A 72,089-nucleotide genomic window follows, 5' to 3' on the forward strand; every position below is an offset into this window, starting at 1 on the left:
TGTGAATTTGTAAATAAATTTTAAACAAAGCGTTAAGTAAAGGATTGTGTTTGCTGTGGTTGTCATATCATGTTGAGGTATGAACGTTCTGAAAACTACAAATACTGAAGGAGTTAACTATTACTTGTGGTAAATAATAAGATAATATTTATAGAAATGACACTTTGGTAACAAAACATTCCACACAAATTGAAAAATACATATACAGCCACATGTGCATCACATATTTTGTTCAACTTCGAAACCTATCTTGTGCGTGCTGAAGTTCAATCTGACAGTTCTCTGTGATCTTCTTATAGTACCGTTGCACGAAAAGTAATGATCCTTACATGTTTTACAACCTTCTCAGGAGCCTTTCAATGTTTTGTAAAAAGCTAAATGCTGAGCCAGTAATTATCATGAGCACTTCTAATATAAAACAATTTCTTTCTCATATGTTTTTCTTTATTTTAGGCCTGAAATTGAAGTTAAGTATGTTCATTTTCAACAAGCAAATTTAAATTCATTTGGAAAATATAGTTTTTTGTGTCAATGTTTGTTTCTTTCGATCTAGGTCACACGGGGCACTTGTTCTCATTCACAATCATCCACGTAGTGTCCAGGGCACTCGATTATGAATTTTGTTGTTTTGCATGGCAACAGACATTTTATGTCAATAAAAATGTAACTTATCCTAGCTTACAAAAGAAAAGCCTAAACCAACTTGACCGCCTCGTCTTGTTAATTAAATTAAATAATGTGTTATTTCTCATTGTCTTATTTCTCCCCAAGCTCACATCGTAAGTACATAGTTTCAATATCACATAACCTTAGAAATTATCTGAATCCTGGATTTCATTCGGTTAAATACTTATTTTCATGTTTTTCCCAGTGTATATTCGGACGGATGCCAGAGTTGAGACGCCCTCGTTCATCCTTCCTACAGCACGTGACCTAGCCCGTTCATTCACTGTTCTCTTTCATTCCAGCTTCACCTAATTTTTCATTCTTTTTGTATTTCATTCATTTCATTTATATGTTGTAAATATATATTCGGTAGTTCAGACATCATATTGACACATAGAGTCCGGAACAATTCATACAGAATATAACATATCATTGCTACATTATCTCTCCCAATTTTAAGGTATATACCTGTGCTAGGTGCTGGGCCACTATGTGTAACGTTAGCATGCACGTACCCGTAGATCGACATTTACCGACTACATTCCTGGAAAACAACATGACTACCGGCCGGGTAACTGTCACCCATGACGACAACACATTAATAGAGACAGGATTCACCACTGCAGATCGTCAACACACAATTTCACACAAATCCAGGTAAAGGTATGTAAATAATAACACAACAGTGTCCACTTAACCAGAATCCCAGGTCGAGAGTAAGCGAGTTTTATTAAGACACTGGTTTCTGGTAGCAGTTTTAAGCATTGATATGATATGTTTTGTAACCGGGTGTAGTAAAGGGGGTCGAGTTTAGTGATACTTGGTAACCATGCTTGGTATGTTAGCAATATGCAATGTTTGTTTGGTGTACACCGTATCGAGCTAATCAATAAACCTGCACATTTGTGGCTATAACTTTCATTCTGGGTAACAGTTCCGGTATTGAATGAAATGCATTATGTATATAACACCACAATGTTTGTTCACGCGTATGCACTTGTTTACATATGAAATATGAAGGTAGCGTCTGGGCGGTATATTTGTGGAGGCTGTCTATGTGCAGGTAGTGTCTGGATTATATTTTGTAACAGGAGAAAAAATTAAACTGATATATGCAAGCGACCTTTTCGGCAAATTCGTACATCTAAAAATAACAAATATCAGTCAAGATTATATGCCTTGCCGGTATGGTATGCGTGTGTCATAGTGGCAAGATTAGTTTGTGTAAGGAGGGTAATAACTATGCCCAAACGGAAAACGTCTGCAGAATCCTGTTACGAAAAGATATTGTCAAGCTTCGTAAATTAAGGGTCAAAATATGAGCAGAGGTAAAAAATCTGAATTTGGTAGTGTAGTAAACTTGATAATTAAGGATCCCTGCCGTACTGCACGCATAGCATAAGAGAATTCCACTGTAGTGTTTGTTTGTTGTATACATTTACCTATGGTGGCCGGTATCACAAATCTAGTAATCTTGCTCTCTCGACCTAAAGCCAACAACGTGACAACACGAAAATACTATGGCGATAGGTTATAAGCGACACGAATATTACTCCCACCATTGTATTCTCACTCCCTTGTCATCGTATTCTCACTCTCGCTATCGCATTCTCACTCACTCGCCATGTATTCTCACTCTCTCGCCATCGTATTCTCACTCTCTCGCCATCGTATTCTCACTCCCTCGCCATCGTATTTTCACTCCCTCGCCATCGTATTATCACTCCCTTGTCATCGTATTCTCACTCCCTCGCCATCGTATTCTGACTCCCTTGTCATCGTATTCTCACTCCCTCGTCATCCTATTCTCACTCCCTTGTCATCGTATTCTCACTCCCTCGCCATCGTATTCTCACTCTCTCGCCATCGTAATCTCATTCCCTCGCCATCGTATTCTCACTCCCTCACTATCTGACCAGCTAATTGGATGCTGAAACTTCATCACTCCATATCAAGTGATTCCTGTTTGAGCTGTGTTATTTTTTCCTTATTACACACACTAAAACAATAAAGCTGCATTCAACTGTCAGTATGTCCTTAGGGCCAATGTTTATTCTTGTCATTATGAACAGCATGGCATTCAGAGTTGAAAGAGGTATAAGCGTTCTTGTCCCTATTTCGACCTAAACGCGACCAACAGTTAAATAAGAAATATACTGTTGTCTTTTTAGGCAAATTTAGATATCGAACTTGGATGTAGTATGATCTTGGGTAAGTGCCGTACACAAAGATTTACAGACTGCCAAAACTTCTGATTTAAACAATATTAGCCTAGGTTTTTGCCAACTTTAAATGCGTTTTTGACACACAGCGAATCTATAGTTACCAACATTTGGGCTGTTGAACTTCAATCATTCATCATATAAAATGCAACCTAAATACTTTTCTGAAAAAGTGGTACAGGCATGTAATGTTACTGAGAAATTGAAAACAAAGTAAGATTAAATATTTTATCAGGTTATTGCATTCCATCTTAAACAAATATATGATATGTTAAAAGCCCGATCGCCGGACTGTGTAGCCGAGACAATTACAGTTCCTGTATGGTTCCTTCCATCCTTATTCATAGCCCACACACCGCCTGTTTGCTTTGTTTCACAAGAACGTCAACCACCTGTTGTGTTGAGGTGTTATTAGATGTGATCAACCCGGTACTAAAGCTATAGCGACATAACTTGTTTATTATTTTTTGTCTATTTAGACCCATGAACTTGTAAGATAATACAGAACTGTAATGACAATTCGACAAAATATTGATAAAGAAATAATTAATGTTTAGTGTCTTACCAGAAGGCGGTTCAACAAGTTCCAGGCAAGTCTCCACGAAAAAAACATATGGCTTCTACAGACGTAAAGGACGTTTCCGTGACCGTAGAATCTACAGTTAACAGAGCTGATTCGCCTCATGAAGGCATTGTTAATGCCGAAGAAGAAGGAGAAAGTATCCAGGAGGAAAGTAGTGCTGATGTCAATCAAGGCAATGTTAAAGCCTATCTAAGCGGTGCTGAGAACACTCAGAATGATCACGAGGAAGCACATGGATGTTCGATTGATTGGCCCAAAGATGAGGCTACACTTAGGAAACAGCTACAGGAGCAATTTAGCCATACGTGCACACGTGGTTGCAAGAATGAAAGCAATTGTAAAAAAGTACCTTGCAAGATGGTGCTCCTCATATTAAATGTTATATTTGCTACAATTCAGGTAAAGTAACAGTAATTCCTTTTTATCAAGTAGTGTTTGAGTATTTAGGTTTGTTTTAATATTCTTACTTTTCTTTTATCATTGTTTTATCGTATACCAACATGATAATGCAGCTACAGCAGGGTGCCTCATGATACTACCGTTAATCCTCTTAATATCTGACACCTACATAAACACAACGAGCGTGGAGCGTATTAATACTCTCATTCAATGTAATTATAGTTAATGTCAATAAATGAATAGAGGTACTCGTGCGAGTTTGGGAAAAAACAATTCTGCTAAATCCCAATGCATATTCCATAATGTTGACACTACCCGATTAGATTCTACTCATGTTAAGTTCAGTATCAATTGACATATAAAAACGATCGTGGGATAAAGACACACGAACGTAAACTCATACAGCTTTAACAGTAAACATTGTTTTGCTTATTTTGTATGTGTGTACCAGCTAGTACTGTTCGCCAACGAGCGGTCCAATTTTGCTACATTTCTGAACCGGAACAACATTGCCTTGAAACATCTTTTGCTGAAGGACTGGTCCAAGGATTACGAGACTATGCCATACCCACCAACCACCGGCATGTATGGAGTGTATAATATAAAGGATCTCGAGGATCATGTCCAGTATATTGTAGAAGGGGTATGTATATTAACAAAACGCATTGATAGTGACTGTTCATGACTAACACATAAGATTGTGTGCATGGGCTTCACTCGTTATTTGTGTGATGAAGGGTACAGAACACAGATCACACAAGTTATCAAAAAGTTTCAAATCAACAAATTATTTACTGTGTTATCGATCTTTTCAGAATATGTATGATTAAATATATACAAATATGTAATATAGGTATCTTTCTTGCTTTATATAGTTAAATTGTTAACTTTTACTTATTTTCCTGTTTTTCCAACCGACAACGTAATGGAAAGTCTTTTAAAGGAAACAAGATTAGCAGTAGTCTTATGAAGTGTAAAACTGCAACGAGCCAGACCAGAATTCGAGCTATTGATCTCCAACCATTTAGGGAATTAAATATCTCTAATTGGACTGCATATTTTCTTTAAATGCAATAGAGCTACTTCTAAAATAATAAAACATACCTGGAGCAAATATAAAGATATCTGTAAATACATTACAGTATTTGTAATTGAATTACAGAAATCTTTAATGTAAAAGAGATATCTCATATAGTTAGGATTTTATAAAATGTCAGCATCGTTTTTGTTCCTTGGCTTGGACCAACTTGCGCGATGGCTGTGTGTTCTTCTACTTCAGCAGCTTTCCTCGATCTTTACTAACAACCTGACCAACAAGGACGGTTTAATACTAAGTTGTTTTATGAGCAGGGCGATTCCGACATTCCCATCTTGAAGTTTACCTTTCTTGATAGTATTGATAGTAATATCATAGCTTTCCCCATTTACGGTGTTTACATGTTGCAGCTGATTCGGACGGCAAGCGCTTGCTCCTGATATTATCTTCCGTGTTAGATGTCAACTGCTGACCGACAAACTTATAAACGCAGTTTCCAAAAAAGCAGGTTAATGAAGACTGGACAATTTTTATGGTCACAATCATGATATATCAGGGGAAAAATCGATGTTTTTTTATTCAGCTCTTTAGAGTGCCCTGTTGTTTTGTTATCATTACACGAATTATCTGTGTGAAGACACGGCATTACTTTGATTGACCGATAATTATATGGCGGCATTCGTCGTTTAAGTAGAACGACGCTTGCCCATCAGAACCACCGGATCTTGTTCTTCATGTACATTTTCCTTTGTTCATATTTCGTTTTATCGTTTTTGAGTTCGAATCATAGTTTTGTTGAAACTTTAGTACTTTCTTGCTATCTCTTGTAGATTTATTCTCTACCCACGGCAGCAGTTGGGTCTTTTTTTCTGAATAATCACAATGGTTCAACTCCGATACGTATCTGCGCTACGTATTTCGAATCTGGTGTCTTTAACAGAACCTCCTATCCCTCTGTCGTAACAGTTCACCGGACAAGGACAACACGTAAGTTATTTTATGTCTTAAAATTTCATATGCAAATTGCACTGTATCATTTGAAATAACCTATCTGAAGCTGAATATGCAGTTGACAATTTCGGAAAACCAACTGAAGAATGCAGGTCTTTTTTATTTAGTTTTTGTATTGTTGTACGACCCATCGATATTCTAAGTCATTTAGGGTCAAACATCGCTAAAATGGACGTTCACAAAACTAAATACATGGAACTTAAATTAAACATGTAAACTTTTGATATTAATGCTAAATTAAACAACACGCGAATTAAAATTTAAAAGGCCGATTTCCAAACATAATAATAATAAACAGCAGGATAAAATACGACCTTTATTGCTCCACATAATTTAAAAATGTTAAAAAGCACAGTAGAATGACGACATTAGGAACATGGTGAAGCAGAACGTTTCTTCTTCTTCTTCTTCTGCTTCTTTCGACATTTTCATTTTCCGATCGGACATTCAAGATGGCCGCCACGGCCTCTGATTGGTCGAACTTTAGATATTGTTATTGAGGGACTGTGAATACAACAGTATATGTTTCGTTGCCATAGTAACCGCAACTACACGGAGGCTTCTGATTGGTCGAAATTTAGATCTCGTTCGCTTTTGATGAAAATTAGTATATAGGGTTATTAGGGGACTGAGAATTCAATCGCATAGTTTTCGTTGCCATACAAACCACATAGCAACCACACGGATGCTTCTGATTGTTCGAAATTAGATATTGGTCGATTCTGCTCAAAGGGCCGGTTTCCAAAACGGCCCCTTCTCTGATTCAAATTTCCTGATGGTGGTGCATTGCCCATGCCGTTGTGGTCACAAATCTATAAAGTATAAAGATTTAGGTCACTTGGTTTGTTTTTTATGGCTCCTCAAAGTTGTACCTTTCAGAAGCTGTCTAAGTGTTGATAAAATGTGCATGTTATGTAAAATATTAATGAAAATCTAATCAAATGATGGTCACCGTAAAGAATACATTCATGGCATGATTGTGACAAAAAATCATGTTTCCATCGCGCCATTTGGCTGTTTTATGGAAGAAACAATCTCAAAAATGCCATTTTCGATGATAACATTTTAGACACAAAAACTGTGTTTTTTAGAGAATACACCCTTTTATGGGCGTTGGATGCAAACCAATTTTTATCCTATTAAACAGTACGTAATATGCTATTGATGAGAGGAAAAATCATCAAAATGTAAGTGGTGGAACATTTTCAAATGTTGGGTTGAATTAGCCTATGGTTGAATTGCCGATTTTCGACTTTCTTTAGATAATTAACAAAAAAACACGAGAGTATTTGCTCGGTATGTTGAGAATATGTACACAGATATGAAAAAAAGTGAGAGAAACACTTTTTCATAAAAAAAATCCAAGATGGCTACTACACAAGTCCCCGTGGTTGAAGACATTGGCTGACAAATAGACAGAACAACAAACAAAACGTGTTCCTTATGATTTTGATTTTGAGAGTATTTTCATCCGAGATTTTTTTTTTATGTTTTATGAATAAACACGATGTTTTGGAAATATTTATCAAAAGAAATTTATACTATGTTGCGAATTACAATTTCGAGATAACCTTTTATTTACGAACTTATGTCTTTGATGCTGAAATTGACAACTTTATAAAAATACATTTTCACTGAAATTATGAAATCTGGGTGTCGGAAAGGTGTAAAATTATTCTTCGGAAAAGAAAAAAACAGTAGTTCAGCTAGATAAGAAATTATACGGGGCAGGCTCCTATGGAGAATTAACATTACTGGAAACAGGGCCTTTCATATGTAGGTGTATTTTGGCACTGCGTAAATAACTGTTATAATTATTATTATTAAGTCCCCCAAACAATTAGTACATGTTAATATAATATAGTGACGAAGCAAGCATTACCGTTTTCTCAATATAAGAATCGTCAGGAATGCTGAAGTCAACTGCATGCTTTATATTCATTTTTACAGAATGTAGGAATGTTGAAAACAATACCGAGAACTACGGTCTTGAACCCAGTCTCAAAGACCTGATAAAAAGTGAGAATGGTGTTTTAGTTAGGTAAGTGTTCCATTACCTTGTAAGGATCCAAAACTAAATTATTATTGCTGATCTGATCACCTACAAGAGGCCCGTGGCAATCTAGAATTGATATTGTAGAAAAGCGAAGGTTACGTAGATGTTATGTTACATATTTCAACGCTCGGAAGGTTTGTCCCTCATTTAACGTGTTTAGTTATGTTGATATCCTACTGATTTCTTCTTACATATTGTGGCGATATTGTAATGTTTTTCAGATGAAAAAAGGTTTGAACAAAACCTTTTTATTATCCTGTAATACGCTTAAACAAAAACAAAATGTACCTTGCCTCTCCTATTTTGCTAAGTGTGCACCATTTTATTTTATTGCATATTATGTTGTTTGATATACAATATCATTAATGTTTCGTGAATTCAAATACAGAAGGAGTTTCAATAATTCAGCCAACTTTAATTTGGTTAAAAATGAGAGGATTATGAAACAACCGGAAAAAGCTTTGAATTGGAAAGAGACGTTTTTCCCTGAAATGCTGGGTGTATATTTGGAAAACCAGATCTTTTGCGGTTGAAGTAATGAATCATGACTAAATTAGCGGTAATTTAATCAGATTCAGTATAACAGTGAATAGATCAATTTTGAAGATGTGACGTGCTCCTTGTAAAAACTTACAGTTGTAAGCACCAAAGCTAAAATTGGAACTTAGATATAAGGTACAGTTCATTATTTCATGATTTTTGTATTATAGACTTCTAGAACTGACTTTAGACTTCAATATATCTTCAATTCATGTGGATATGAGACGGGAGGAAAAACCACCGGAATGCTTTGAAATCATCGGGAGGGTAGGTTGTCCGTATTGCCTGTTACAAATAAGCATTTTCCGGAGAGTCGTTTCTTTCATTATACTTTAATGTATTTCGGGAAGTATTTTTAAGGTAGTACTTTAATTTTACCATTTAACAATATCCAATAGGCGCCATCGTGATCTCATCGGGAAATGGTCTATAGCCGCATACAACAGGAATGTCGACAATTTTGAAGATGGTTCTTTTTACATTTAGGTTTCCCCATACTCTCTGTTTCCGGTAGTTTTAACGTTTTGTTTGTTTGTTTGTTTTTATGTTTTGTCAGGATTGTTGTAAAGTATATTGGTTTGTCTCCTTTACAAATTTGTATTACAGAATCAAAAATAATTAATTGATTTCCATATAAACTAGAACTATTGATGTTAAAATATCTTACGTAATGCTAAGAAAAGATTAAACCGGAAAATTCCGAGGGTTGCCAATTAAAAGATTAATTATCCCTTGAAACAAAATGTGATTAATATTCGGGGTCCATTTTAATGAACACATATATCTTTGAATTTGTAAGTATTTAACAATGTTTGACAATAATAATGTATTCGTCTAATTAGCTTTGATTGGAATTGGAGTTCCAAAGGTTTTTTTTTTATCTTTTGATTGCCCTTTTCGAGCGTTTCGACACGTTATGGAAAATAAGCTTAATATCACTTTTCTATATATAAATATATATATTTAATTTTGTGTTTTCGGTATTCCCCTTTTTTTCAAATTATATGGTAAAATGTGGTGTCTTTTTCCACGATAAATTGGGTACGTTAATCTATTTAGTTATTGGCTAAGATAATGGAATTCCACATTTTTAATTTGAAAAAGAATTATCAGATACAATTTTTGTTCCTTGCAGACCATGAACACACATATCTCTATCTTAGCTAAATTATCTGTATTACACCTGTCAGGTTACTTTCGATAATTACGAAATCAACGGCCAGATTCCAGTCATTCTGACCACGTCCATCAATGGGTTTGAGTGTCAAGGGGACTCCGAAAGAGATGGTAGGTATCATGTTGCTTCTTTTCACAAAGTAATGCACGAACAAGCTGATAGTTTATTCTGGTATCAATGTGGCCTAATCATGGGCCCAGTTATTGAAAAGGTGATAAGCGTAATAAGTGATTAAGGCAAACTTAAATATTTGTGTATCTTTAAAACACAATCATTGAATTAGTTACAACTTTCCAGATATCAAATATTTAGTAGAGTAAATTTGCATGCAGATTATACCTTGTATATTGACAAAATTATTAAAGGTTGAAAAAAATATTTTAACAGTGATTAAGTTAATCACTTTTTTAACCAATGGGCCATGATGTTAACATGAGTAGGAGTATATTTAATCTCTTCGCATTGATCTTTTGAAACGGGAGTAAAATTAAGAATTGGTCAGGTTTCACACTTTCAAGTTCGTGTCTTAAATGTTGCAAACAGGTATCAAATACTCTGATTCGTTGAACCCGCTTTAAGTATCATAACTTGCTTCTGAATCGAAAGTATGTAAACCTAACCGGCAGTATGCGTTATAAGAGTGTCAACCATGAAAACTGTCTTCGATAGTTGGGGACTTGCAAACATCCTCTGAATTAGTAAGGATACCCAATGGCGAACGGCACATGTCATATCTAAATGTTTACCCTAAGGGAGTACCCTGTATTAGGTTTGGCCGCTGTTTTTCTTGTTTCAAAATTTTCGTATTCTGTTTGTTGTCTTTGAGTATCATCGAGTCCTTAAAACGTTCAATTTCAAAAAAATAACTGTGTAATTTGTCCACCACCTAAGCCTCGTACGTCCTTAAATGGCTATAGCTAGCTGTTAACAGGACGAAAAACACAAACAAACCAAACCAAAGTGTAATTTCTAAAACAAATACCGTTTAACCACAACAAAACACTAGTTCCAGGTGTCTTTTGTGCATTTAATTTATGACGAAATTATAACGAAAACTGTACAAATTTAACTCTTGTTCATTTTAAGACCTTAACAGAATATTGCATGCGTTCATTAACATACATTTACTGCTATTGTTTTGATTTCCAAAACGCAACTGCATTACACGTATCCATAAACTCTTACTAAGTTAATCTTATTTAAAACGGCCTGTAGCCAAAATGAGAAATATGCCATCCATTTTTTATCAATCAAATTAAGTCGATAATCAGTTGGTCAACAATCATCGCTCTTGTCTGGAAACACCACATCTTCATCGACATTTGAGTCTTTTACATTTTTTGTTATCTTGGTTTTCAATTTTAATGCTACATGTATGTAAATAGGGATATTTTGGGTCGTTATAATTTGGTCTTTTTAAAAATCTAACCTTGGTATGTCTTAGGGTGGTAGTTTGAAGTTCAGACAGGCCAAATGTTGGTTTAAATGTAGGAACCAAAGGCAAAATAATGAACTAAAAGCAATCGCGGTTGGAATTATTAAAAGTTTGTATTAATGTATTGTATTTCTATAACAAAGTCTATGGTCTATGGTGCTCTGTCCTTCCTGAATGAACGTATATTCTATACACCCAGATAAATTACCGGAATTGACGGGTAAATTACTCGTGAATGGCTACCGGCCTGCTCATCATTTCCCGGATAGTTTTCTTCTTTTGTCTCTCATCGCCAATAAACACTGTCCACACATAATGGAGGTTTTGTTATTGGCAAATTGTTTCTAACTTTCATTGTAAGTCCTTATGAACTCAGAAATGTGTCACTCAAGTTAAAAAAGAATTGAGAAACAGTAGAGAATCTGCTTCGGAAATACTTTTTGCGAATATCTTCAAGACAAAACATGTTTTGAAGTAGACATGTTTAAATCTGTGAGTTATTGCCACTTGATTTATCGTCCGTCACTTTCGGTATCTGGGTCTTGCGAAAACTATATGTAGGTGGAAGCATTATCCTCATACAATTAGGATGTTTCATAGCGCGTTTTAGTGCTTCTGATATTTTCACCAACATATCAAAACAAATCTAGTGCGCACTAACCAATAACCCAACATCTACTCATAACTACCTGGTAAGATTACCTTCCGATTTAAACGTTAACATGTGTTAGGATACGTTAGTTATCATAATTTTTTCATGACACTTTGTACAACTTATTATTTGTTTAAATTTATACACAGGCATTTACAATATTTAACAACATGTATTTGATATGTTTATCATTTATATCCCATCAACGTATACTAAAAGTTGCGTTCCCTTTCCATAATGAGGACGAACTGGTCATAACAGTGAACAATAGTAAATAACATAATGAACATAGTAACTTAATATGAAAGGCAAAAATATCACCGGTTGAATAAAGATTACTTCCCAAGGGCGAACATTCTCTGTATAATGTACAATCTAGAGTAAGAAAGTAAAGAAAACAGAAAACCGGCCATCTGCGAACGTTTTCTGGGACAAGTACTGAAAACAAAAAAGTTAAGAAAACTGTTTATAGGGTATATACAGAAGGGTTTAATTGAACAAAAAACAACTTATCTTTATCTTTTTCTCTACCAAAACAGCAACAGTGCATATTATCTTGTTAGTCGCATTATCCTTAACGAGTCTTGTCAGCATCATCGCAAGTATCCTAAGCGGTTTCCAGTCTGTTATACTCTGGCAAGTAAGTATGCAGTGTAGTTAAAGGTAAATATACTTTTGTAATAATATAGAATAAGTATTCAGTGTAGTTATAGGTAAGTATTCAGTGTAGTTATAGGTAAGTATACAGTGTAGTTATAGCTAAGTATACAGTGTAGTTATAGGTAAGATTACAGTGTAGTTATAGGTAAGTATTCAGTGTAGTTATAGGTAAGTATACAGTGTAGTTATAGGTAAGTATACAGTGTAGTTATAGGTAAGTAAACAGTGTAGATAATGTTAAGTATACAGTGTAATTATAGGTAAGTATACAGTGTAGTTATAGTTAAGTTTACAGTGTAGTTATAGGTAAGTATACAGTGTAGTTTTAGGTAAGTATACAGTGTAGTTATAGGTAAGTATACAGTGTAGATAATGTTAAGTATACAGTGTAGTTATAGGTAAGTATACATTGTAGTTATAGGTAAGTATACAGTGTAGTTATATGTAAGTTTACAGTGTAGTTATAGGTAAGTATACAGTGTAGTTATATGTAAGTTTACAGTGTATTTATAGGTAAGTATACAGTGTAATTAATGTTAAGTATACAGTGTAGTCATAGGTAAGTATACAGTGTAGTTATAGGTAAGTATACATTTGTAATGATATAGAATAAGTATTCAGTGTAGTTATAGGTAAGTATACAGTGTAGATAATGTTAAGTATACAGTGTAGTTATAGGTAATTATACATTTGTAGTTATAGGTAAGTATACAGTGTAGATAATGTTAAGTATACAGTGTAGTCATAGGTAGTAGTTATGTGTTAGGATACATTTGTAGTTATGTGTAAGAATATATGTGTAATTCATTGTAAGTAAACATGTGAAGCTATTGTATAGATACATGTGCAATTATATGTAAATATACATGTATAACTAAGGTTCAGCATACATGTGTAGTTATATGTAAATATAAATGTTTAGCTATTTAAGGATTGGACTAGATACTAGATCACTTCGGTTTTCGGTCTTACCATCGATTGATCAATTTATTATCCTGTCCAATCCTCGTAATTTAAATCTTAAATTAGAAAGGAACTTTATTATTACACAACATATATGCCATTATCACTTACAACAACAAAACTCATGAATGGCACAATAACTTTTATGTTGATCAATCACAAATGTTGTGTTTTAAATCCCCGCGCGCGTGCTTTGACGCTAGTCGTCAGCAATAGTCCTATGTCATCTGTTCTGAACTCGATTATATAATGGTCGAATTTTAAAGTAAAAAGACGTGGTTGCAGACAATTTTTATCCATGATAAGGTTAAAATATCTTTGGCTTCTTATAAAAAGGCTGAATTTACTACCAAAAGGTCTTCTCAACAAATTGTAAATAAAGTTTTCTTATTATGACTAATATTATGTCCTATATGTCTATATTCATTGAAGTATGTTTGTTTTCATTACATGTTATTGTAGTAGCTTTGGCTCCAGTAATTTGTCGATACAATTTGTTTACTTAATTTGTCTGTTTTCATATACTCCCTGGTGTACCCAATTTTTATTATCCAAAGCTACATTATTTGATCTACCTACGTTTCGATTACCTAACCAAACAATGTATTGCTATTAAATCAGAAAATTAATAAAAAATCATGGCACATTGTTTATGTCATATGTTTTTATATAATATCTTTCCGATGGATGAATCAATGATCGAGTTTTGATTCTTTAGTCAAGGTGACGTCTCATTAATCTACATGTATGTATAACAAACAATATGCATTTTAGAGACAGAATTTCTTACGTCGAAAATATCATGAAATTGGATATTATGGAACAGAAATTTTCTAATGTACCAGCAATATACCGTAATATCATACATGCAAACTATAGAGAAATCAATTTTTCACGATGAAAGTGGTTTACATCCATTAAGTACAATACTTGACTCAAGTTAAGCCTTAAGCATACATTATAACTTGAAATATGATACTCTGTCTTTAGAAAGTGAGAATCTTTTTCAAGAAGAGATCGAAAGACGACAAAAGTAACACATATAAGCCATTGTCAAGAAGAGGAACTTGGGAAGTATTAAAATTCCGTGACGTCATGATGACCATCAGTTGTCTTTTGACCATCGTTGGTTCGTTCTTAAAAATCAGTTATGACGTTGGGGTGAGTTGGTTTACGTTTTCGTTTTAAAGAATTTAGCTCCATATAGTGAAATTATTTTGTCCGAACCGACATTGAAACATGAAATATAACGAAGCAATTAGATTTCTAGATTTCGTCAAAAGAATTTGTAAAATACTAATATAAAACTTTTGAATATTAAGGTATAAGATTGTATATGTATTTCATGTATAAAACAGATTTTGTTAAAGGAATCGTAAATGAAGTAATGAAACACGAATTTAGATATCTTAGTGTTTTGTGGAAAAGTTAATGCATATACCCTGTGTTTTTAAAACGCAAGACATTCGTTTTATTTACAATTCAATATGCCTTGGTTTACATATCAACATGTTAAAAGTACCAAGCAATATTATATTTGTTGCAATATGCCTAAACATTACGTGATACTATAGTTTAGATTTCAATAATTTAATTGTCTAACAATGGATAAATTGTCTTTGTCTTCATACCAAATACTCGTACCCCATTGGGCGATATTTTACTTTTCGTACTTTCATACAATTCTCGTTTCTTCCCAGTTTTTGGAAAGTATTGTTTTGAGTATGAAAATACTAAGCATATGTATTCTTGGTAAGACTCCGCTACGCGTATTTATACAGTTTACAGGTTTGCTTCCATTCCCCGATGGAAATTTAGGGTGAAAATCGCCATCAGTACATATTCTTTGTACACTCCAGTACATAGTTGGCTATAATTCTAATAAATCCTCTATGCTTATAAATACTTTTTGACTGGATGTTAAGAGGGTGCTTCTGAATGTCTGTCAGCATTTTCCCCTCAGTCTGTAAAACAGGTAGAGACAGTGTACTGTAGAGCACAAATTATTTTAAAATTTCTTTGTGAGTCAGTTTCAATTCTCGGACTATCGCAGCAGATAACATGATTTCATAAATTACAACCAACTAAATTATGATCAGTAATATTTTATCGATTGCATTTTTGATAATACAGAATAATGGGATAGGTGTAAAACTTATTTTATTGTGTTATATGTGCTATGTTCCGCAATTGGAAACCACCTAGCATGTCTTGCAATATGGTATCCGTTATAGAATTATCCAATAATATACTTACTATTTCAGAATTTGACCTCCCCCGACAAACTGGATTGGTGTGGTATCATGTTGGGGACAGGGTGTCTGTTGCTTTTGATGTTATCTCTTCACTACTTGGCCTTCGATAAGATGTTTAGTGTAAGTTTGACAGTCTATCAAAGAAGTAAACTCGTTTGTTTATTATTGATTATTATTGTTGTTTTATTGATACAAGTGGGAAATTATTAACACACTGCAAATAATACATTGAATTGCCTACGCGCAAATTTATCCATTGAGACACACGTGTAAGTTATAAGTGGAAAGAATAGACCTTCCGTATCCCACTCCATGCCATAAGGGGCGACTAATGAAGGCCTGCAACAGTATCGGGAATGTTATGTTTTATCCTCTGCTTAAAACATGAAAAAATTGATCCTCTGCTCCTATTACACTACTTTGGATCTATGTATTTGGGTTTTTTTTTCTCACTTTCTTACTTTTTCGGTTCGGCATTGTCTTCCTAGGAACCCGTCATAGTTATTGTTAGCACACTAAACCCCAAACAAGCAGAGTTTTGGCGCAAATCTCGTGTTGGCCGTTAACGAGCTCTCACTCATTTTACGGATGAAAAACAAATCACTCCTCCCTATCACCTTTAATTATATCCGAACTCGAAAGTTCATACGTCTATATCCATATCTTTACCACTCTTTTGGAAATTGTCATTACAAAATCGAAGGAACGTGGTAATGTATAATTTACTTCAGGTATAAAAACCTGACTATTCCTTGGGCTGATATCCGTCAGAGAAGCTACATTCAAACGAAATCCGGTCTAATTTGTCGTTAGGCTGCCACACAATTCTTCTGATGTCCGTCGAAGTATTCAAACTAGTCTACTTGTAACATCCGCATGGTGACGAGAACAAACCCTTCAATTTTGACAGACATATTCCAAGAGTGTAGATACGATATGTGTATCGTGAGCGGAGTTCTTGGATTTTAAAGACGATCTAAATTTACTATGCTTAGTACTTCAAATAACTGACAAGTTACTTCAAATACTCATTTTCAAGGATTTTTTTATCCACAAATAGAATATAATAACTAGGTGATCTAATGAAAATTGATACCGTCGTTCTTGACTAAATAAGATCTTGTTTGTTATTTTTCAGCTGCTGTTAAATGTCTTAGACAGATCGGCTTCGTCTATAATGCGCTTCCTACTATGCATTGGTATCATGTACGTGGGATTTGCTTTGTGTGGATGGGCAGTGTTAGGACCACACAATATAAAGGTATATAGGAATTGTTTGTTTAAAGGATTTATTTACAGTCAAACCAGCTCATGCTATCACTTGTGATAATAAGAGATCTCTATGAATGTTCCTCATTCTTGTTTTCATTTTGAATTTAGAATACATACTTATGTTAATACATCAAAATTTGGACTTTTCGAGGATGGCGGTTTATACAGGTGCCCTTATGATTTAAATGTCTTATGTATTTGTATAAGTTATTCTTGTACACCACTGTAAAATCTTCGTTCTTGTTTTACGTAAATAATGCATACTAGGAAACAGGATTTATATGTGTAAATAACCGTATGGTGTACCAATTGAACTGGTCGGTCCAAGTTGTGATTTATAATACATTTACTGTAATTATGTGTATATTTAAGTTTTGAAATTTACCTAAATCTTTCACCTGTAAAAGCTTCTATTCCTACAGTTCTTGTCCTTCGGCGCCACGTTCCAGTGTCTGCTTGCGCTCATGAATGGGGACGAGGTTTACGTGACCATGACAGCTGTAGACGAAGAAAGCCAACTGGCCTACGCATTCAACACGATATTCGTCACATTTTTCATCTTCCTCTTCACCATCATCACATTGAACGTGTTCATTGCTATATATAACACGACTTACGAGGACATCATGGTAACTAAATAAAACATGCTTAAGTGACCGCCCGTATTTAACAATGGCCTGTTCACTAGCAACCTCCGGTATGAATGAGCGCCTGTCGCAGGCAACTGCCCGTACAGGCCAAACTGATATTAGCAATCACCTCCATAATATATAACGGTGAAACCACTGAATCAAGGCTGAAACTATAACTGAAATAGCCAAACAGTTTTAGAATTCTTAAATAAAAGAAAATCCTGTGTGTGTATGGAGGGGACTTTAGGTTGAATTTCATGATGTTAAGCCAACATTAATCTGCCGCGACAGCAGACAGTTTCATGGGCATTAATTGAAATAAGCACTGTTGAATTTTTTCCGGCTTGGACAACCAACCATTCAATGACGGCCTATATTTTGACATTAAGTTAACACGTTGACTTCCACAAGCCCAAATTTACACACGCTCTAGACAGAACACGATTTACTTTTAAAAAAAGGATTGAAAATTGCTCACAGGGTGACGAATTTAGTTTGGTTTTAGTCGAACTCAACAATTATTGCAAAACAGGTTTTTAAATTTGTCTCTAGATTAACTCAATTCACCCCTTAACGTCTGACAAAAAGCAATAATCATTCCTGAAATAAAAGTTTTATGTTGTACATATAGGATTGCTATACCTTCGTAACAAAGCTAAGGGGTATACGGGAATCAGTTTGTCTGTCTGTCTGTCTGTCTGTCTCCTTCTTAATTTCAACTTTCAAACTTTGCAAATATGATAACTACCAAATGAAGTTGTGCATCCTGGTATTTCATTTTCATTCTGACCCTATTTTTACGAAGTTATGGCCCTTTGTTGAAAACAATCCTGAAATGTTTTGTCCGGACAACTCCTTCAACAGATCGATTTCAACGAAAATTTCCAGATATGATAACTACTGTTGTGCATCCAGGCTTTTTTTTTTTATCTTTTTCATTCTGACCCTTTTTAACAAAATTATGGCCCTTTGTTGAAAAGACCTTGTCCGGACATCTCCTCCAAAACTACGTTGCCATTTTCAATGAAAGTTTTCATATATGATAACTACCACCTGATGTTGTGCATCCATGTATTATTTTGAACCTTTTTACGGAGTTATTGCCATTTGTTGAAAAAAACTTGCTCGTACAACATCTCAAAAACTACCAGGCCAATTTCAAATAATCTTTACATATATGGTAACTGCCCCTTGTCGTTGTGCATCCAAGTAGTACCTTTTCATTGTGACCCTTTTAAAAGAAGTTATAGCCCTTTGTTGATAAATCCTTTTTCTGCCTCCTTAACTACATGGGCAATTTCAACGAAAGTTTGCAGATATGGTCATTACTCCCTGAGGACATGCATCATTTGACCCTTTTTAAGGCGTTATGGTCCTATGTCAAAACACTTTGTCCTGACATCTCTTCCTTCCTTACTTAGATGATTTCAGCAAAACTCGTTCATCTTGGCTAACAAGATTCGGTTTGCATGTATGTTTTGGCATTGGGAGACAGTACAGGAAGTATGTGAGTGACCTATATACTTAAATAAGTGTACAGCTCAGCCAATAAAGAAATCATTACTGGTGGGAGACTGGATTGCTTTGCAATGCTTTGCCTTAGTAAGCATTTTGCTTACAGTTCTGGTCTATATAGGAGCGGGGGTATTAGTTTGCCCTTGGCTTACAGTTCTAGCTTTATCTAAATAAGTGTCTTATATATGTAATGTGCTATCTATAAAAAATAATTTCATCAAAATGTATTTTAGGAGAAGAAAAACAAGAGCGATCTGATGAAGTTCGTTGACAAAGATGATCATACTCTGGACGTTAATGAGCGTAAATGGTGAGTGATTAGTATTTTACATCCACATTGTCCGTCTTATTTCTCACAAAAATCAAAAGCATTAATATTATAGGTTTTTGTAATTGAACCCATAAACGGCCACATATGCAATAAAACAGCCATCACGAAAATGAGTTTTCATAGATGTCAATGTGAACTTTTAGGTTAGAAAGTCAATTTTTAGACTGCATGCAGACACAGAATATATTTTCCTAGAAGTATATGATTTCCTCTAAATACACAATGTGGTAGTTATCATAATCAGTGACGTTTTAGGGGGTAAGGAACAATATGAAATTATTCAAAGCTATGTTATGTTAAAGTTTGAAAACACTTATATTATGACGTGTAGTATCGTGGATAAGATCCCTGCTTTGTATTTAAGATCTTTTGCTCTAAAAATCTCCGATTCCGTGAAAAAAAATATTGCAAGGACTATATTTCTTTCCAATTAACTCTTTGCTACAGAAAAAAGGAAAGTAACTCGAGGTCAGAAACAAGAAGCCCATGGGCCTTAACGGTCACCTGAGTTCTAATGTATTTATAAAGAGAGTTGTTTTTTGTTTTTAAAACATGAACAGAAATATTATTCAAAGTGACAAAAAACAATAAAACCACCTTATTCAATATCTAGCATACACATTTAAGACTGGAAAGTATTTGAAACTAACACCTCTGATTCGAAACATGGAAAATGAAGAAATTTTAGGACACTGACTCCTTCGGGTCCCGCCCTACAGCCCTGGAGGTAGGGCTGGCTCAACATTTTCAAAGTATCAAACTGTCAACTCAGGGTTATAATTCCAATCAAGTTATCAACATGTAATATTCAAAGTATCATATGACATTATAAAAGATAATAAATTTTGCCCCCTCCCCCCCCCCCCTTCCCCAGGGGGCAACATGAGACCCTAGGGTTATAAAATTCACAATTTTGGTTGAGCAACTTAAAACCCTTCCATCTATTAAGAGTATTTGATTCTACCATATCTGGTCTTGAGAAGAAGATTTTGAAATTTCAGTCAATTCGACCCTTTTGGCCCCACTTATCGACCCCTGGGGGTCAGTCATGGGGGATATGTGCATACCATCAAACTGCCATCCAATACTGATAATGCTAACCCAAATTGAATTACTTCCAATGGAAATTAAACAAATGTGGTCCAAAATGTGATTTCCCTATATAAACTATAGAAAAGTGTCCCCCCCTCCCCAGGGGGAAACGTGAGATCCCATGGTCATGAAATTCACAATTTGGTAAAGCGCCTTAAGACCCTTCTATCTATGAAGAGTATTTGATTCTACCATATCTCGGTCTTGAGAAGAAGATTTTTGAAATGTCAGTCAATTCGACCCTTTGTGGCCCCACCCATCAGCCCCTGGGGGTCAGTCAGGGCTGATATGTGTATACTAGTAAACTGCTATTCAATACTGATAATGCTAACCCAAATTGAATTACGTCCAATGGAACAAATGTTGGTCCGAAATGTGATTTCCCTATAAGAACTATAGTAAAGTTTACCCTCTCCAGAGGGAAACGTGAGACCCCAGGGTTAAGAAATTCACAATTTTGGTAAAGCACCTTAAGAACCTTCCATCTATGAAGGTTATTTGATTCTACCATATCTGGATCTTGAGAAGAAGATTTTTGAAATATAAGTCAATTTGATCCTTTTTGGCCCCGCCCCTCAGGCCCCTGGGGGACCATATAATTCACAATTTTGGTTGACCTTTGTCCATGTAAGGTTTCTGCAAAATTGCATTGAAATTGGTTAAGGGGTTTTGGAGAAGAAGTCGAAAATGTAAATTGTTTACGGACGCACAACGGATGACGGACGACGACGGACAAAAGGCGATCGCAATAGGTCACTTGAGACTTTGTCCTTAAGCTCCAGTCACAACAAGCATGCGATAAATACATGCCTTAGCTGCGACTGAAAAATGTTGGAATAGCGGGCAAATCGTAGAAAGAACGTGCGATTAGTCGCAGATGTCGTGGCTGTTTGCACAATCGCACTCAGTCGCAGCAAGGTCGATGATCCTAATCAAAATTTCTAACCTGCGATTCCAAATCGTAAGAGGTCGCAGACAGGCCTTTATTGTCCGACGATCGGTTGCGCATAGACCCACCACCAGTTGTGCATGATCGCGGGTCAAATAGTCGCACGATTGGTCGTGCTACTGGTCCTGCCACCTTGAGCTAGGTCCTGCTATACGAGGCCCACGATCGGTATTGCGACCAGTTCCAACTGGTTGCACTATCTAACTATTGGTGGTACCACCAGTCTTAAGCTCTCGAACGAGTATATTCGGAATGACTTCTGGTCCAAGTCACTCTCCACTACGACACCCAAAGACAGCCAGTGGTAACCGCAAATTTGCAAAAAAGGAACCAGTCCTCGAAGGCTAGATGATTACAGAGACTGATGCACGATCGTGTACCATATATCTGATCGAGCGACCAATCGCACGCACGACCTGCTACAGTAGTCATAGGTGGCCACGACCGATTGTACGATCAGTCGCTGGTCGCCACGACTAATCGCACGATTACTTACGACCGATCTTCCGATCAATCTTCTTCAATCGCTAGTAATTACACAACTCGTACGACCAGTCGTATGCTGACTTTCCACCAATCTTAAGAGCAACCACAGTATGCGACTGCCAACTGAGTTCGTAGCAAACATTGCCGATTGGTCGTACCTCCGCCAAATTGCCATCAACGATCGAGAAATTGTACGATCCGGTGTGATTTAGGCAAAACTTGATAATACATGCTTTGATGTCCGTGTGATATTTTCTCATCAAACAGTTATCATATATCATATTGATCATATATAGGTAGTATTCCTTAGCGCCATTACATGGTGCTTTAAAATGGTCTGCAGTCATTGTTATTCATCTGCGTTGTTCTGATTGCGTCTACCGTCACATTGCACTGACACTTTCGTCGATGAAATATGCAATTTTAATGGTACTCACATTTCTTTCATTTAAGCTGCTGTGGTGCCAGCGTTCCGTGTTGTAAGTAATACGCACGGACGGACATGTGATGTCTTTTTGATTGAACGGACAGATTGTGTGGACTGCACTTATATGGATAAACGTGGCATCAGCAACTGCAATTTTCTTATCGGTTAAAACGAGCAATAACTCGAAATAACAAGAATATCACAGGATTGTTTAAGCTATGAAGAAAGAGAATAGTTGCCAATTTCCAGTTCCTGTATGCAGTTGTCCGTTGAAACACATGAAACAGTTGTGATTTGTTAGATATTATTGAATGTATGGATGAAGGTTTTTTCTACTGTAACTACAGTCTTTGTGTGTGAAATATTATGTTTTGCCTGCTGTGTTTACCTGGTTTTCATAAGTCAGACCTATTATCCTGCGTTTAGTTTTCTATTGAAACATTCATTAGTGACACGGCCCTGAATGTTCATAGCTGTTAATAGGACGTAAAATACATACAAACAAACAAAACAGTAGTGGCATTTACTATTTAATTATCATGGAACCCGTGAATAGAAATTCTTTTTTACATACAATCTATTGATTACTTAAAGGGTGAATGTCATTTCAGGAAGAAATTTGCCTATTATTTTATTTTATTTTTACGCTTTTAGGGGGTTAGGATACGGCTGCGGTTACGTTGAAATGCAGGTGGTTTTGTTGGTCAAAACTTCACCGGTAGATCTGAGACAAATTTATAAACTACTTCTGGTATACTTTTAGTAAATATATGTAATTGCTTATACATTATATTTGGGTTTTTTTATGGAACATTAATGCGTCAGTATAAAACCTGTAAACCGTAGATTTGTAGTTTTATATAATGCACTAATATGTTTTATAAGTTAGTCTCTATTTCAAATATTTTGCATGAATGTTATCTAATCGAATTTTTTAACGAAATCAAATTCATTTTGAAGCAATTTTCGTATGTCTAGTTTGAAGACCGGACTATAGACCTACCTTCTGCGCTGGATCATAAAACTGTCTTAAAGAAGATCCACCGTCGGTTAACGTCATGGTCCGAAACACGGCTGATTGTTCAGTTTTTTAATCAATGAGTCACATGTGTCCATTTTTCTGTACTTCAGGAAACCGGCTACCTATTTCCCTACTGTGAAGTTTTTCAAGAACGATAACTCTTTCATGCAATTACTATATGTGTATATGGTTTTATTATAAAATGTCAATTTTTAATCGTTTATAGATAGTTCATTTTACACAAATTCTACTGAGAAATGGCGACACAATCCTATTACCTTAATACGTACATTGTTTGTGTAAAAAGTAAGATTTTAATATCACATATTTCCAAACTGATGAATCTTATTGAAGATTACTGTGTTTAGTTATTATTTTCCGTATTTTGGATGCGTTTTTTAGCTCACCTGCCCGAAGGGCAAGTAAGCTTATGCCATGGCGCGGCGTCCGTCGTCCGTCAACTTTTTCTAAAAATCGCTACTTTTCATAAACGACTGAGCAGATTTTGACCAAATTTGGTCTGAAGCATCTTTAGTGGAAGGGAAACACACTTTGGTGGGTCTGGCCCCCTGTGGGCTGAGGGGCGGGGCCAAATAGGGGAAATATAGCACATTCTTAAAATCCTTCTTCTTCTGTAGGAATGAAAGGATTTGTTTCATATTTATTCTGAAGCATTCTCGGAAAAAGGGGAACCAATTTTGTATAAACTGGGGGTCTGGCCCCTGTGGGGCCTGAGGGGCGGGGCCCAATAGGGGAAATATAACAAATTATTTAAAATCCTTCTTCTTCTGTAGGAATGAAAGGATTTATTCCATATTTGGTCTGAAGCATCCTTGGGTAAAGGGGAACCAATTTTGTATAACCCGTGGGTCTTTGGCATGGCCCCTCAGGGACCTGAGGGGCCATGCCAAAAGGGGGCAATTGGGCTATATTGATTTAAGCGACTTCTTCTCTGGAACTAAGAGATGGATATCAACCACATTTGACTGGAAGCATCCCTCGGTAGTGCTGAGGGGCGGGGCCAACAGTGTCCAATATGGCTTTATTGCTACAAATGATTATTGCACTGGATATAAACCATATTTGACTGGAAGCACCCCTAGATGGTGGGGATTCAAAATTGTACAAATGGAGGGGCTGAGGGGCGGGCCAAAAGGGGGCAATTTGGCTATATAGCTATAAACGACCTCTTCTGTAGAATTATGCCATGGAAATCGATCATACTTGGTCAGAAGCATTCATGGGAGGCAGGGATTTAAAATTGTACAAATGGTGGGGCTGACCCCCCGTACTAAGGAGTGGGGACAAAAAAAGTTTATTACTTGTAAATTGTTGAGATCCCTACCCTATAACCATATATACAATTGTTGAGAATAAAGAGAAGCATGCACATTTGCTTCCAGGATGGCCTAGGGTCTGGCACCACCCTTGGAGACATAGTCCCTGGGTCATAACTTTGGAACGGTTGAGATCCCCACCCCAGAACTATATATACAAATGATTGGCATAAAGAGACAAAAGTTGTCATGGTATTAGAATTGAACCCAGGGTCTGCCCCACCCTTGCAGACTTAACCCCTCGTTCATAAATTTGAAACGGTTGAGATCACCACCCCAAAACTAAAAATACAAATGCTTGATAAAAAGAGACGAATGCAGTCATGATATTATAATTGACCTGGGGTCTGGCCACAACCCTAGGATCTAGTTTCTGAGTGACAGCTTGGGAACAGTTTCTTACTTGGAAATGGTTGAGATCCCTACCCGATAACCATACATTAAATTGCTGGGCATGAAAAAATATAATACAGACATACTACAAGAATTGGAATTGGGGTCTAGCATATTTCCCTGGATCTCATTTGGAGAATATTTTGCCATGGTTGCTTATATATCCAGGTGAGCGATACAGGCCCTCTGGGCCTCTTGTTTATGAATGTACAAGGTGTAAGTAAATTATAACGCATGAATATATTTTTTTATCCAAATTTGTATAACTTGCCATAAATAAGCACTGAAAATCTGTATAAATCATATTTCTTCAACGACATCTTAAGGATGTACACTACACCTCTGAGAAGTCAAACATGTCCTGTATTAAACTTTTTTCTCATATGCATTTTTGAAAAAGGGAGTTAATGGCATAGAAGAAAATGCAAAACGAATTATATGCCCGTATGGTCGATTTTGTGCTATGATCGGGCAATGATACCAATGAGACATAATATGTGATTTAAAGTGAATTTTGCCGTTTTGACCATTTGCAGACAAATGCATACAATATTTTCCAAACGTGTTATCAGATATGTATGAATGTTTGCAGAATTGACAAAAAAGGTATTTTCTTCTCAATTTTGATGGTAAATTTTCTTTAACTTATTCTTTTAATTCAGAAAATCAATTTGGATTACCCCTACCTCTTATTTTTCGATGACAAAATACATTTTTTTTACCGTTTTTTGCTAATTTAAAACTTGATATAAAAAGTTAAATTAAACTATTACGTACGTTTTGAAAACATAATTAATTTGCCTAATCAGAAGTATTAGATACACATGTTTCGGGGGTCTGGGGTGCATATATTCTAGATAAACTAGTTTTAAAAGTAATATGGATAGCCATTTATTTCTTTTTACAGTTTATTCTTCTTAGATATCACACTGATAATAACAAAGAGATGTGTTATAATTGAGGAGGAATACAATTCTTTTATCATTAACAACATTAGGCTTAGTTGTCTCTGCTGAATGTCATTTCGCCTAAAATGCTGAAGCCCGAGGGTCAATATGTTCTAGATACTCTTAGTTAAAAAAGGTTAAACAGGTAGGAATATGTTTTTGAAGATCCACACTTCATACATTAACCATTGAGAGAGAATTATAGTGTTAAATGCTCATGATATAATTATTTCTTGTAGATATCTGTCAAAAGTTAGCGAAATAAAGCATGTTTACAATTTAACAATGATTATTTTATGATGCCCGGGGCCAAATCAAGCCTGTAAGATATATTTATATTATTCAGTATATATTGTACATATCGTTACAGCTTAGGCTTGTGTACTTACAGCAGGTTTGCAGATTTAACCTACTGTATTTACGATAATGATACTTTAACATGCGGATACACCATTTCAATTAACATGGTTCCTGAATTTAAGACATGTGTCGGACAGCTTGTAAATTCTAATTTGTTTTCCCTTAAAGGAAATAAGGTATCGATTATGTATTCATGAAATAAAATTGATATTCATTTCAACACCAAATGTGTTATTTTCTTGATCTTATCTGAAATCAATTTCGATAACTGCTAAATAAACAGAATTTTTAACATGTCTCTATATGTCTTATTTCTTCGAATGTCGTAACAACAAGATAACCATTCTTATATAATTATATATATATACTGATATGTTAAAAACTTACTTAAACACTAATCCAATTCATTTTACGATACGTTATTTTTTAATAAGTTAATCTTGCTTTTCATTGGCTTAAACATTTATGTTATAAGCCCATGACGTCAAAAAAAGTGACGTCGACGTTTGTAACGTCGCTTTTGATTGGCTGATACAGCGGCGTAATAATTTCTAAGAGAAAAGTGTTTAGTAGATTTAATCATAAGGATTGACTTGAATATATTTTTTATGTTATGGAGCTATAACACAAAAACCGGAGTGTACAGTTAATCCTTAAATATTAGTATTGCATTGATTTTATAGTATTGATTGATATACTGTATCGACGTCATTATATACAGAAATTACAGAGACCTTGAAATGGTTGTTATGGTTTGATTTTATTTTGTTTAACGTCCTATTAACAACTGAGGTCATTTAAGGACTTACCTCCATGTGTGTTGTATAAGCGTGCATGCGTGTATGTATGCCGGAGACAGGTAATGTTGGTGTACTTGCCTCTTTATCATTTCGCAAATCTGTTCTATAAAGTGTATCCGAGTGACTCTACAATCCATCTTAATAGTACTCCTTTTCAATATGTTAAATATAAGCTGCCATTGACTTAAATTGAATGGTATAATAAAAAAATATGACATGCCCAAATTGATATTTCAATAAATTATTATAGTACAGCAATATGAAAGTAAGTGCTTGGCTTGGTTTTTATGAATACCATCTCCAGCACACACGCAGGCATACACACATAGGAGATATTAGCCAGGTGACATAGGACGAGTAGTTAGTTCCTGATAAGGCAGCCTCTGCGAATTCCTAAAAATTGTATTGATTAATGTATAATTGTATTAATTTTATATCTATGTACTGTACAGCGCTTTAGAGTGGCTTATGTTAGCTAGATAGGGCGCTATATCAAATTTTGTATGCTATTATTATTATTATCATTTGAAGCTGTCAGTGTGTTTCACGTTTGACCGTAAAAAAGTAGCCATTCCGTTTACAGGTATGATTTTCTTTCCACTCTTTCAAAAGAAACTTCCCCCTGTATATTAAGTTTACATTAGTGTTTTTCTAGCCACTTGTTCATGTGAATGCCCAGCCAACTAAACTGTTAATATCTTTAAAGTTGTTAATGTAAGCTAAAGAATCAAAATGGCCGATCCTGCCCCGGTCTCCCGTATGCAGATTTTTTTGTACCATTGATTATTAGTAAAAATGTATTCACGACATAATGTTTTGCATCAATGACGCCATTTTCTTTCAGTCAAAGCTAAAGTAGATATTTGTGCGTAACTATATGGTGGGTCGGGTGGCGCAGTGGATAGCGCGCTCTTCTTCACCAATATGGCCGGATTCGATCCCGGCCACATGCCCGATCACGAGGGTTTTCTCCGGATACTCCAGCTTCCTCCCACATTAAGAATTAAATCCTCTGCGTGCTTCTGTCAGAGCACATTAAGATGGTTGAGATAAGTTGGGGAAAAAACTGTTTGGAAATTGCTATAGAAAGGTTCGTAATACATATTTGACGATATATCTAAGTAAATGTATAAAGATATTAATTAAAAACATAAAATAAAAAAGAACATTGTCTGTTTTTGTCTGTAACTAGTTATTAATTGGCACGCGAGATTACGCTTAAATAGAATATCTTCAACGTATTTCGTATTATTTTCTCCAAATAAAAGAGTAATAAAAACACGAAGATTTGTTTCAATATGTGTAGATGTACATGTATGTGTTTAAACATCATTGTCTCTGCTTCAAGGATATAACGGTTTCCCCACGGGACGGCTACTTCCGGAAGGAAACACAATCAAGGGCAATGTGTAGCAAAGGGAAGCAACTCTGTTTATGCACGCATGTGTTATCATTAATGAGTTAAGGCGTCCGAGAGCTACGCACTTTTAAGAAAAACTACAGTGCATTGGGACAGGGATCTTTATAGTACAATATGATTAACAGCCGTGTATACAGCAACCCCGACCCCTGCAATCAGAGAGTATATCCCAAATATAAGTATAACTACACAGAATATAAGTATCAGGTTTCTTTTAACTTTGCAATAAACTAATGTTGGTTCCTCTTCCTCATACATAATCATTAATTTGATGATAAAAGGGACAACAAGTGTTAAGAAACATGGTCCAAAACATCCCGTCAATGACATCAGCTGTTGAAACTCTGGGACCAGTATTGTAAATGAACCTAGAAAAGAAGTTAATTACCAATTTAAATATATAAGATATATTGAACAGGGATTTTCATTATAACGTAACTATGTTAACTGAAATTGTTGTGGGTTTTTTTTAACTTTTTTTGGAAAACGGTAAGAGCAATACGAGCTACATGTTTGCTTTTGGAATTAGACAAAACGTTCTTAATGGAAAGCAACTAGTGTATACCGGAAAATTCTGGCCGCAGTTAAACTTCCACCTTGATCGCCCTCCCAAATTAGAAGGAATTTTAGTAAACAACATACAATATATAGTAATTACATGTGAATGCCAAACTTAGCACTGGTCGAATTTGGCTTTTATCTGCAATGGGCGAAAATTTGACAGGCAAAACCTTTTCTGGTATAAAGTATAATATTCCACCAAATGATAATCAATATGTTTGCATTGCTATATATTATGAACAAAGTTGTTATCCAGATACGAAAAAGGGGAAGATTTTTGTTTATTTTTACGAACGAAATTAGAAACGTGTTAGCCATCTTATTGTCTCAAGAGCATAACCAGTTAATGTCATATACATTTTTCCTTCTTTATTTTTATACGTGTGTTTTTATATAATTACACTTACACGAGAGAACCAGCACAACAACTCGGCAGATATATTCACCGTAGTTCTGAACGGATTCCTTACGGAATCTGTCCTTAAACTGTGTCCATACAAGTTCTACTACCAGAAACACCGTCGTCCCGGTCGTACAGTACAAGGTAAGGAAGGACAGAATCTTCAAAGATATGAACATCCTGCAAAATAGTGTGTACATCGTATAAAACGTCTTTGGAAAAACAGGACAAACAAGAAACAAACACTATCATGGTGACAGTTAATATGAACTTATGTGAGGTCTTAGCAAAAGATCAATATTACACCAGAAAATTAAAAAGAACTTAAATACTACCTTGTATAGCCAATAAAAATATCTTGCTCAATTTGACAATTTGTGTCAGTCTTGTTGCTTTATTTAAGTTACTTGCATGGAATTGAAAAATAAAATTATTAAAACGGATAAGAAACGTGTTCTTCCTTCTAATAAAATCAAAACGATTAATAAACAGGAGACATTGTCAAGTGTTTGTCATTAAATGTATCAAGGTGATTGAATGGAACCTAAGGGGGAAATAGTATAATACTATGATGCACATTGGAATAAGATTGAGAAAAAGAGTAGAGTGGGAGGTTATACTATTATTGCCAATCTGATTAACCCAAACATTAAAACCTTTTTGTGAAATTTCAAATAATAAAAACATTTTTGAACTTTTTAAAAGAAAATATTCTAATATCGTTTTAACCAAGATTGAATTATCAGAAATTATGATGGTCTAGTTTATTTTAGTAGGGGCCGCTGGCGTGACCTTTGTGTTCACCTACTATACTTATATTCTACGTTTGAGCAATATCACACTTAGAGAGGGACCGTTGGCGTCACTTTGGCGTAAACCAATACATTATCAAATCAACCAGAGGCACCAGCACCCACCAATTCCCATGTATATTTTCATAACTATCCGACCAGTAAATCATGAGAAAAAAAAACGAAACCGTTTGACAGAACAACAAAAATAAAGAATAATGATGGGGAGACTACATTAAGATGTTATTCTTACCAGTTATCCTCTTTAAGGTTCAATATGTAATTAACTTGGGTCATTTCACCAAATTTCAGGTACCCAAAAAATCCAGAACCAACGTGACAGCAGATCACAATTATAAGGGCAAGTCCAAGCACACCATTCCAGCCGTCAAAGTTTGTTTTACTTTTCATTCTGTACCGTATTGGCAACACCTGAAAGAAGGGATGTTATAGTGAAATGAGTTATTTAACAACAAAATCGAGAATAACATGTATGTGTTTAATGTTTCAGTCATTGCCCAAAACCAATTCATGTGAAGAAAACATCAAAGGCATTATAGAGTCAAGTAAATATGCAAAAACAAAGGTTAGCTACTGTCACATGAACTGTTGTTGACGTCACAAATTATTACTGTCCGTATGTATTGTGATTGGCGCCAAGAGACTGCAGAACATATCTGTTATACAATATTAGCCCTGGCATGGGATTTACTGTGGTAAATGACAATTATTTTGAAAAAGATTTACTGTATCAACAGATCGTTATGCTTTACTGAAAAAAAGAGAATTTTTCGGATGTAAATCTTGAAACCTGGTTGCTAACATTAGAATGAAAACTTCTTTACAACTTGCATATTGATAAAATGAGAATAACGGGAATATATCTTACCATAACTATTCCATCATATGAAAACAGTACGTCATTAGTAAATGATGTTATTGATATAAAATCGATATGTTTGGCAGCTGATCGCGTGTTACTATCCGGAAGATCTAGGCAGATGTACTGGAAGGATATTATAATTATCCTGAAAAGAACTATGCTTCCAACTGTCGCCAAACGGGAAAGCAGCTTCAATCTTCGGGTCAAGAAGACAGACAGAAGCAACACCGAAATAGCAGTAATGGAGACTGCATCACTTATATCGAGGTGCTGATGCAAAACCTATAAGGACAGAAGTTATTTATGAATTCTGCTAGTTATTATCATCTTACACTTAGAAATTTGCTTAGACTAGAATATGTTATTCATATTTGAGGTTATTAATTTACATCACAAAGTGGTTAACTCTGCTAGTGAATAATCTGTCCCCGAGGCTGGTCGTTACTTTCTAGCTTGACATGTTCTGACACGGTGTGAATGATATACTAGCTTCAGTATCAATTATATAAATTGTATCACCAGTTGTAAATTGTGTATCGTTATAAAATGTTTTAGGCACCTTTCATCTCACTTGTATTTCTACACACTTTATTCATGTATTTTAATGTCAATTTACCTCCAATACCACTGATGAACCGTTAGTGGACGAAATGGCCATATGCTGTTGTGAAATAGTAATTTAACCTTTCCACATTGTCAATACTAAATTGTTAAACAAGTACTACCTTACTTGTTAAACGATTTGAAGATTGCATTCACAGCGGAAGGTTGATAACTGATAAAAACAGTGTAAGGGGAACCGTTTGTACATGATTTTGTATTTTTCTATAAATTTATTGATCAAACAACATGTATTTACTTACATCCTTTGCTAAGAGATTCATTGCAGAAATGAGATCGGGCATAAACAGACCATAGTTCAGCAGTACGCAACAATTAACGGCAAATCTGAAACAAGAAATAACAAAAATATATTTTGAACTCATCGTACCACTGTCGACGATAAGAGATAGGAATTGCTGATCAACCTTTTCATTTTATCGATATTTGTTTAGTAGGATATTAATTAACTTCCCTTACTTTTTAAAATATTCTACGCTATATTGTACCTTGTTAGTATACGTGATGCATTTATTAGATGATACTCATATTCATTTCATCATTAAATTGATACTCTACTATCATAAACACACGTTTCATCTTCGGTAACATTCCTCACAATATTGATGTATATTTCCAATTGTTACATCTATAACAAAACACATCTATTATATTAATATTCACGCGACATGGATAATGTCATTTCAGATTATATTACATGTTTTGGTGCTTAATAAATGCCAAAATATGTGTAGTGCACAATTCAATTTAATAAATTAAAAAGGCGCTATGTTAAAAATCGATACATTTAAAGATTCCTAATCTCGCATTTAAACAGGTCCCTGTGAAACACCTGTACAATTTAACAATATGATGATAATTTGGTCCCCAGTTGTGCATGTATAGAATGCTGGGGTTGATCGGAATTAATGTTTTGCTGTTTTTCTCAGCTACTTGACCAATCCTGCTAAATTTTCATTTTAAGGACGTGCCTCCATGTGTTGTGTATTCCTGCATGTATGTATGTGGGCCGGAGACAAAGTATGCGTTTTGTATTTGCCTCCTAGTGATAGTTTTAAGGACTTTGATATGTCCGTGTTGGGGACAGAACCAATTGTCTTCCTCACGTAGGCGAACGTTCAGCATTAAGGCCAAAAATGAAGTGTTTCCAAATCATTTTTAATGAGATGTTCTTTCTGGTTAATCGGGAAGCAAATGCAATATATGATTCACCCGTACAAAACCCTTCAGGATCAGGGAAACAATAGGCCTGCTGTATTCAACCGCATGTCGTAAAAGTCGGATACTGTCGGACCCCCTGCCGAATTGGGAACTTTCTTCTGTAGCCAATGATAAAGGGACATTGAAGAAACCCCAATGAACTGCTGCCTCTATTGCAACTTTTGGGATCTTTATACTTCATCTATACCTCATAACAATCTTTCTGTTTGCTAGTGCCTTGCTTGGCAAATACCTCACTTTTTGGTTAAGAACTGAGCGATAGAACAGGTATGCAGTGTCAGTATAATGTGACCTGGTGGGATACTGCACTGGATGCCCTCGGCACAGCGAGGTAGCACTCTAAAGTCGACATCAGATTAGTACTATCGCAAGGAGGCAAATACAATAAAATACCCGGTCTCTAGCACGAATTCACACAAGCACGCAGACACGCACTCAAGTGATCCAAGCTGTAAATACGACGTTGAACGAAATAAAAGTGAACAGAAGAAGAAACTGTGTGTTGAAATTTTAGTCGATATATTACGGTCAACAGGAACAAATTCATAAATATGCAGAATCATCTTTTTCGCAATGAATTTATCAACGCTGCTCTACTAAATATGTTATTTGTGTCCTAAACAAGGGTAGTGTGTATTCCCTCCTAAACGTTAGGCATTACCCGTTGTCAGTTGGAATGATTGAAATGTTGTACTGGGAATTGTTATTCAATGAATAAGATATCATTCGATAATTGAAGGAGGCATATATGCCACATGCATGCATACCTTACACACATGGCGGCACGTCCTAAAATGACCTACGCTGTCAATAGAACATTCAATTCAATACAACTAAACCAGACCTCTAGATCAAGCAAGAGGCCACGAATGGCCTGTATCGTTCATCTGTTTGTTTTGTTAAATAGAGTTGTTGGCTAAATATTGTGAAGTAAGGTTGATTGGACATTCAGAATGCGGTTGAAGGTTTACAGTTATTTGACCGCTGTGACCTTGACAGTATACGTAGGGCAAGGGCATACTCATGTGGAAATGTTGTTGAATGCAAACACAGGATGCTGGTGTGGGAATAGGAGCAGGACTTGACACGTTTCGGATATACATGTCCCCCAAACAAAGTGTAAGGACATATTGTGTTTACTCCGGTTCTTCTTTTTCTTTTTTTTCTTCTTCTTCTTCTTCTTCTTATAATTATTCTTTCGTCTTCTTATTCTTCTTCAGCCGTGAACTTGTCAGAGGTGGGTTGAAGGGTTTTGTTTTATCGTTTTTAGCAACAGCTAAAGTTATATAAGGATGGTGTTCAAGAACGATGGGGCCACTGACGAACTTTTTTACAGTGAGAGGCCACAATCTGAACATGTTAGCAATGACACCACAACTGGTTACATTATACTTGACATCGATCTAACCAGTATTAGTTGTGACCGCCATCCATTTGATGGTGAAAGTTAAGCAGGGAGCGGTTAGTGTTTCCAACAAGTTTAATTAGCATGGCGCCGCGCCATGGCCTGTGTTTCTGGCACCAAGGTCAATCAGATCTTTAGAAGAAGTCGTTTGAAGGTTTAGACCTATTTCACCCCAGTGACCTTGAAGGTAGGTCAAGGTCATTTTCATTTGCAAATTTTGTCGAACTCAATCATACGATACTACTGGCCACATATTATGACTCTAGGTCTTGCGGATCTTCAGCAGAGGTCGTTTGAAGGTTTATACCTATTTCACCCCTGTGACCTTGAAAGTAGGTCAGGTTCATTTTCATTCGTCAACTTTGTTTTGCGCCATCATTGGATGGAACTGGCCATATAGAATGACTTGACGGACGGACGGACCCCGCACCATGGCATAAGCTCACATTCCATTAGGGCAGGTGAGGTAATAAAAATATTTCACACATTTTCATATCGTTCATTTGCCTACGGCACGGAATTTTAGTGAGATAGCACTATAAAGTTGGCATCAGGTCCGTGCTATTACATGTACAAGACGCAATTACACCAATATACCCTGTCTCCGGCACACAAACACAACACATATGGAGGCACGTCCTTAAATGACCTTAGGTGTTAATAAGACGTTAAACAAAATATAACCAAACCAAACCAAACTTTAGAAAATATGTTTCGACGCTGACCTGAATTTTTCCGGCGTGAGGCTGTAAACAAGGAGGCCCCAGTTTCATACTCATCTCCGCTACTCTCCCAAGGTCACCAAACCTCTCACCTGTTCTGTGACACATAAAATCAAAAGGAATTCATTAATTGGTTGAGAGAAATACTAAATGTATAAATCGCAACACATAATGTCAGCTCTAAATGTTAAAACATATCCTCATCTCTTATGTTTATAGTATTAGCTTAATATGAATCATTTTTATACAAGGCGAGACGAGTTATTTAATTCCTGAAGAGCTTTACAATAGAAAAAGAAGACCTTTCTGTTAGCCGCTGGGTACTTCCTGTTAAAACTAACGCTCCTAATTCGTTCGAAAATCCATAGAAAAGAAGTCCACCACTCCCAACCTAAAAGAAAACAACAATATTTTCTTACTTTGATAAAACAAATGAGTAAAGGCTTAATCACGGAACCTTGTTAGACCGTTTTCACAGCATTATAAAGTTTAAGTGTCGTAGACATCAAATAAGTGTTATGAACTTCAAAACCACACAAAAAATGAACTTCTGATATTAACTTTTTGTTGCAAACCAATTCAGTCAAAATTAACTAAAAACAAGCCGCGTCGTCGGAATCTGAGAGACAAAAATCTGTTGCCCTACTTATGCAAAGACCACCACAATATCGCGTCGCCTAATAATTTGGTGTTGATCAATCAATTATGTTCTTTAATGGTATGTTTCCGAGACAAACGAATATGTCAATTGACCGACCCAGAGGTGGACGAAACGTTGCAAGGGTATATCGTGCTTCTGTCAACCGATAGCCACTATCAATGTCCCAGTTCTTTCTCGAATGATCATAATATTTTCCATATTGAACATTTGGTGGACGAACTTATGAGAAAGTTTAGGGAACGCGCCAACGTCGCCCAGTTCACGTAGGTACTTTAGGGAATTGGAATATAATTCCACTACGAAAAATAAACAAGTTGTTTGATTTGTGTTAAAGAAGCTTCGGGCAGAAAATGATGCACGTGTTTGACACACGTGGTATTGTACTGACACGGGAATAGTCGAGGAATTGTCACATCGTTAAGACGACGTTTTTGGCAACGCCACGTAACAAATCCTTAGATACTAAGCTGAAGGATAAACATTTACAATTAATCACAGTTATAATGAACTTTTATTATATAGCCATTTAATACAGTAATACTTTTATGAAAATATGTGAGTTTCTTTTTTCTACTGCTCAATCTATTAATACCCGACACATTTAAATTCAAGTTTAAACCGAACAAATTTGAAGTGCTTGAAATTTATCCTCTGATCATCTTTATTAAACAGGAAAGAATGAAACTTTGCAACAACATTTGGATCAGCGGTGGACACAAAATGATCAACTTAATGTCTTTGAGAAGAAACACTTTGAAACAATTACATATTTTCGATTGAGAAACACTTTGTTTTTAGAAACATACGTTCCTCAAGCTATTTTTTAATGTGACAAAACAACAAATCTGTGGGATTATAATATAACATCCGTATAATTATCATTTGTTGCATACTTAACCCATAATCCCAGAATCTTGACCATATAAGGAAATCCAAGAAACCCAATGCCGATATATGTTGGTATCACGGAAACACTACAATAAAGTGTTCACCACGATTTCATATTTGAAAATACCTTTACGCATCTTTTCTAACTGTTCAGTGCTATAGTGCTGTACACTTACTTGTGCATTCATAAACAAGAGGCCCTGAGGGCCTTATCGCTCACCTTGATATCTAAGCTATCATAGCAAAATATTCTTCCAAATGAGATCCAAGGAAATAGGCCAGACCTCAAGGCCAATCCTTGTAGCATATCTGTATTAGAATTTTCATGCCCAGTAGAGTGTTGTATGGCTATGGGGTGGGGATCTCAACTGTTTCCAAGCTGTGACTCAGAAACTAGGTCCCTAGGGTTGTGGCCAGACCCCAGAATCAATTATATTAGCATGACTGCATTCGCCTCTCTATGCTAAATATTTGTATATATAGTTTTGGGTTGGGAATCTCAACCGTTTCAAAGTTATGACTCAGGGGTAAAGTTTTCAAGGCTGGGGCAAACCCTGTTGTCAATTCTAATATCATGACTGTATTCGTTTCTTTATGCCCAACAATTGTATATATTTTTTGGGCGGGGATCTTAACCGTTTCGAAGTTATGACCCAGGGGTTCAGTCTCAAAATGATGAGCAGACCCCCGGCGCCATCCTGGAAACGTATATACTCAGCAATTGTATATATGGTTATAGGGTTTCCAAGCTGTGACTCAAAAACTAAATCCCTAGGGTTTTGGTCACCTCAGGATCTATTCTAATATCATGACTGCATTCGTCTCTTTATGCCCAGCATTTGTATATATAGTTTTGGGGTGGGAATCTCAACCGTTTCAAAGTCATGACCCAGGGACTATGTCTCCAAGGCTGGGGCAGACAAAAGGGTCATCCTGGAAGCAAATGTGCATTCTGCTCTTTATACTCAGCAATTGTATATATGGTTATAGGGTGGGGATTTTAAATGTTTCTGTTTTTGGCCCCATTCCTTAGCCCGGGGGGTCAGCCCAGCCCCACCATTTGTACAAATTTGAAATCCCGCCACCTAGGGATGCTTCCAGTCAAATATGGTTGATATCCATATCTAAGTTCCAGAGAAGAAGGCGTTTACAGCAATATAGCGAAATAACCCTTTTTGGCCTAGTCCCTCAGCCCCTTGGGAGGTCAGCCACACCATTTGTACAATCCTGAATCCCCGCTCCCATGAATGCTTTTGACCAAATTTGATTAATATACAGTGCATAGTTCTACAGAAAAAGTTGTTTATAGCAATATAGCCAAATTGCCCACTTTTGGCCCCACCCCTCAGCCCCACCATTTGTACAATTTTGTATCACCACCACTTAGGGATGCTTCCAGTCAAATTTGGTTATATCCATCTTTTAGTTCCAGAGAAGAAGTAGGTATAGCAATATAGTCAAATTGCACCCTTTTGACCTTGTCCCTCAGCCCCCTAGAGGGTCACTCACACCATTTGTACAATTTTGAATCCCCACCACCTAGGGATGCTTAAAGTCAAATATGGTTGATATCAATCTCTTTGTTCCAGAGAAGTCACTTAAAGCAATATAGCCAAATTGGCCACTTTTGGTACCACCACTCAGCCCCCTGGGGGGTCAGCCCCAACCTTTGTACAATTTTGAATCCTCATCATCAGAAGAAGAAGTCATTAGAAGAAATTGTTGTGTACAAAAACTTGACAGAAATGATTAAAGAATGAATTACCATCATTTCAAATGCGTCTAATTTGACATATAGGTTCTTCTTATCAATGTATTTTACTTACGGTAAAGTGTCATCGTCTTTTGTTTGTTCTGTCCTGTTTACTCTGTCTACATCTGGATTGGTGGTTTCTTCTAATGTAGTATAATGGAATCCATTTTTGCAGCTTTCAGGTAAATCGGTCACGTTGAGATTAGCGAGCTCAATCGAATCTGCAGACATACTTACCGCTACAAAACGATCCACAATGACTAACAGTAAATAGCGATATACACATATATAAACACAAAACACACAGGTACATTTAAATTCATCGAATGGATGCATAGATATTTGCAACTCTGTGTTGTTCTATTATTGTAATCTTCTGTACTCAAATGTCAAGACCAAAAACATATTCTTTCACTGACATACCAGCTGGAATTTAATTTGATATATAATAGATAGAAGTTATGAATATATTATTATTCCATCTTAGGTGGGAATTTGAGTACAGTTAAATTAGTTCAATGTTCACTTTAAAGAAGACTAATTCGATTTATGCCCACTTTATAGTGCTATCTCACTGACATACCATGCCGAAGGCACCAAGCACAGCATTCCGCCAATTCACATTATACTGACAACGGGTGAACCAGTTGTTGCCATTCCCCCAAATGCTGAACGTTAAGCAGGGAATAACAACTACCATTTTTTAAGTATTAAGGTATGTCCCACCTTGGGGACAGAACCCATTGACTTCTCACATAGGCGAACGCTAAAAATTAAGGCCAAAAGTTGGGTGTTGCCAAGCATGGCGCTAGGAAATAAAAGATAGTTAGAAGTAGAAAGAAAGAGAAAGATCCCAAATATTGCGATGGGCGCAGCTGAATTATTTTGGTCGCTTTTGTGTTCCCAAATAGAGGACACCAAAGCAAATCCCCAATTCTGCAGGGGGTTCCCAGATTAGTCGTCTTCTACGATACATGATGTGGGTAACAGCTAAGCAGGTGTATTCTTTTGCCGATTCCCTTCCTGCAGGGGTGGGTATGTACCGAATTTCCCCAGATAAACGATATACTTATTAAGTAATCAAATTTCTTAAAAAATTGCATTATGGCTACAGATTTTAATTTTCGACCAATAGGTCACTTGCTTTTCAGGAAATTACCCAACTGGTATTAAAATACACCACAAATGAAAACGTTTTGAAGTTTGAACTTCATTCTCGCTGAAATAAAACATTGACTCTTTTTATTGTTTATTTTTTTCACCTTTTATCGAAATCACCACTTTGGATCATTTTTTCTCAGTTAACTATATAATAAGTACGGTAAGGTATGATTTTAAAGTTATTTAATCAGCAGTATACACTTTTGGCCATTTGTTGAGCGTTCGCCCCTGTGAGGAAGGCTTTGGTTTCTGTCCCCTGGCCGAGACATACCAAAGTCTTTAAAAATGGCAGTTTATGTGACCGGGTGGGGGGTCCTGCTGGGTGTCTTCGGCAGTATGTTTCAGTGAGGTAGCACTATAAAGTCGGCATCAGTTCCGCGCTATTACAAGAAGACAAACACGAACATATCGCAGCCTCCCAAAATACACACACATACACTACACGCATGCATCTTGCACACAGGGGAGGCCGTCCTTAAATGACCTTAGCTGTTAATAGGACGTTAAACAAAATCAAACAAACAAACAAACAAATCAGCAGTATACAATATTTTAACCCACAGCTATACAAATACTTAACATATATAACATGTTATCGGGGCACTTGACGTCAATATGCTGCAGACAAAGTGCATTTTCTATACCTGTATCTAAATGTTATCTTCTTATCTGAAAGTCTATTTACCAACGACATGACAAGGAGGCTGTTTCCGAGAAAAGACGTGACAAAATCATGGTTGGCCAAAATGTTTTTTTTTTTAATTTTAATTTTTTCAAAATTTTTCAAAATGCAGATACAAAACAGGTATTTTCATTTTCACACTCTCTTACACATATTTTGACAATTAATTCACTCATCAGTCATCATAATCATTATCATCATCATTATCATTATCATTGTCGTCGTCATCATTATCCTCACCATCATTTTGATTGTAAGCATCATCATCAACCCCGTCATCATCACTATATCATCATCATCATCCTTATCATCAGCATCATGATCTTCAACATTCAATCATCAGCATCATGATCTTCAACATTCAAACTATCCGTTCATCATAACCATCATAATCATCATCATTGACATCACCCGCACAATGCGTGTTATCATCAGCACATCTCAATAAGCTGCCACTGAACCACACTGCATCATCATTTCTTTCATCGGTACACTCAATATTTGGCATCAACACACTCAACAATCATGATTAACTCATTCATAGTGAGAAAGATCAGCACAACACTGTTTAGGTCACCTGAGCTTTTAGCTCAAGTGACCTAAATCTCTCTGTCTTCGTCCGTCGCCGTGCGTCGTGGGTTGTCCGTTAACATTTTACATTTTCAACTTAGCCTGTTATACTGTCAAAGGGATTTTCGGGTCAATCAAAAATCCAATATGGCCGCCACGGCCGCCATTTTGAAAAAATATACTATTTCAAACTTAAAATCAAGTTCTAATAGGCCGATTTAACTTAAACTGGGAATGATCAAATCATTGTCCTGACAAACTTAACGTTATACTAAACTAGTTTTTACTCAAATTGGTAAGGATGATTGACATTTTTATTTCCACTTCATATTACAACAACAAAAATAAATACTGTCCCATGGGCCTCTTGTTCTTTTTAATATATTATTACATGTATACACATTTTATGACGGACAATGTAATCCACATCATGTTATATTTTTATACATATGACTACCTGTACCCCCTGTTTTTAAAACCGTATACTGCACTTCATTAAAAAGCACCAACAGATATACTAACTCCTAAACGCTTTTACATACACACACTCACATACACTCTATCAACAAAAAGATAACATTCCTGTTATTAAAACGAATTCAAAATATACATGTGTACATGTGTGTAAGTACATGTATATAAGTACACTTGTATTTAAAATAAGTCAACATGCTCTATTAGCCGCATCCATTTTTCCCATTATGCAGTACATCTCTGCATATAATGTTCACGTTAAGCAGTTCCAATATAACGTTGGACAGTGTAATGGTCCTTGATTTTAAGAATTAAAGAGTTGTTATTCAACATTCTATTGTTACATCTAAAACTGTAAATGTATTGCTTAATTATTGAAAGTAGTTCGTTATCGCTCTTATTTAATAGGTCTGTTTGTGTAAACAATCCTGATATGATTGTTTTATTGTATTGGAAAGGAATTAACAATGCATCTAGACGAGATTCAAAACTTTGAAAAAAAGACTGAACTTCTTGGCATCTTCAACTTGATTACAGAAAGTACCCATACCCTGAGATAACAAATTCTTCTTTAGATAAAAAAAAGAATTTGTTGTCAGTATATGATGCAAAACTCGAAACTGAAGCGATTGTAGCTTTGTATAAGATGTAACTAACTTTGAAAGGAATTTGATGGCCTAAATTTTATACCAATTGACTTATATGATTACTTCTTTGAGTTTAGATTAGATATAGTATAAAACCATAGTTGTCCACTTAAAACTCCCAACAGGTGGGTGGGGCCGCGGTGCCCGAGTGGTAAAGGCGTCTGGCCGTTTTTATCATTATTGCCCTTTACCACCTACGTAGGGTGGTCGCCAGGTACTGGCCTCTGGTCGGTGTTTTTTCTCCGGGAACTCCGGCTGTCATCCACCACCAAAACCTGGCACGTCCTTAAATGACCATAGTTGTTTATAGGACGCAGTACACAATCAAACCAAACCAGCAGTTCGGTGGAACTCATCATAGTTTTCTTTGAGAGATGAACGTAACACAAACGTGATTAAAGAAGAGGAGATGCGTAATACTAGTATAAAACTCCTTAATTACATGAATTTCAAAAAATATAGGTGTTTTGGAAATTTTCAGATTGATAATGAATAGTGTGTATATTGCACCGTTCAACTACAATTTACTTCAAAGATAACAGTTGCTATCAAAGTTATGGCAAACCTCCGGGGACTAAGACACCACTAGCATAATTTATCTTGAGAGATGAACGTTAAATACATGCATATGATTGCACGTCTAAAACAACAGACCAATGGTCATCTCGCTCCATTGCAAAATAATACAAATGTGTTTATTAGATTACATATATGTCAAACAAAGACATTATTCATTCTAGATATTTTCTTGTGACCAACCAATAATATATTAAATGTCGAATGATGTAATAATATAGCAATAGACATCTGAACGAGCGTTCAGTATCTAAAAAAAGGCACATGTAACTGAATCATTAAGCTAACAATGCCTGCGCGGCTTGATTCTGGATTCGACTTTGTAAACACTCAGAAGATAGCCTGCAACTGACCTAATGTTCTAGGCCCTAGACACAGTCTCCTATCACAACAAGATTACAATAATTTAAGCTCTCCACAATTATAAGATCCTCTTTCGTTACCTCACGCAATACATGTGGATTACAGGGCGCTGGTCAGTGACCCTGCAGGTAGGGCATAAGAATTGTACCTGCTGCCCCCAATTGCATGATCGTAAGAGGCGACTACATTTGGGACCTATCTCTTCTCTCCTTTCTAAATAACTTTCTTCTTCCTTATGTTTCCCATGACAATGCCTCACTTTTGGCCATTTGTTGAGCGTTCGCCCCTGTGAGGAAGGCTTTGGGTTCTGTCCCCTGGCCGAGACATACCAAAGTCTTTAAAAATGGTAGTTTATACTCCTTTATAACGCTCAGCAAATTAGGAGTGGGACGACTGGTTCGATTGGACTGGACCAATGTTGGGCTGGCGCAATATTGGGCCAGTTGGATATGGGAATTTCAGTCAGTGAGGTAGGACTATAAAGTACCAGCGTGAAGTTGGTTACTTATTCAATATTGGTCTAGCCCAATATTGGACTGGACCAATGTTGGGCTGGCGCAATATTGGGCCAGTTGGATATTCAAATGTACCTCACATACTAGTTCTTATGCCGCTTTTTCACACCTATACCACAACTGGGCATCTCCTAAGGTATCCACGTGCAAAACGACATCAACGATACCCCAGGCTAAAGATGCCCACTGGGCATCATTTCGAATTTCAGTACATAATCGTTAATTTTTCGTTTTCAACAGGCCACGGCATATTGTTATAGGTCTTATGCCGCTTTTTCACACCTATACCACAACTGGGCATCTTCTAAGGTATCCACATGCAAAACGGCATCAACGATACCCCAGGCTAAAGATGCCCACTGGGCATCATTTCGAATTTCAGTACATAATCGTTAATTTTTCGTTTTCAACAGGCCACGGCATATTGTTATAGGTCTTATGCCGCTTTTTCACACCTATACCACNAACATGCAAAACGACATTAACGATACCCCAGGCTAAAGATGCCCACTGGGCATCATTTCGAATTTCAGTACAATATCGTTAATTTTTCGTTTTCAACAGGCCACGGTATATTGTTATAGGTCCTATGCCGCTTTTTCATACCTATACCACAACTGGGCATCTCCTAAGGTATCCACATGCAAAACGACATCAACGAGACCCCAGGCTAAAGATGCCCACTGGGCATCATTTCGAATTTCAGTACATAATCGTTAATTTTTCGTTTTCAACAGGCCACGGCATATTGTTATAGGTCTTATGCCGCTTTTTCACACCTATACCACAACTGGGCATCTTCTAAGGTATCCACATGCAAAACGGCATCAACGATACCCCAGGCTAAAGATGCCCACTGGGCATCATTTCGAATTTCAGTACATAATCGTTAATTTTTCGTTTTCAACAGGCCACGGCATATTGTTATAGGTCTTATGCCGCTTTTTCACACCTATACCACAACTGGGCATCTTCTAAGGTATCCACATGCAAAACGGCATCAACGATACCCCAGGCTAAAGATGCCCACTGGGCATCATTTCGAATTTCAGTACATAATCGTTAATTTTTCGTTTTCAACAGGCCACGGCATATTGTTATAGGTCTTATGCCGCTTTTTCACACCTATACCACAACTGGGCATCTTCTAAGGTATCCACATGCAAAACGGCATCAACGATACCCCAGGCTAAAGATGCCCACTGGGCATCATTTCGAATTTCAGTACATAATCGTTAATTTTTCGTTTTCAACAGGCCACGGCATATTGTTATAGGTCTTATGCCGCTTTTTCACACCTATACCACAACTGGGCATCTTCTAAGGTATCCACATGCAAAACGGCATCAACGATACCCCAGGCTAAAGATGCCCACTGGGCATCATTTCGAATTTCAGTACATAATCGTTAATTTTTCGTTTTCAACAGGCCACGGCATATTGTTATAGGTCTTATGCCGCTTTTTCACACCTATACCACAACTGGGCATCTTCTAAGGTATCCACATGCAAAACGGCATCAACGATACCCCAGGCTAAAGATGCCCACTGGGCATCATTTCGAATTTCAGTACATAATCGTTAATTTTTCGTTTTCAACAGGCCACGGCATATTGTTATAGGTCTTATGCCGCTTTTTCACACCTATACCACAACTGGGCATCTTCTAAGGTATCCACATGCAAAACGGCATCAACGATACCCCAGGCTAAAGATGCCCACTGGGCATCATTTCGAATTTCAGTACATAATCGTTAATTTTTCGTTTTCAACAGGCCACGGCATATTGTTATAGGTCTTATGCCGCTTTTTCACACCTATACCACAACTGGGCATCTTCTAAGGTATCCACATGCAAAACGGCATCAACGATACCCCAGGCTAAAGATGCCCACTGGGCATCATTTCGAATTTCAGTACATAATCGTTAATTTTTCGTTTTCAACAGGCCACGGCATATTGTTATAGGTCTTATGCCGCTTTTTCACACCTATACCACAACTGGGCATCTTCTAAGGTATCCACATGCAAAACGGCATCAACGATACCCCAGGCTAAAGATGCCCACTGGGCATCATTTCGAATTTCAGTACATAATCGTTAATTTTTCGTTTTCAACAGGCCACGGCATATTGTTATAGGTCTTATGCCGCTTTTTCACACCTATACCACAACTGGGCATCTTCTAAGGTATCCACATGCAAAACGGCATCAACGATACCCCAGGCTAAAGATGCCCACTGGGCATCATTTCGAATTTCAGTACATAATCGTTAATTTTTCGTTTTCAACAGGCCACGGCATATTGTTATAGGTCTTATGCCGCTTTTTCACACCTATACCACAACTGGGCATCTTCTAAGGTATCCACATGCAAAACGGCATCAACGATACCCCAGGCTAAAGATGCCCACTGGGCATCATTTCGAATTTCAGTACATAATCGTTAATTTTTCGTTTTCAACAGGCCACGGCATATTGTTATAGGTCTTATGCCGCTTTTTCACACCTATACCACAACTGGGCATCTTCTAAGGTATCCACATGCAAAACGGCATCAACGATACCCCAGGCTAAAGATGCCCACTGGGCATCATTTCGAATTTCAGTACATAATCGTTAATTTTTCGTTTTCAACAGGCCACGGCATATTGTTATAGGTCTTATGCCGCTTTTTCACACCTATACCACAACTGGGCATCTTCTAAGGTATCCACATGCAAAACGGCATCAACGATACCCCAGGCTAAAGATGCCCACTGGGCATCATTTCGAATTTCAGTACATAATCGTTAATTTTTCGTTTTCAACAGGCCACGGCATATTGTTATAGGTCTTATGCCGCTTTTTCACACCTATACCACAACTGGGCATCTTCTAAGGTATCCACATGCAAAACGGCATCAACGATACCCCAGGCTAAAGATGCCCACTGGGCATCATTTCGAATTTCAGTACATAATCGTTAATTTTTCGTTTTCAACAGGCCACGGCATATTGTTATAGGTCTTATGCCGCTTTTTCACACCTATACCACAACTGGGCATCTCCTAAGATATCCACATGCAAAACGACATCAACGAGACCCCAGGCTAAAGATGCCGACTGGGCATCATTTCGAATTTCAGTACATAATCGTTAATTTTTCGTTTTCAACAGGCCAGGGCATATTGTTATAGGTCTTATGCCGCTTTTTCACACCTATACCACAACTGGGCATCTTCTAAGGTATCCACATGCAAAAAGACATTAACGATACCCCAGGCTAAAATGCCCACTGGGCATCATTTCGAATTTCAGTACATGTCATAAGGGATGGGCATAGGCGTGCAAGATATAAAGTGATAGAATTTACCTTCGTGATCGAAGTTATCCGATTTTTGCCCTACTTGGTTACAGAAATACTCACTTTTTAGCATAGGTCATTCTGGTGAATTTTTCACAATATTTACCAATGTGCTGAGTCCAAATATAGAATACATGAATAGCTAACTTTTCTTGTGTAGACACAGATCTTTGAATTTTCGAAACAGTAGTCTCACACCAAATAGAACTGTTTGTCTTGAAAAATTGATTATAAATCCTCGTGTGCTGCTTTTTTACATTATGTAGAAAAAACATCTCAGACTTGCCATTAAGTATAAACTGGCCGTCATGATGGCTAGATCAATGTTTAAGTAACATGTCAGTGCACCATAAACATCAACAAAAAATTAAGACAAACAAATTGAAATAAGTTGTATTATATTTTTCAGTTTCGTTTTGAATCCATATATATGCTTAGTGCTGTTGCTCAAAACGTATTTCCAAAATACTCCGATGCTGAACACAACATGCAAAGTTCGTTCATGCAGAAATAGCTACTAGTACCAATATATTTTTCTGTGCAGGATGTCTGCCACAATTTTGTCCAACAGAAGTTGACTACATACAAATATAATAATACAATAATAGGTCATAAAATATAGTTAGGGCAACCCAAACCAGAAAACAGTTACTAGAAATATGCAAATTGATACTGTTGTTTGACATTTTTTTATGTAAACAATTCCAATGCTGTATGTGAGGGAGTAACTTCAACTCAGTACTGGTGCATTGAAATATATTATCTATATCGGGGAAATACTATTTGACAATGTATTATGTAAACATTTCAATGCAACATGTGATAACGACTAGAAACTTAATACATGTACTTGTACATGGAAATACAGTAAACTTGTGATTAGGATTTACATTGTATCATGCTCAATATCAATGCGGTTTTATTTAACGATGTATTACGTTTACACTTCCCTGATACGTGATACACTGTAGTACAGAAAATTCTTCTTTGGAATTTGAAAAACAGAATTATAGTACACAATATCAATATATCATTATTTCACGATATATGATGCTATCATTGCAATGATAAATGTAATATAGTATAGTAATTTAGTACTCAATACATGTCCTTATGTATTAAAATACATTTAACGCCCAACTGATATGTAACGTATCAGTCACAATTTTAATGTAATATCATTTTACAATGGATTTTTTAAATGAGGCATGGTAATATGTGTAACTATTAATAAGTATCAAAAAGAGTGTTACCTGTGTATTTCAAATATAATATACCTCTTGTTTGATCATTGTATCATACACGGTCTCGATACATTAGTGGGGTATATCAATTTAATATAATACATATACTTGATGTGTTACACACTGTGCACAGTGACATGGATGTGCAATCAACAGTGTTGTAAAAACATGCACGTTGGACTAGAGCCCTACATTACTGAAAACTGATAACCTACAAATATGTACGTATGTACCGTCGATTAAGATTATAAAATTATAAATACAGAAACAGATGCACAGATGCTTATCTTTTAATCTGTAGCAATTAACACAGTTCGACTGAGTTATAGTATTGACGAAAGTTTTGCCTGTGTTAAATAAGAAAAATTAGAGGTGATCAAGAAGCAACATGTAATGATTTTTTAAGTGTTTAAATAAGAAAAGCAAATCTGTTAACTATTTAGTGTCAATTAGTATACATGTATATTGGGAACATTGAACTAAAAATCAATCCGAAATTATACTACTTCTTCATATTTTTTTCCAAACAGTTCTTGATGTTACGTCTGGCCAGTGACATTGTTTTCTGAAATAAGCAACCAAAAAGTATTATTCTGTTGGTAAGATGCCAATAGTGGTTGGGCTATTAGAAGATTAGCATTCTTATCAAATTCTCAATCAATTTTATATAGAATAGTTGATAATATATTAAATATTGTTTATAAACAGCTGTGATATATTGATCCATTTATAACGGACGAAATATACTTTTACCAATAGAGAAACTAATTGCCTATTAACTATATATGTTGAGCTGCAGAATGAGCTATATGAGTGTTTGACTGAATTTTTTTTTTTTTAGTAATATCAAGGTGCTTACCTCATCAAGCACAAGACTCTTTTCTGAGAGTAGGTGAACACCGTACACCATAACAAATACCCCACAGTCAAAATGGTTTGTTTGTTTTGACGCTTCCTAGGAAAAAGGAAGAACTATGAATAATGATGGAAAAGGAAAATGAAAAGCCACATAAAACATCAAATGGTTACTCATGGAATACTATGTAAATTTCATGAGTATGGGAGAAAACCGAAATCTTTTCACGAGTCAATAGCACGAATAAAATATTCGGTATATTCAATTTTTTAGGGAAACATATATGGTATTTATCGAGATAACCATTGATGTTTATGCATTACGCTTTTTATACAGCTATGTTAGTTTTAAATAAAAACAAGTTAGGGGACTTAATAACACAGGCATCATATGGAATGAACCTATTCGTATGCATTAACTTGTATAGGTTTGAGAACAAAATGTACATATATCTTCAGTGTGAATACATACCCTTTCGAGTTTTGTTCGTCGTCTAAGATTTGTGCTGAAAAGATCGTTGTAGGACTTCCTGAAATAACGATTATTATCCTTTATTATGAAACGTTAAAGTGTTTAAATTGTGCATTGTTTAATCTGTACAGATATAATGGCCTTTCTATATAGCCATCGGTTCAACTATCAGGAATTTCTAATGTTCATATAAAGGATAACTAAAGTGTCGCAATGCGATTAATGAAAATACAGATAGCATATGAATCATCTGAATGATAATCAAATGTTTATCATGCGACATTATATTTATAACTTAGGTCAGATTTTGCATTATGATATGTAATTAAGGATTAACCTTTTATTTTGTTTAGGTTATGAGATAATAAATCCAATGGAGCACGAGGTAAATTGCGTAAACGGGAAGCGTTAACGAACAATGTACCGACCGCTCCATTATATTTATTATCTCATAAACTAAACAAAATAAAAGGTTAATCCTTATATTTACAATATTTTCTTTTAACAATAACGCCATTAAAAGAGTCGGATACAAGCATCTACCTTGTGTAATATGCATTAAAAAATATTTTGACGTCATGTTAATCCATGCGAAGCAGCCATTCGCAAAAGCCGTTGACGGACAGCTAAACCCCGCCCACTTTCTCCGTGACAACAAAAGAAAAAGTTCCTCCATGTCAATATTTTTATTCACATAAAATATCCATATTTTACTCAATGCACTATCTTCATAATTGTATAAGTAGGTAATGGAATAAATAATTTTATATTTGTATGGAGTTGGGGCAAAATACTAAGGAGAAATACTAATGACCGCGGACGTCCATCTTTTGAAAGTGATGCGCCCGAAGGCGGGAAATAGAGACTGCTACCATGTCGTCGAGCGGTAGTGACTAGCCTATGCCTGTTGGAAGTACTAAGCAAACCAGAGGTTTGTACAGATGGCATGTATGATGTGGATAAGTCGTTTGTCCGCCGAGTGACTGTTGATGTAACAATTGGGAGACGAGAAATTTGACCTACATTTCTAGGAACGATAGCCATCGTTTCTTTTCATGGTGAACGACACTCATAGATGAGAGAGTGTAACATCAAAGACTGGCGTTTTTGTACCGACGAAATTCGTGACTGTAGCTTATGACACTCGCTTCATTTTTTTGACCGGTCATGAACATGATCTGTCTTGTCTCGAACCCGATATCATTTGGAGTCTCGAACGCACGATAGTCTAAAGGCTAGCGTTCGTTTGTAAACATTGACATGAGGTTTGCAGAAAGAAATCCGCCAATGTTTACATATATTCATACGCGGTGAACTGGGTCACGTTCTACACTCAAGTTATTGAGAAATAAACAGACTATTTTTATAAAGTTGTATAATAAATCTAAAAATTGAAACAGGCAGGCAATTTCCAAGAACTTTGTACAGTAGGATATTGATATAGCTCGTATAAAAAAATAATGTTTCTTTGCTCAATAACATCTTATCATTGAAAAGTGTGTGTATGTGTGTGATATTTTTAAAATTGTATAAGTAATTCGTAACATGGATAAAGACTGTAAACATACCTTATTGTTTTCGCAATTTTTATTTCCTTTCCGCCAGAGGGGTCCAAATACAAAAACTGTTGTCTTTTGGGGAAAATGACCTATACAATAAAATAAAATAAAAAGAAACATGTTTTAGTTTATCGAAACACTTCTAGTTAATATCTCTTTACAGTTTGACTGTATAAGTTATTTTTGGTTATAAAAAAGGGTTAAAACTGAATAATTGATAAATACTGAATTGTTGCATACCATCAATGTCCAGTGCCCAGGACAATGGAGCGGTATGAGGATGATGTCAAGCTTGTTCTCTCCAAAAGTGAAAATGGGCTTATTTGAGAGCGGTAGAAATGAATCAACAGCTTTGGCTGCTTTATGGTTTCCACACACCAAACTCAAATATCCATTGATGACCTAATGCAAAAAAAAAAAAAAATAGAAAAACATGAATACATTTTGTTACTTACTGGCGTTAAAAATGTTCTTCAAAAATATGCAACACAAACGTCTTCTGCATAAGTCCATATGACTTGGTTTATTTTTCCCTTTGCCCTGCATATGTTTGTGATGCGCTAGACATGTATACGTACTGTTCAATCAATACAATCAAAAAGTAAGAGGACTCTGAGGAACTTCCTTATGATGCACAATTTACTGTTCCGTTACATCCTGTGTCATGGTGGAGGTGTAGGTAAAGTAAAACGTAGTTTGTTGTATAATTGTACCTGTTACCACCTTCAACACAAATCTGCACTATAGCAAGGTTATTATGGTTGTTTGAGAAAAGAAATGAAGAAAAGGAGGTTAAAATAAAGATAAAAAATAAAACCTTTCTGTGAAAAATCAATACCAGTATTCCTGAGATTGGAATTTGTGTAGATGGCCACTGCTGACAAATCTATCCATACGTTATCAGAAAATTTAAAAGAAATAGAAGGACAATCTCTTCAATTGATACCCATACTGACCATAGTACACAGTTTCCATAGATATTGAAAATAGAATCAATGTACACTAATTCATGCACATATGGTGTAAACAAATATTACCGTGTCATTCACAAGGTTTTCCCCATCGAGTGTGTTGAGATCATCATCACGGAAATCAATTTTTCCGATACTGCCAACATGCTTATCCTACAAACAATGAAATATATACGTTGATGTGTAAACCATATGTCAAAAAAGATTAACATGAAATATGATAAATGCTTATAAAAGATCTACATGAAAAAGACTATCGTAAAGTTGCCTCGGGATCACACTCTTGATCCTTTCTATATAGTGTTTCCTAACAACCATGTTTATGAAACAGGAGCAATTTAACACGTACACTATTTTACTGTAGTTTAATTCTTATTTTCAAAATGTAACAATAACATTGCAAAAATGCATAGACAATGAGAATTTCCAGAGTGCATATGCTGATCTTTGTCATAATAGATTAGAAACAGAATATCAATCAGAACAATTTTGATTTTGGTGAGATGTATTGAAGTAACATTGTCGGTTGACGTCGAGTAAGCCACTGATGTATGACCCTGAATAAGAAGTATATCATTGCCATGTAATACAACTGATTGAATTGTAAATATTCGTATCAGTATTGTATGTAATTGTAATGGTATTGCAGTTAACATAGAGGTGGTTGGCTATCATGTTTATCTTAACCAAATTTTATCTATTCCAAACTGGTATAAAGACTGGATGTTTTTTTTGGGTTTTTTTTTGGTTTTTTTAACTAATAAGCGTAAAAACATGATGATGACGTGATGATTAGCCGAAAAAGCATAATTTTCTTTTGGAATAAACATAACTGTTTTCCGAATACGAATAAAATGGTAATGAATCATGGCGTAACAAAGGAACAACGCCGTCGTAAAGCTTTGGTCCGCGATGTCATAACTAACAGCTCGACTTACCAATTAAAATGCCAGGAAAACTTTTCCCCAATAAGTGAGATAACTGCAAATTGTTATTTGAGGAACTAGCTTTAAACTTAGTAGTAGAATCCTCACAATAAATTTTAATAAATATTCTCAAAGAATGAATAACATATTTCCTTATATAATCTTTCTACTTACATTTGGGGTTTGATTCTGTGCCCTCTGTGCCTCTTTGCTGTAGTACAGTATGTAAGCGTTGGTCTGTTTGATTAAAACAATGAGCATGTTCATTGAAGAAAATGTTATCCTTTTCACTACATTGAGAAATATTTCCTTTATGAACCAGGTCATACATCTAACAAATGTGAAGATAAATCAGTAATATTCTTAGCAAGAATATTGTTATAATGCGCATGAGATTGTTTTATATCACAGTAAACATATACATGTACATTATAAGTTTTATAATGTTTTACGTTTCAGGTTCAGAATATATATCATCAAACCAGAAACAAGTTAGCACATTCCTTTGTCCGCACTGTTAAGTTTCCTGCTTTAAATCCATTTATATAAAAATCAATCAGCGAACAATTAATTGTTAGATTTTAGTGCCCATATTGACCATACTATTATTATTACTTATGAGACCTAAATATATATAACAGTATAGACATTTTGAATACATAGTATTATCCCACCGGTCACAGGCGTGTGTCCCGTTTTATCCGGGAAAGATCAGCTTGTCGCCCGCAAGGGAGAGACAGCCTCGTGCCGATTAGCACGTGTTCAATTGTGACGTCAGTAAAACGCGTCACCGGTAATTGTGACGTCATCAAAAGTGAATGACGATATTCATACCCCACATGTGTTGTTGTTTACACTACTGTCGATGGAGTTGTGACTAAATAATAGGATGCGAGAAAAATAATCATTCCTTACCTTAAGGTAAGGTTTAGGTTGTCTAACCCTCGGCAGAGCCTCGGGTTAGACAACCAAAACACATAAACCCGAGTGTTGGAGATTTCTTTGTCACACCTTCAGGGTAGGGGAAGATTCTAATAATGATATTTTATTTCCCCTTGGATTCACCTGATTTGTATACGAATTACATGAAAAAGTGAGTTTTAAATTATGTTATGTCACTTTATTGAATTATTATATAAAAAGAAACGTGGGAGCGGTTATTGCAGTTCACATTGTTTATATTATTCACAGTAGACACTGCCGTGTTGATGCTACAGGTGGAAATTGAAGATGAATAGGTGGGTGATCAGCCAACCCATGATTATACCACTGTATTTGTTGTACGGAAAATATGTAAAAACTATATTCGGTATATTACCATCACGTGATTTGTCTTGATGATAGCACGACCAAACCTCTGGACAAGGGCATCGTTATAACGTATTGCGTTGTTTCCGTGTATCGCCAGGGTCATATCTGCAAACCAGTTATGCGTTATATATCACTTGTTATGTTACACCTAGCAAATATTCATTCTATTATGAAGGCTCGAACGTGTACTTCCTTTTTTCATAACTCTTAATGTTTCCTTATGACATCGACCTAAAATAATTGTATTTCTATTACTATCCAATAGTAAGCTACAGAATATAAATATCTTTCAGTTTGACTGTTACATTTTTAAATTCTGCCAACCAAAGGCCTAATTTCAAAAATTAACTTACAGTAGCCTTGCTTCAAATTCTTTGCATACATACATGTTCTCTCATCACTCCATACACATAACTACATTTACACATGCACAAACAAATTGCATTATTATTTGAAAAGTTGTTGCGATCATTATTAATTGAGTTTCCTGCTTTTGGACATACTAATGCTGTTTCAATTCGCCCCCTTTAAATAACACATATAAACATTCATCGCGATCGTGTAAGTATAAATTAGCATGTGAAATGATTTATGGAACTACTTACAGTGTCCACTGTTCAGTGTTGAACCATTGTGAATCTACAATAAAAGTGGTAAAGTCAATGTAATAACATGAAGCTGGATACTCACTTTAATTCATTAATAATAATCATTAGTTGCATTTACCATCTGCGATGTGCCCTTAGCCTTCTGTGAAATAAGAAATAGAGGATGGACTATTTGTTATTACTCTAACACGTAGTAAAGGGAAAGTTCTGTTGAAATGCGAAAGATAATGTACCTTGTTTAGCAATACAAAATAACAGGTAAAGCACATACCTGTACTGCGTTTAGAGTATATTCCATATCTGACCCGGAACCCGGCAATGTAACTGGTCTGAAAAAAAACCCGGAATTGAATATAAAAAATGAACATTACATTTTACCTTTCATCGAGCAAACTTTTATTATTTTATATGGAAAAATAAACGCAAGACTACGTATTTGGAGTCAACTAAATTACTTTTGACTACTAGCTTTCACAGTAATTTAAAATATCAATGAGAGCTGTCACGATTATCAGTCAAATGATCATACAAGAACTGGTGTCTGTCACAGACAGGTTAGAAATACTGTTCTGCGCTTGGACTATTCTAGAAAGCAGACAACTGATATTTATAACAAGAGACCTGTTTTGCTCCCCTGGATGATATATCAACCATGGAAAATTATTCTCATTACATATAGCAACTATTTTCAAATATTGACTCTGCCTCTCAAAAAATGACTTCCCTTTGCCAAAGAAATCTCTTGGGACCAAATTTGGAGAAATCCCTCCAATGGTTAAACTTCGAATTCCCCTATTGGGCCTAGCCCCTCTCCAACCAGAGGGGCCACACCCTACGATTATACAAAACATAGTCCCCTTTGCCAAAGGTTGCTCCAGACCAAATTTTGTTAAAATTCATAAAGCTGTTCAGGACAAGTAGCGTAAAGGAAAAGTTGACAGATGGACGGATGACGGCGCCAGAGTACGACATAAGTTCACCATGGTCCTTCAGACCAGTTGAGTAAAAAATCAGCCTAAATATATTCATGGTGACGTTGAGTCTTTTATATCCATCTATAAAAGTCTTAATAAAATGGTAACGTTTTAGAGCAGAATGAAGTTTAAGAGCTTTTCGACTTTGTGTCATATAGAAGGGACAGGAGGTGAAGAAGTTGTAACCATCCGCAACATAATACTCCCATGAACATGCAAGGATATAAAATAGAAGAGAATCAATGATATGAGTAACCGGTACAATTTCTTAACGCATATGAATTGACCATTCATATTAAGTGAGTGTAAAGAGTCACATAATTTGAACTGCAACGGATATCAGTTGAGTTGGAATGTTACAATTTTATTAAAAGTTATAGAAATCTTGAAAAAGTCTATTGGCGCAAAAATTATAACTATTGGTGTTGTTGTTGGTGTAAGGACGAATAGAGTAAAATCCAAGAGAGGGAAATGTATTGTTATAATAATGATATTTCAAAAGGAGGACCATTTTTTAAGTTAGATTAAAATAAAATAAATATATTTATATATATTAAATGTAATGAACTTCAAACTTTTGATCACATATGCTGCATCATTTTGGATTGATTCCAAAGACGGTCAATTATTTCGCCAGTGCAATGTTCGAATATTCTAAAATTTCCTGTCAACTTGCATTCCATCATTCTTACGTTATGGATGCCGTTGTAGGCATGATAAGCATGGCCGTTGCATTTCAACGCTTATTCTTCATGATTACTCAAGTTAACTGGAAATTGAATCGTGACATACTGAGTAAGAATGCAAAATATTAATTCAAGAACAATTCCTTATCTTTATCTCCAGCTATAGAAAATTTGATCAGATCTTCATTGAGCATGTCAGCTTCGGTCCGTTTCCTTTAAAAAGACGCGTCGTCTCTTAAAAGACGTTCATGTAAAGGTGGTATATTTATATATATACATAAATGCAATAAATATATAAATATTCACATTAATGGACTGGAAAGGTCATGCCATATGAACGAAAACGATTCCGACTCACTAAATCCCTAAACCTACTCTAATAAATCGATAGCTTTCCTGTCCTTTCCTAGCGTCTGTTTAAACCTCTTCAGTTGCACAATTAGCAGATCTGGCTTTGACAGGATTTCAATTCGTCTTGTGTGTGTTGTCTTCCTGTTGCATTCGGGACAATGTCTGTATAGAGTTATGAAGCGAAAAAATAGATATGATAACATTGGTATGATCAATTTTAAGCGAAGGTTTCCCATATGATGAAATTAAAACAATCATGGGGCATTTACATTACAGTTCTTACCGTTTGATTGCGATGTTCAGGTTTATTGGACTCCAACAAAAAGATTTTTACAAACGAATGTTTGAGTGTAAATTGAAAAGGGTAAAACAATATGCAGATTAAACATAAAAAAGGTCAAAATAATAGTTACATGTCAAGTACATTCTTTTTTAGAAACAAATACCTTATCTATAGTTTCATTACAACAATTATCTATCAAAATTATTAAATGCCGCTTTTCATTATTATTTTTCTATATCTAAACGGAAATATTAACATCAGAAATGAGGTGAAAATGATCAGCCGTCATTATATGAAATGGCAGATATGACCACAACTCGAACATGTTTCAATGGCTCCGTATCTCATTGTATTCGTTTGTTATTCTTCTAATTTGGTGCTTATAACACGTTTACGATCATTTTTGTTATTGGAGTATTGCAACCTTTAAGCATTTTCCCCGACAAAATACGTACAAAGAATTATCTTCCGTAAGAACCTCTTCCTTAAAAAATTCTCTGACGCAGTCGTTGACACTGACTTGCATCACTTGGGCTATTTCCATTGGAATGATCAACATCGTTTCTGTCTCGCCTGCACGCTCCTATCAGAAAGGAACAAAATAGCAATTTTTTTTTCAGCGGTAAAGCATAGTTAATACGAAACCAAACCGTATGAATAAAAAAAATATAAAACATGTCCTAACAAATCGAGAGTCGAACACGAAATCGATAAAATCAAAATACGAATTAAGAAAGTATTTTTACGGATATCGTTCCAAAAGTACAAGGAAAATAAGACAGGTGTTCAAAAAAACCATGTTACTATCTTTCAAACAGAAGAGAGGTACATGTTTTGTCGACGGAAACCAAGGTACACTGAAGGGCATAATAAAGAATATATAACTTCATATCGAGCTAGGGAATGGATTATTTTTCAAATGATATCATATGTTCGCCATAAAAATTGGAACTTACATCACGTGCAAAATCATATCATCTAACTGTGGGTTTTTTTGCAACCTGCAAGCAATTTTGTCCAACAGACATACTTACAATGGCTCATGTTTCGTTGGTATATTGCATCCCATTACAAACTTACATTATAGGTTGATGATGTATGTGATCAATACTGAGGTCCTCTATTAAATGTAGAGATACCTTTTAAAGTCGTTGCAGGAGTTCATTACATTTATTACATGTGATTCTGCAACGCAGTCCAATAAAGGGCAAAGATACATTTACCATGTTATCAATGATGAAAAAGTACAAAACCATGTTTAGTTGTCTGTAAACAAAACCTAACAGTTATATTTACAATTAAATCAAAGAAAACTGAGTACACTCTAAAATAATCCATTATACTCCAACCTGACAAAATCATAATTTAATATTGAGTAACTGTATAAATGTATTCAGATATTTAACTAAATAGGTCACAATTGCAAGAATTACAATATTCCTTACCTGTTCACAGCGTAGGCAATGATGAAAATACTGTAGTTTCAATGGCTCGTACATTCCAGCCAGTTCTAACCTCCGCAAAAGAGACATCACAAACGAGAAGGGATCTTCTTGTCTTCCGATCTCCAAATGACAGAAATCAGTGTCTGCAGATAAGGCATCCTGTTAAAATAAAGGCAATGGTTTTGAGTTTTTCTGTGCATGTGTTTAAAAATGTAAACTACATTCTATGATTGTTGGATACATCTATAGTGTATACATAAGTAAATACGACATTAAATCTTCCAAATTGGATGTATGTCAACATGCTTTAATTTATGCAATATAAGGCTATTTTTACAATATCAACTTAATTATTTATGTTATTGAATGTACAGTTGTGTGACCGCACATTGCACTAAAGTAGCGAGTGCACATCGTGCATACACCGTCCGCACATAGTGCTTACAACTGTGTATTATAGCAACCATTCGCCCCGTTGTTCGCTTCTCTCTGCACAAATGGTTGATTCGGTACAATTGCTTGATCAATATTACGGAATGGAATAATCCGGAAGGCTCGTATGAAATTAGGAAGACCCTATATACAAATTTCTCATCATTTAAATTAAGATTATGTTTGATTTCCTAATGTGTTTTACACTGTTACAAATGAGTTTGTCTCCCAGGTCACAGAACAGATACATACAATTTTGATGATTGACAGCAGGTTTTCCTGGCATGTGCCTGACAAAGAGAGCTGTTATATGATACCGTAGGACCGTTATAAGAACACAACTGTAATAACAGTACAATACCATGTACTTTTTACACCAATATATTGTGTGAAATTTTGAAATATCTGGCATTTCAAAAAAGTATCGAAGATTGTTAAAATTGATAAAACATAAAAGTTAAATCCGTACCAATAAGTCCTCCACATCAAGAGTGAAATGAGTTTCGGGGGTTGTGTTTTGCCGCAGTAACCTCATTTTGTCCAAAATGAGTTCGATGAGACAGTCATCGACAGATTCTGAAAGAAATATCGCTTTGATAATGAAAGGCATTCATGACAAAACATTGATTTGCATTGCAAACTTCTGTGGGTGTTCTCTAAATAACATATTACATCAATGCAAGTATTGTACAAATACATATTTCCACAAGTGCAGTAAAGCAATATATTCAAAGATGAAATCGAAGAAGAAAAAAAATCGTCAAGTTATTTTTACGATCTGAACTGCTATTGATCATTAGATGAAAACTGATCTTTTGCGATATTGCATTTGATTTGTAGTTTTATATTTTACCAGTGTCTGTTCTAAATTTGCTACGTTGCTAAGAATATTACCTTCAACAGGTTGTATGCACTCCTTAAGAGCTTGGATGCTTGAATTCAACCAACAATTATTCATTATATTCCTGATGCCGTGCATCGGAAGTTCATAAGAGGTTGTTGAAGAATCACAAGTGATGTCCTGTTTAGCGCGTTTCTGTGGAGGTGGACAAGGCGATGGCAGCTTCACTGGCGGCTTATAATACCCTTTGGACGTTCGCAGCTTTTTCCTCCAGATCTCTTCATCAAGAAAGATGTCGTCAGATTTCTTTCTCTTTCTATTCTTTGGCCTGTCAGTCATTTTTTTCACTCGAGTAGCGAGAGTATAGCCCCTTATCCGTCCTTTCAAGTTAGTATACATACGGCGAAGGAAATGACCAGGAGTCATCCTCTTCTTTCGTCTGAAAATATCTTCTTTAACAATCTTAAACCAATTTTCCACAGTCGCATTTGTGTATCTTGTGGTGACTGGAGAGAGAAGACATCCACTCCATAATGGGTATAGTGCCATTTGAGTTTGAAGAGCTTCCATTGCCCTAGGGGCATAATACGAATTGGGCTCGCCCTTTTCATCCTCATCTTGTTCAAATGCATAAAACGCAAAGAATTTATTAAATGGGGACCTGTCCTTAATTGTTTTCTTTAGCCTTGGTACATCACGTGCAATTTTCTCCAGTACAGAGTCATCCATCGGAGCCTTGATCATTTTTTCGTTTATCGCCGGTTTTTCGGGCAGGAGGCTTATTCGTTTCTGCAACGATTTTAATGCAGACTCACATGTCTTTGTTTTGCACTTGTTGCTGAGTAGTGTTACCAACATGTCAAATATAGCCTTAGCTTCTGCTAATGATGAAGAGTTTTGTAACAGCCCGAACGTGTAAAGCACAAATCTCTTTAAGTCTTTTGACAAGGGCAATTTGGACATCTTGTCTGCAAATGCCTTCATCATATGTGCTGCACAGATGTTAATTGTCGTCGAGGAAAATGTTGTTTCATCCGAATTGAGATGATTCCAACACCTTGTTAAGTAGGTATTGATATCTTCGTGGTTGAATACTGATATGCATGCATTGATGAAAACCCATGAAAAGTCGATAACTATTCTCTTAGGTCTCAACACTTTCCTGCAACTTTGTTGATAGCTGTGGCAAAGCTTGTGGAGAAATTGTGTTATCTTGACCGTGGTGTGGTCGTTGGAAAGCATTTCTGCCACAGGTAAAGGAGGTTCTCCAGCTCTTTCTCCGGGAACAACAATAGCATAATAATATGTAGCCTTACCACTTTTACTTCCCATTTTCTTCACTAATGTGCCAGTTGCATCTAAATGTAAAATCAATTCTGTCGATTTTTCCTTCATGATGACAAGCTGGTCTTCGGAAAAAGCCATAACTGAAAATGGGTCAAAAGACACGTCTTGTATGTAACCACTTATGGTTTTTATTTCTTTGTCAGCTGAAATTATGGCGTCCCGCGTTCGTATGATGTCCATAAGGTCATCCTTTGCCATTTTCTCCCTCTCATTCAACTCCTTGACGGCAGTCCTCAAAACATCATTCGTGGTACATTCTGTCATATTTCCAGCTAGTACAGTAGTTTCAGGCAATTTCCCGAGGGTGTCATAATGGAAATTACTCGACCCGCTTACCTTCACCTGTTTAGCTACATGTATTCTTCTCTTTCCTTTAAGATGGCGCTTTTGGATTTTTCCGATTTCGTGCCGAATGGAACCATATTTTCTCACCTTTACATTTGCCATGCTTGCGGGTTTTCTCTTGATAGTAAATACAAACTTGCAACACCTCTGAAATTTACAGAACGCCTTTCCTGTGAAATATCTGCTCGATGTTTTCCTTGATTTTGGCTTAACAACTCTGTTGTACTTAAATACCAGTACACACTCAGGGTAAACATCCTTGACTCTTTCAGCAAACAATTCTGTCCAACCGTGACGAAGGCATCCACCATCTGATTTGCTCTTGGGTCTGATTTCCTTCCATTCTTTTTCTGTCAAACAGAACTTGTGTGACTTCGGTCGATCGAACGTCACGAAGTCGTCTTCTTCCGAAACATCATTTCTCCTGTGGTAGTCGTCGGTATAGTTTGCTCTCGGGTCGACTGGTGAGTCGGCGTCTTCACATAGGTCCGGTAAAATGCCATGGCATGTGGACCTAACTCGGGACTCGTCATCCCCGCTAGGGTCAGGTAACCAGTCATTGTTCCTTTTAACACCACTATGAACTGTAGAATGCAAGTCATCGTCCTCGGAAAAGAATGAAAGACTGTCATCCCTGGTGATTTTAAGACTACTGAATGTTGACTCATTGTCGTCCGGAGTGTCTTGCAATCCGTCATGGCCTGTTGAATCAGTATCGTCGACTCGGATTGCGTGATCTTTGGAAGAGTCACGAGAATCTTGTAATCCGTCATGTTCTTTAGAATGAGCATTGTCGAGAAGGGATTCGTGATCCTGAGAAGAGTCACGAGGGATTTGCAATCCGTCATTGTTTTTAGAATCAGGATCGCCGACTCGGGAGTTGTGCTCCTTGGATGAGTAATGCAACTTGTCTTGGCTTCTTTTCTCTTCATTATCAACTGCCTTTTTGCTTTCATTTGAAAAGTCAGGATACTCTCTTCCGCAGGAGTTTTCATGACATTTGTCGCTCGAATCGTCGCTTGTCGAAGGGTCTGATACACCATCATGGACATGGGATACGTAATCAACAGAGGAGTAATAGCTTCTTGCTTTAGCTCCAGTAATTGTCGATTCGTCTTCTTCCGAAAAGCCATCACTGACTGCTGGCTTGTCAGTTTCAGACGGGTCTTGAAACGAGTCATTACTTGTGCGGATTTCTCTATCCCTGTTGTTAGTATTTATGATTGTCCTGATTTCGTTTGGGATAAGAAATTCTTGTGAGTTCAATGTTGCAGGTTTCTTGCGTTGCCTTCGAGTTGAAAATCGTAGCTGTCTACTATAGCCTTTTTCGCCTTCATTTGAAGAGTCAAGATACTCTCTTCCGCTGGAGTTTTTATGACATTTGTCTCTCGAATCGTCGCTTGTCGAAGGGTCTGATAAACAATCATGGACATGGGATACATGATCAGGAGAGAAGTAACAGCTTCTTGCTTTAGCTCCATTAATCGTCGATTCGTCTTCTTCCGAAAAGTCATCATTGACTGCTGGCTTGTCAGTTACAGACGGGTCTTGAAACGAGTCATTACTTGTGCGGATTTCTCTATCCCTGTTGTTAGTATGTATGATTGTCCTAATTTCGTTTGGGATAAGAAATTCTTGTGAGTTCAGTGTTGCAGGTTTCTTGCGTTGCCTTCGAGTTGAAAATCGTAGCTGTTTATTACAGCCTTTTTCGCCTTCATTTGAAGAGTCAGGATACTCTCTTCCGCTGGAGTTTTCATGACATTTATCTCTCGAATCGGCACTTGTCGAAGGGTCTGATAAACCATCATGGACATGAGATACGTAATCAACAGAGAAGTAACAGCTTCTTGCTTTAGCTCCAGTAATTGTCGATTCGTCTTCTTCCGTAAAGTCATCACTGACTGCTGGCTTGTCAGTTTCAGACGGGTCTTGAAACGAGTCATTACTTGTGCGGATTTCTCTATCCCTGTTGTTAGTATTTATGATTGTCCTAATTTCGTTTGGGATAAGAAATTCTTGTGAGTTCAGTGTCGCTGGTTTCTTGCGTTGCCTTCGAGTTGAAAATCGTGGCTGTTTACTACTGCCGATAAAAGGTTGATCTTCATTAAATCGACCTGATGGTGAATTGTACTGCTCCACATCACTACCAATGACTGATGACGCATTGTTTTGAGATTTGCATGGTGTCGTTTCAAGATTAATGCAGTCATCCCTGTTGGCTGGCGATTCATTGTTATCGGAGTCATCTGGTTCTGAGGTTTGGTTTTTGAAATCATCAGCTCCTGTTGCTTCCCTGGCTGTAGAATCATCAGTATCCTTTTTGTAAGAGACTCGGCCATGATCAATTCTTTTCCGATACCTCCATGCGAATTGTTGAATTAACTTTCGATTCTTGGCATTGTTTCTTCTTTTCAAGAAGCGACAGATATTTTCCCAGTGCACACTGCCTTTTCTATGCGATAAGTTCCATATTTTGATCTTCTGTTCCTTCACACATGAAATTATTTCATCAAAAGTAAGGACCCGTTTCCAACATCTACAAATATAATGGTCAAAACTATTTCTATGTTTCTTGATACATAACATTGCGCGTCATTTGCTGCATGCAATATAGAAAGTGTATTTTATTGTTAAACATAATTACATAAAACGTTGTGTTATTTAGAGGAACAGTGGGACTCCGGTTTACATTTTTGTCGTCACGCAACACCAGCGTCATCAAGATATTGATATTTGGATTGTAGTATTTATCTGAAATTTCGTATTTCCATCAACATTAGCACGATACATGTGATCATAGTACATATGAATCTTAGTCATCCCTGCAGGTCGGGAATCGAGAAAAGAATACATCTGCTGTTACCGATTGCATGTATGGTATAAGAGACGACTAATGTGGGATCCCCCTGCATAAGTGGGTATTTGGCTTTTGTGGTCTTTACTTTAGGGCACAAAAGCGACCAAAATAAATCTGCTGTACCCATTGCAATATTGGGGGGGGGGGGGGTCTTCTTTTTTCCCCTACTTTCTACTTCTAACTAACTCAAATTTCCTAGCGCCTCGGTTTTGGCTTTAATGTTCAAAGATCGCCCAGGGAGGAAGACAATGGGGTTTATTTTCCTAGAAAGTATGATTTTTTGTCGCTCAAAACAACGTCAAAATTTCAACTTTTTTACACTTGAATGATCACTAAAATTGTCATTGCGTTGCCATTTTAAATAGTAGCAACGTGAATTTTGCTTTACAAGTCTATAATGGTCAATTTTATGAAAAGCGTATGTAAAAAGTGGGAAAGTTGACTTGACAATAGAGGAATTTTGAAATTACAGATTTATAACAGCTGAAGCCTCTTTTTCTGATCTCGCAACATGTGAAAAATAAACTCAAAACAATAGGGACAAATAATCAACACAGTGACAAATCTCACCTTCCTATTTCTTCAATGTTTTAAGGAAAGAAACTCATTTCCTTTCAATCCAGTGAAAATTGAAAAATAAAGTCATCAGAACTTCTTATATCAATAGTTAAATCAGCATCGATTGGTGAAACCAGGAGGATTTAATAATTTAACAATACGGGTTAGGAGTAACTTTTACTTCCTTTTTGAGATCCAAATATAATTTGAAGACTTCTTAATTCAATAACCTCGAAAAAAAATACTACTTTTATCAATTCTGCAAACATTCATAGATTTCTGATCGCATTCTTGGAAGATTTTGTATGAATAAGTTCTTTTAAAGATCAAAATGATATATTTCAACAAAAACTACATATTACGTATATCTTTTATGTTTTGACCGAACTAAGCAAAGACACAATCACATTGACAAATCATAGTACCTCATTATCTCCTCTTTCAAAAAAGGTATGGCTTAAAAAAAACAAGTCAGTAAATAAATTTGACATTTCACAAGAGCAGATCTTTAATAATTAATGAAAAGAGCTATGGCGGGTTGCTGTGCCTATTTCCCCAAAGCTTTGATCCGCTAGTGCGCGCATGTCACTGTGTATGGTCATCACGCGTCATCAGGTATTTGTATACCGGTACCCTTGTCGGAATCCTGTGTCTAAGAATACATTATCGTAAACAGATCATTACCAACAAGTTTTGAAAGAATTTAATTTCCATTACTACTGCCTGCTCCATGCCGTTACCTGTTTTCTTACAAAACACACATCCTGCACATTTGAATGGCAGAAACAAAGTATAATTTGCCAATAGCGTGTGTATTGTGGTCCTTATTTTGTGCTGAAGTCTTCCTGCATTTTTTTGTTTGGCCTATTTTAAAAAAAACACCAGAAAAACAAGAGGCCCAGAGGGCCTGTATCGCTCACCTGGATATCTAAGCAATCATGGCAAAATATTCTCCAAATGAGATCCAAGGGAATGTGCCAGACCCCAAGGCCAATCATTGTAGTATATCTGTATTAGGTTTTTCATGCCCAGCAATTTTATATATGGTTATAGGGTGGGGATCTCAACTGTTTCCAAACTGTGACTCAGAAACTAGGTCCATAGGTTGGGCCAAACCCCATGATCAATTCTAATACCATGACTGCATTCATCTCTTTTTTTCCCAGCATTTGTATATATAATTTTGGGGTAGGGATGGCAACCGTTTCAAAGTTATGACCAAAGGGTTAATTATGCAAATGTGGGGAAGACCATGGGATCAATTCTAATATCATGACAGCATTCGTCTCTTTATGCCCAACAATTGTATATATAGTTTTGGGGTGGGGATCTTAACCATTTCGAAGTCATGACCCAGGGGTTAAGTCTCCAAGGGTGGGGCAGACCCCAAGGCCATCCTGGAAGCATTTGTTCATTCATTTCTTTATACTCAGCAATTGTATATATGGTTACAGGGTGGGGATCTCAACTGTTTCTAAGTAGTGACTAAGAGACGAGGTCCCTAGTGGTTCGGTCAGACCCCATGGTCTATTCTAATTTCATGACTGCATTCGTCTCTTTATGCCCAGCATTTGTATATATAGTTTTGTGGAGGGGATCTCAACTGTTTCAAAGTTATGACCCAGGGACTATGTCTCCAAGGGTGGGGCCAGACCCTAGAGCCATCCTGGAAACAACTGTGCATTCTTCTCTTTATACTCAGGAATGGTATATATGGTTATACTGTGGGGATCTCAACCATTTTCAAGTAATAAACATTTTTTGGCCCAGTCCTTAGCCCGGGGGTTCAGCCCCAAAATTTGTACAATTTTGAATCCCTGCCTCCCATGAATGATTCCGACCAAATGTGGTTGATATCCATGGCACAGTTCTACAGAAGAAGTCGCTTAAAGCAATATAGCCCATTTGCCCCCTTTTGGCCCCGCCTCTCAGTCCCCTGGGGGGTCAGCCCTACCATTTGTACAATTTTGAATCCCCACCACCTAGGGATGCTTCCAGTCAAATATGGTTGATATCCTCTCTTAGTTCCAGAGAAGAAGTCGCTTAAAGCGATATAGCCAAATTGCCTGCTTTTGGCTCCGCCCCTCAGTCCCCTTAGTGGTCAGCCCCAACATTTGTACAATTTTGAATCCCATCCACCTAGGGATGCTTCCAAACAAATATGGTTGATATCCATCGCTTAGTTCCAGAGAAGAAGTCACTTAAAGCAATATAGCAAAATTGTCTGCTTTTGGCCCCGCTACTCAGCCCCCTGAGGGGGTCACCCGACCATTTGTACAATTTTCAATCCCAACCTCCTAGGGATGCTTCCAGTTAAATATGGTTGATATCCATCCCTTAGTTCCAGAGTAGAAGTCACTTAAAGCATTATAGCCAACTTGCCCCTTTTTGGCCCCGCCATCAGCCCTACCATTTGTACAATGTTGAATCCCCACCACCTAGGGATGCTTCCAGTCAAATATGGTTGATATCCATCATTCAGTTCCATAAGGTATGTCTCTTTCACTTCGCGGAAATGATTCATCAAGTATATTTTGATTTAAACATATTTTTATTTGCATCTAATATACAAAAGGGATCGGGCACAAGTTGTCCAACTTATGTAAAGCCCTTTCCCTATAACATAATGAAATATATATATACAAGATGGCAATTTTTAAATTAATTAATATTTTCAATTAAGTTTAGTGTTACTGACAGACTGACAGAGAAGAGAGAGAGAGAGAGAGAGAGAGAGAGAGAGAGAGAGAGAGAGAGAGNGTTATGGAGGAAATCATTACTTTTCGGGTGATCTCCCGTCTGTTTGAATGGCAGGCCTTGGGGATGACTCTACTTAAAAATGTTTATTTTTTATTAGCTTGCAAACGTTGCTTTTATTTATATATTCTAAATAAAGAGTACGGAATCATTTAAAAGCTGTGCAAGCTTTTACAAACTTTTATAGTGTTGACATTCACCTCACCTCAGAAACATGACTCTTCAACATTTAAGATGAAAATGATGTTCGACTAATAAATTAACAAACATAGATAATATTAATACCAAGTTCGTACAATTTCTGTAAAAAAAAAAGTGGAGAGGGGAGTGGGGAGGGTGTGTGTGTGTATGTGTATCTCTGTGTGTGTGTGTGGGGGGGGGTATATTTATCAAAATCTATGTGAATCTAGAATATATTGCCGAGTATGTTGAAATATTATTTCATTTTCCTGTTGGCTTAATTCCAAACTACCAAAAAGTATCAGCTGTAGGTCCAGAGGAATGAAATAGTTTAGTTCACGATATAATTTAATTCTTTGTTGTACATAATTGTTACAAGCGAAAAAGAAATGATACGTATCTTCAACAGGGTGACCACATTGACAGTGTCGGAAATTTATTAGATTTGCATGGAATAGATCATTATTTAAGGTACTAGCTCTGTTTCTTAATCTGGTATGTAAAATGTTAAGTTTTCTATCACCAATCAGATAATATTTTGGAACATATAAATTTTGAAGATTTAGGAGAGAATTCTTAAACGCTGCATGTGAAACTCTGTGTCTTATGTCTAGGTCTAATTGGTTCCAAAGTCGGATTGTAGAAGGGAAAAAGGATGAGTTTGAAAGTTGAAGTCGGAAATTAGGAAGAGAATAATTATCGGCATTACGGAGGTTGTATTGTGAATTTTCTGAGACAAGAGGAGACAGTAGAGAAGTAAGATAGGTTGGCGTGAAATTATTGTGAATTTTGTAGAATAGTTGAAGTTTTCTCCTAGATCTTCTCTGAGATAAGGGTTCGAATCCACTTTCAGAGTATAAAGATGTTCTGCTAGAATAAGAGGGTAAACCCGTGATTATCCGTGCAGACTCAAGTTGAAGTTTTTCTAGTTTGTCTGCGTCACCGAGAGTACACCCATCCCATACCTCGCAACAGTATTCTAGTAATGGAAGAATATAGGATCTGTATATTTTATTAAGAGTTGGTCTATTTAATATATATTTTAGTTTGCGCAGTACACTTATCTGTTTTGAAACTTTTTGGCATATATTTTCAATGTGGTTACTCCATTTACAATTTGTATCCAGAACTACTCCGAGGTGTCTATGATTATCCACGAAGTCAACACTTACATTATTAAAATTAATATCTATAACATAATCAAGTTCTATATTTGAAATAAGTAATGCTTTCGTTTTTACAGGGTTGAATTTTACTAACCATTTATCTGCCCAATTTTGGATCTTAACTAAGTCACTGTTAATTTTAGTTTCAATAGCCTGAGGAGATTCTTCCGAACATAATAAAGAGGTGTCATCTGCAAATAATTTGGAAAGGCTTTCAAGATTATCAGAAATATCATTAATAAAGAGAATGAATAATAAAGGACCTAGAACCGAACCCTGTGGAACGCCAGCATTTGTATTTCTCATATGTGATTTAGTATCACAAACAAATACCTGTTGTTGTCTATCACTAACATAATTATTTAACCAATTCAACAATTTCCCCGAAATACCATAATTTTCTAGTTTCACGTTCAGTCCCTTGTGCCACACACGATCGAACGCTTTCGATATATCGCAAAAAACTAGACATGTAGGATGTTTTTTTTTCTAGATTTTCACATAAAGTATATAGTCAGACTGGAAGAATTTTCCAGTGCATAATTAGTAACGTAACAAAGGGCGCGTTCGGATTCAAATGTATATATTTACATTTGCATGGCATTGTCACTATATAGCCTCTTTGAAAGCTGTGTCGTTGATGGGATTTTAATTACCATGCAGCACGAGACACAATTCTTAGCGTATTAATACAACACTGACCGGAACTACAATATCCAATGTAAATAAACATGACGGCTGCTGACATATCGCTGGGCATTGTCAGACTTGACAATGTCATTGTAAATTTATGTACAAAAGAAAAAAGTAAATAAAAAATACTTTTATTACAACAAAAACAAAACCAATGTCTGCAATATCGTACAAAATGCACATCGGTTGAATCATCAATGCCGGCAATGGAAACAATTTTAATACTCATGCAATTTATCAGAAATATCGTCTGTTACACTGCACTGATCAGCAGGGGTTCGTTACAAATGTCTGAAATACACATATTCTATTGACCTACTGACACATATGTTACAGACCTACTGATATGAGTCAAAGCACACATAAACATTTCAGACATTTGTAACGAACCCCTGGCGGCCCTGTGCTCCGTCGCAAGATCACTCACTTCAAACGCTATCAGTTTCACGAGTCTCGCAGGCACGGTTTCCGCAGTTTCTGACGACATGTCAAATAACGAGGTTGTTATAGAATCTACCGACTGTAGTCAGATTCCCGTACAATCAACAAATAAATTCACGTCTGGATTCTTCACAAAATGAGCAAAGAGAAAAGTTCGAATTAACTTCCAAAAATAACTCCCTCGTGGAGGTCATGGTCGGATTGATGGTGTTCACTGTATTTATCCATGCGCGAAATTTGTTCCGGGGGAAAATCAAAACAATTTCAAATCTTACTTTCAGCTCAGAGTTCTATTGATAAACTTTAATCATCCTATAGACATATCATACGCAATTGTATTGATACTGAATTGTGGAATAAAATTACAGTGTTTGTTAAAATTTCAAAGTACTACTTTGTTTACCAATCAGCACGCGACAATACGCTGTTCAAACTTTTGAAGGAAATTGTGTGGACTGTCGATAGGGCGGGCATTTTTAATTTTAAATATAAATAATAACTTTTAAAAGAACATAAGAGGCAGAGAAAGCGTAAATATAAGTATTGAACTGTTTTTGTATGGTATTTATGATCTAGTTGAATGACAAAGCTTTGCAAGCAAACAAATCATAATGCGCTAGGGTGCATTATGTTGTTTGCTTGCAAAGCTGTGTTATTCAAATAGATCATATATACAATACAAAAACAGTTCAATGCTTAAATAGAATCGAATCAAGAGATGTGTTGGTTGCCGACCTTTGCACCAATTTTCGTCATGACTCGTACGTAAATTTCGCTAGCGTTCTGTTAACACTCTTCCAATTTTAAAGGAGCTGTGGTTCTCTAAGTTGCTTCAAACAGTTATTAATTAATGACCTATTTTGACGAAGATATACGTGCCTCGGCGAGCAAGAATAAGTGAGAATAGGTTATTGTATTGTGAACTCGAAGATGTCAATAAAAATACTGTGAAATAGTTAATATAATGTCGACAGAAATATTCGGTACTTTGTTTTGTTTGTCTTAGTTATGTTAACTGAATCAAACCATTGATAACTTACAAGAAGAATGTCTCACCTGTTGGTTGTCTCACAAATTCCTCATAAGATGCAGGTAAATATTATTGAATAAAAATGGATCAGCATCATGTTGGGACATTTTGACGCTACATAGGTACCACCAGCCAAATATCAGTTTCTCTCTGGCTTTGGTGGATAACGTTGTCTAAGGTGTTGTTGGCTATGATTTGCTATGAATGGCGTTACACATTTGTTTTATTTACGTCATATCAGTATCTATAACGTAAACAAAATTTGCCGCCCCAACCACCACCCTATCCCAACAAATTAATCAGGCTTTATATAAGAATTATTACTGAGACCGACAGTATCTGACTGTGATTAGAAGACGAATACATACATGTACGAAATATACGAAAATGACTTGTTCCAGGTTAACTCAATGGCATAGGCGACATACCTGTAAAACTAAGCTTCAAGAACAGCCTGCAATTTATAACATAGCGAACACAAATGAAAAGTATCGTAGAGTGCATAATTAAATTTATGTGATCTCATGTGGACACTGTGTTTTTGCTACAGCATGTCGCTAAAAACTAAGGCGAGTTGTTTCCCTTGTTCCATATCAGTTTCAGTTGAAAACGTTTTTGTTACCTCCCCTGACTAAAGTCAGAACGAGGCCCACCATTACATGAAGATCACAGAACAAAACTAGCTTCAGCATTAATTTAATCAAACTTGTTTACCCACCCACCTCTCCGCTTGTAACATTGTGCTATTGGTAATTACTTTGGTATTGTTTACCCTATTTGTTATAACAATGTATTTTGCTGTACATGTGGCATTTTTGTTATGTCACCCTTTTCAAATGTTGTGAACATTTCTTTTTGAAATATTATGTGTTAATGATGG

The 72,089-nt window shown here is 36.2% G+C and overlaps 1 protein-coding gene across 1 annotated transcript; it reads left to right on the forward strand.

The window, feature by feature from the left end:
• Positions 1 to 1,212: 1,212 nt before the first annotated feature.
• Positions 1,213 to 23,466, forward strand: LOC110463669 (mucolipin-3-like). The gene is made up of 14 exons (XM_021518463.1): positions 1,213 to 1,329; positions 3,446 to 3,870; positions 4,322 to 4,513; positions 5,737 to 5,893; positions 7,868 to 7,958; positions 8,684 to 8,780; positions 9,704 to 9,800; positions 12,317 to 12,417; positions 14,391 to 14,561; positions 15,665 to 15,775; positions 16,794 to 16,916; positions 17,350 to 17,556; positions 19,308 to 19,384; positions 22,386 to 23,466. The coding sequence occupies exons 2-14, from the start codon at positions 3,502 to 3,504 to the stop codon at positions 22,417 to 22,419; spliced, it is 1,827 nt and encodes a 608-aa protein (XP_021374138.1). The 5' UTR covers positions 1,213 to 1,329; positions 3,446 to 3,501; the 3' UTR covers positions 22,420 to 23,466.
• Positions 23,467 to 72,089: the final 48,623 nt, after the last annotated feature.

This window comes from Mizuhopecten yessoensis, unplaced genomic scaffold (genome assembly GCF_002113885.1).
Source record: "Mizuhopecten yessoensis strain PY_sf001 unplaced genomic scaffold, ASM211388v2 scaffold10921, whole genome shotgun sequence".
NCBI lineage: Eukaryota > Metazoa > Mollusca > Bivalvia > Pectinida > Pectinidae > Mizuhopecten > Mizuhopecten yessoensis.

Excerpts from the sequence above, each read along its gene's own strand:
- LOC110463669 (XM_021518463.1), top strand. The coding sequence starts at position 3,502 with ATGGCTTCTACAGACGTAAAGGACGTTTCCGTGACCGTAGAATCTACA. Across the intron at positions 17,557-19,307 it reads CGACTTACGAGGACATCATG|GAGAAGAAAAACAAGAGCGA; the intron begins GTAACTAAATAA and ends AATGTATTTTAG. Across the intron at positions 19,385-22,385 it reads GACGTTAATGAGCGTAAATG|CTGCTGTGGTGCCAGCGTTC; the intron begins GTGAGTGATTAG and ends CTTTCATTTAAG.